Source organism: Melanotaenia boesemani, chromosome 4 (genome assembly GCF_017639745.1).
Source record: "Melanotaenia boesemani isolate fMelBoe1 chromosome 4, fMelBoe1.pri, whole genome shotgun sequence".
Taxonomy (NCBI): Eukaryota; Metazoa; Chordata; class Actinopteri; order Atheriniformes; family Melanotaeniidae; genus Melanotaenia; species Melanotaenia boesemani.
Window position 1 is genome coordinate 13,870,989 of NC_055685.1, and position 72,089 is coordinate 13,943,077.

Below are 72,089 nucleotides of genomic sequence, written 5' to 3' on the forward strand. Positions count from 1 at the left end.
AGAAAGGTTTTCCTGCATTCTAGTATATTTCAAATAATTAAAAATATATTTGATATGATATATGATATATACCTCCTCGACACATTTGTGTGCTTTTAGAAGAAAAAAAAAAGATAATCATTGTGGGCCTTCAATAAAAAAGCAAACAATTTAGAATGATATGACAAAATGATGAATTCATATTTTTTTTAAAAATCACTTTAAAAGGTCCAGCTCTCCTCTTTTCATACAAATGAAAAAATACAAATTTTTCAGAATTTTTGACCAATTTTTCAAACTTTCTAACCCAATGTTCATGTACCTTATGTCCAAAAAGCCCAAGCAATGAACAATTTTGAATATTTAAAATGAACATTTTTTGATTGTGGTGGTACAGGCAGGGTCTGTGAGTAAAATGTCCAGAAGCATTAGTGTCTAAGTCAAGAGGGCATAAATGTCAACATGACAAAGATATAAAAGAACAACTGTGAATTTTTTCCAATGCTTTTTATTTTTGTCATAAAAAAAACAACAAAACAGTTAAAATAATGCAAGTAATGAAACAATTTCACAAATATTTACACAAGGCTACAGTGGCATGCCCTTGTGTGAATGGCTTTTCTGCTCTTTCAGCAGTCCGTCTGTGCTAAGTCCAAACATGCTTGGCACTTCCATGGTATCTCCATCCTGCATTTGCCACATGTGTATTTGTAGCAGTCAACACATCTTACAGTTGCGCAATTGTTCTTGCATCGATGGTTGACCTGACATTTTGCCCTTTTCCCAGGGCTAGGTGTGGGAGGTTGCTGCTGAAGCAGTTGCTCCTTATGTGCCTTCTTCTGACTCACATGAGAGTTGGCCAACTCTTTCGCGAGCTCAACCAGGAAGTCCACTCTTCTCTCCTGCACTCCGGTGCATTCCTTATGAAGAACATGAGCGTTCAGTGCCGCCATGTCGATCATGTTGTAGAACACGGCGACTGGCCATCTCCGTGTTCCTGCACGCACGCTGTACTCCCGCACCATCTGGTCCATCACATCCACACCACACTTTGTGGTGTTGTATTGTGTGACAGTGTTTGGCTTCCTTTTGGTGGTATTCTCAGTCTCAACCACATTGTGCATGCTGCTGAGAAGATAGACAGTCTTTTTCCGTTTCGGCGCATATACTGTGAGTGTTGCACCAGTGGTGGAAAACACTCGAGTGGTGAATTTAGTGTGGTCCTTCTGTCTAGTTGACTGAGGAATTTCCCGGCGAATCTTGTTGACTGTGCCAAGGATGGTGGTTTTCCGGCTAAGCAGTCGTTGCGCAAGGGACAGCGATGTAAAAAAATTGTCTGTTGTTACAGTTCTGCCCTTATCCATGAACGGCTCCATCAGCCTCATCACTACACTCTCAGAGAGTCTCTCTCCACTGGGACTACTGGGGTCCTTGCCAAGATATGGCAGGATATTGCAAATGTACTTTGATTTCAAGTCACAAGCCAGCCAAAACTTAATGCCAAATTTGTCCGGTTTTATGCCAAATTTGTCCGGTTTTGTTGCAATGTACTGCAGAAAACTGCAGCGAGTCTTTGTCGGGAAAAGCTGTTCATCAATAGTGATGTGTCGACCAGGGTTATAAGATCTGATGCAGTTATTGACAAAAGATTCCCACAGATTAGAAATTGCAGCAAACTTATTTGTCTCCACTCGCTCACTGCGTGTGAACATGTTATCAAAGCGTAGGTGTTGCATGATGTTTTGGAAGCGGTTTCGGGCCATAGTAGCAATGATTCGTGGGTTTCCCAGCTCTGCTGACCAATTGTCACGTAGTGATGGAACTTTCTTCACCCCCCGCAAGATAATAATTGCAATAAATGCCATTAGTTCTGGGAGGTTCATGAACCAATCTGCCTGCTCCTTTTGCCGTGCATGCTGAATGGTCCATTCTTGAATGCTACGAAGCATTTCAAGTGTTATAAAACAGAAGAAGCTTTGAAGACGAGTCCGGATACTTCTTCTGGCCTTAGCAGTTGGCTCTCCATCTGTGCCGTATGGTTCTATTGGGGTGAAATTGAGACATGTCCCCAGCTGTTCTTCATGCCACACTGTGCCATCTTTAGCCATCTCTGTCCTCTCACTTCCCAACCGAGCCCTCTTTTCTGGCAGTGGAGCAGTCTCATCATCTGCAAGGTAAACAATTTCACAATTTCAGAGGACGAAAATAGGATGTTTTGGAAATAAGATTAAAAAAATCCTTTATTTGTACAAAAATGGAGAAATTCCAGTGTTGCAACTCACAGTACAGGACAAAGCAGAAAGAAAGAAATTTGTCATACCAAAAAGTTCAATAATAGTTTCAAATCTTACCTGAAGACTGCTCAGAGTCAGAGTCCGAATCCAGCTGAATTTGTATCTCTTCTCCATCTGAGTCACAAGGGTTTGTATCGTTGAGGATCAGGTCCAATGCCTGCTGAGTTGTAAGCCGCCTCTGCATTTTGCTTCCTTCTATTTGTTGGAGGTGAAGCTAGCTACTATTTATCCCCCTCAGCCCACCATCCCCCACTGCCACAGAATTTACCAGACGTTTCAAGGTAACAAGGAGGGGCTGGATGCAATGGGTGCATTCCTCAGGTAATGGCTGCATTTACAAATGAAGAGATGCTAATTTTTGCCAGCAGAGTCGTCAGTTTGGACTAAAGGTCTTTCGACCCTTCTCTGGGACTTTAGGGAGATATCAAAATTCCTGGGACTTCTAGTGTTAAACTAACTGTAACTTCCTGGCATGTGAAACACATTGCCACAACTATTTTCTTCCAGTTATTCACAATCAACAGTTCCATCTTTATTCCAGCAAACGGCGCCAAACTCCATGCGTGCGTAACCGCGTGCGAACAGCGTTACATAGTGCTGCATTCACAGCACTATGTAATTTTCCACGTTCAACTTGGAATCTACGTGGAAATCAATTAAACAGATCTAATAATAAATTTAGCCAATGAGAAGCTTCTCACCCTGTTACAAGGTTTACTTATAATGGTATACCATTCGTTATTTTATATCCAAAAAAATAATAATTGTCTTATGAGATCATGCTAACCAACAACTATTTCTGAATAGTTTTGGTACTGTTCCGCCTTTATTCCTCGGGAACTGAACGTTTCCACAGAGGACACCGAGTAAAAGGGGCAACAAATTTGGAAGATAGCTCAATAAATAGTTTATCTCGGATATTGCTCTTAAAAAATAATAATGAAAGAATATATCTTGCGCTTGTATAAAAAAAAAAGCACTGCCCTTGTGCATTTTTAAACGTGAGAAATGAAACATTTAATATTTCCTTTGCAGTGTTCTACCAGAAGTACACACATTTCTGATAGTCCCTGAATGTATCTTGCATTTTTTGTAGTGGGGTGGGAAGGTAATTTGAGTTCTTCCGCGTTTACCTGAAGCTGCAAAGACTTTTTAATGTAGTTGATTTCCATTGAAATAACGAGGACATAAACAAATCTGTCCTTGTTTTGCTTGCATAAACAAAATATAGATTAAGAGAAGGGAAAAATCAGCGGAAGCAACAAGACTTAAAAAGTAAAGAATCTTAAGTTTGTTTTCGCTTTAGTTATATTCTAGGTCATCATGGGTTGTTGTAACAGCGCAGAGGTAAGTTAGCTAAAAGTCTGATGGTGATAATGGTTTCTTTCATTGTGTTAAGATTACAATTTGTATACAACGTAACGTCACGTCTTCCCCAGTAGCGGCTTCTTGTTTGTACGGCAACTCGCTTATTTGTGTGTCTGCGCTGTTGGGAGTCGCATTGGGGCAGCTATTTCAGACCGCTTTCCGTCAAAACCAAGTCGAGGATAACAGCTCCTGTGTGTTATTTATGCCTTGGCAGAGCAAACGTGACTGGAAACCGCTGGAGGAGCGCAGCTGCACAGATATCCTATGGCTCATCATATTTACGCTGTTTTGTATTGGGATGGTAAGTTTAGTGTTTTTGTTCTGTTTAGGTGTCCATGTTTTGAACCTGTTTTTCAAGTTGTGTTTCTTGTTGTATGTCGTTGAAAAGCTAAATTAAACACAAACTTAGCAATGTTGGGTTTTATTGTTCTGCTGCTGTTTGGCTCTATTTGACTAAACTAATCATCTGTTCTTTGCTTTCATGTTGCTTTAGTCAGCTGATGAGCTACAGATGAGTGAAACACCCCTTTAATGGCAACAGTTTCCTTCAGTTAACCTAAGTTTAGCTGAAACTGTCTTAAACAGATATCATTTCAACTTTTATTCAGTTTTATGCTGTTTTTAGAGTTTTGTATTGTGCTAAACAATGTTTTTAACACAATAATTACAATAAATAGGGTGTTATAACAGTGCCAAAAAATGGCAACAGAAAATTCAAAACAGTTTGGATGCATAGTAAAATGCAAAAAAGAACAAGCAATGCAAATCGATATTTTCTTCACAGTAAGCATTGAATTTTGAAGCACAGTTGTTGTGACGGGGTCGTGTTTGTCACTGTACATAAAAACCCTGCAACTGAGGAGACCAGATGCTGGACCAAAACAGACGTTTAGTCCTGTTTCACTTTGCCATTCAAATTGGTTCAAAACTATTAGAATACGGACTGGACAACTTCGCCAACGTATATTGTGTTGATGGAATTTCCTAACTTAAGAGGAACTGCTGTGTTAGATGTGCTTTTAGGATTCATTTGGTGTTATTTTTAGTCAAAATAGCGCCAGCTGTCTCTGTATTGCACAAGTTAGGAAATGCTACAAGGATGCAATGGTTCCTTGCAGCATGGCTTGTAATGGACTTTTTTCCAATTATGAGCAAACTAGCCTATATTTTTAGAAGAACTATGGAAACTTGAAATGAAATGTTACTACAGCAGCCCAGAAGGGACTTCTTTAGGTATTTTCCATTTTAAACAGCCGCTGCAGCTCTAGTGTAGCTGGGTCACTTGAACGTGCGTTTTTAAAAGTGACAAAAGTCACATTATTGTTTAATGTTTTCTCACTATCACTTGATTGAAGCTCAGTGCGTGGACATGCTCATCATTAGTCACTCAGACATTTTTTTTTTAGAAATATAGCTGGCTGTATTGCTTTTGGATTTTAATCTACAAAACTTTAGGTCACCATAAACAAACCTAATACTATCATTTAAGAAAAAAAAAACTGAAAGGGTGAAGACACACTTTGAAAAGCTGTTGCTTTCAAGAGAAACTGGAGACTTGGTGGTAACTTTATTATTTTCTTAGTTAAGGTAGCTGCTTTATCCTGCTAGCTGACAGCATAAATGGTATTGCAATCTATCATGACACGATCACCCGAAGAAGAATTTAAGTCTTTGTACAATTCATAATAAGTTTAATCTGTGTGATTTGCAGGCATGTATTTGTGGCTTTGCCATTGCCATAGGAGGTGCCACCAGGCTAATCTCAGGATATGACAGTTATGGCAACACCTGTGGTCGCAACAACACCAAAATAGAGGGTGTACCCCTCAGTGGCCGGGACATGAGGGACAAAAAGTAAGTTTTTACAGATGAGGTAGCGCTGAAGTCTGCTCACATTTTAGTCATACTTTCTCAGATACTCAGCCTAATGGCAGCACTGTGCTCTACAGCTAAAGCGTATCACATTCTCAGATGCATAACAGATCTCACTGACATATATCCTTTTATATGACTGAAGAAAATCTTAGTTGATGTGATGTTTTTACCATTTGACTTTGATTTGTATTCCTTCTTTTGGTCTGGAGCTCTCCATCAGCAGAGGCTGAAGGCTCAGTTTTTCTGAAACAATGGGTCATGCTTCATTGATGGGCTGATTGCCCATGGGGGCTTTGAATAAAAGGCGTTTCAGCAACAAAGAAGGATTTGTTAGACGGGGGTAGCAAATGTCACCATTTTAAGTTTTCTGCCTAGACTAAAATGTCCTCATTGGCAAACAGAGATTTTCATGGGGTTTCTTATTTTGGATTGTATGGGTGTGGCAGTACAGCACGTTCCTTAAATCTGCCATTTAAATGTTGTCCTACTATTTTCTTCTTTGTTCAGGTATGTTTTCTTTCTAGACCCTTGCAACCTTGACTTCATCAACAGGAAGATAAAATCCATTGCCCTCTGCGTCTCCACATGTCCAGCTACTGAACTGACGACATACAATGATTTGAAGCAGTTTTCTCTTAATAATGGTGAGAAAACCTTACAGGTGGAAACATTTCCAGGAAAAATTGATCTTGGTTACTTTAACTGCTACTTATCACTAAGCTCACACATGAAATATCATAGTGCTAAAACTAACCTGGTCCACATTGTTATGCCAAAGACAACTTTGATCTGTCAGGACATGGGAACATGTAGAAGTTTCCGCTGGTGTCATTTAGATCCTTTAGGCTGTAGGATGGTATTTCTTGGAGACATCTCAGGAATGTTCCATTGGACTGAGAATCTGGGAGTTGGTCCGCTTGTGGGCTCTTTGTCATCTTCCATGAGCTGATACTGGTCAGTTTTTACAGTGTAACAGGTGATGTAGTTGTTGTTGCTGAACTCAGGGACTTCTGTTACCACCTGATATGTTTGTCCAAGATTTCCCAGCAGAATATTGCTGCCAATGAGATGATCAATGTTATCCACTACATATATGGCGTGTTGTGGGTATGATGTGTATTAACTTGTATTTGTTAATACAATAAGAATATATACAACTGCAGAGAAGTTTATAAACTATTTGCTGCTGCTTTATGTGTCCTGTAGTTGTCATAGACACACCATCATCCTCCACTCTGTAACTCTTTAATATTGTTAGCATTCAGATAGCAATATTTGTCAAGTTTAGCTATGATGCTCTCATGAGCCTAAACAATAAGTGTGTTTTTTTATAAGATAAAATGAATGTGATTCATTATAAGACGAAACACATTCACATTGCATGAGCAATGTAGTAGTATATGAGTATGAAAAAGGAGCGATTGAATAATGGGTTCAATGTAAAGAGCTTTGGAAGCCTTGAAAAGCACCATAGAAATCTAATTTATTGTTATATAAGGAGGAATTTGAGCCAAATGTTGGTCTTTATGGACCATTGGCAGGTCTCTTTCACCCATCAGGGTGATGGATGCTGATGTGATTGAGATTATGCCAGCCAGTGATTGCTGGCACATGAGTTGATATTGTTCAATGAATCCATAATGAAGGATTCTGTTTCTCAGCCCAGCAATACTAAACGAATTCAAAGGAAACCTCTTGGTCAGTTACTCTCTGAATGCAGCTGTGGTTGTGACCAGAAGCTTTGTATTTTGGGGCAGTACCATAGGATGTGAGCTAGTGTGTTCACATCAATGAACTTCTAGCCACTTGGGTTGCTTCTTAGCTTAAGCAATAATAATATACACACAGCCAGCGTGTAACCTAACATAAAGGAAAAATAATCCTATGTACTAATCTGGGTTTTTTGTTTGTTTATTTCACTAATTAATGGAACATATTTGGTTCTAAAGTTTAATCAAATTGTTGCTTTTTCTTTCTGCTTTTAGGCTCTGACCTCTGCTCCTACGATATTTCTCCTACAAGATATGTAAGCCATCCAGACAGATTCACCAAATGTCCAAAACTTCCTTCTCTTCCAAGGTAATTAATAAATTCCATACATTTATTGGTTAGGGTCTAGTGCAGGACTTTAGCCCAGGACAGTAGATTGCAAGTAATGTCTGGTACCATTCAAATACAAATATGTCCCTCACTGGATCAGTAAAGCATAGCTAGCTATCTATTAGGACTTCAGAAGGTTATAGTGAAATCTGTGGGTGCAGAATCTTAAAACCAACACAGTAAGTAGCATGTTCATATCTTGTATTTATAGGAAGAACTTTGGATTAATTTTAATGTATATTTTACATTTTTTTTCTCAGTCATTGTTTTAGAGATTGCTCTGTAGGACCTTAAGGGTAATCCACATAAATCCATATGTAGTCTTTTACACATCCATCGTGTCCTGCTGTTTAGACGTTTCTCTCAAAATAAGTGAACTAGCATCGTTTATCTTTTCACTGTTTTCAGTAAGCCTGTGCCGGTGTTCCACCGCTGTATTCCCACGGACATCAGCTGCTATGCCGACTTTGCGCAGGCCTTCATCATGTTTGTCAGTGACAACACTGTGCTGCGTCGAGTCATCGCAGGAGTGATGGCCAGCAAGGAGATCATCATGGGTCTTTGTGTTCTAGCTTTAGGTATCGCACTTTCTTCCACCTACTGTATGCAACACAAACAGCATCTATCATAAGATATTTACATATTTTTCGGATTACTTGTTTTCATATAAAGAAAACACCACTGCTATCTAATTTGATTTCTGCTGCCCCACTGCAGATTGAGTAGGAAGGAAACTAAAGGGGAGCTATTTTTGTCATTTGAATGAAAAAAAAAAAAAAAAAAAAAAAAAACAGGAAATGTCTGAGTGGTTACAGACATCATATCCTCTGAAGTTTCAGCCTGCAGGCAATCATTTAAGGTCTGCTCCAAGACCCCACCCCCCACCCCCCACCATTGGTACAGCAGAAGAGATACAACAGATCCCATGTCAGCTTTAAACGTCTTTAATCTTAGTTATTTAATCCAACTGGTCTGGGTTTTGGGATTGATTTATTCTTGGAAAGACATTTTTTTTCTTTTTCTTTTCTTTTTTTCAGGGATATGAGAGATGTTTGTCATTCACTCTTTTATGTTTCTCTTTTCCAAAGATATGAATATCAAACTAATACAACAGTACAACACACTGCATGTGGTAATATTTTTATCTAGCCACGTTTTACCCGGCCATAGAATAACACAAGCAAGTACAGCAGCTTGACTCGACTTTTTCCACACCTATATAATGTTTGCTATAGTAACATGATGCACTGTGGGTTTTATTTCTGTGTTGCAGTTCTCTCTATGATCATGATGGTGGTTATTCGTTACATCTCCAAAGTCCTGGTGTGGATTCTCACAGTTCTGGTAATCATCGGCTCTTTAGGTAACGTGCTGTTTTCTGTCACATTCCACAGAGAGAAGGCTACAGTACGCTGTTGTTCTTAGAAATATATCCTTTTTATAGGTGGGACGGGAGTCCTCTGGTGGCTCTACGCAGATCACAGGAAAGCCCTGGAAAGTAATGCCACATCAGTATTTGGAAAGGAAGTGGCCACAGACAATGTTAAAGCCTTGCTTGTGTACTCAATTGGTGCTACTGTTTTCACGGTATGTCTGCATGCTCAGGGGCTGTACGTAGGGATGAGAAGATAACATTATCTGCATGTGTTATTTTAATGTTATTTTATTTTATTCTTGTATTTTGTATTATAATGTATATTGGTTTATTTTATTTTAATGATGGCCTAGACATTTTATCTGCTTTGCTTTGTGCAGCACTTTGGCAATAATAATAATAATAATAATAAAATATCTTTTCTTTTCCTGGCATGTCAAGAAATGCTAAATGATTGCATGAAGCTACCACAGAGCTTGTTTAATCTTTCAGGTCATACTCCTCTTGGTGATGTTCTTCATGAGAAAGCGTGTGGCTCTCACCATCTCTCTGTTCCATGTGGCTGGTAAAGTGTTCATCCACCTCCCCCTGCTCGTCCTGCAGCCTTTCTGGACCTTCCTCTGCCTCATGCTCTTCTGGGTTTACTGGATAGCTGTGCTTCTCTTCCTCGGGACCTCAGGTTAGGAGGAAACCTTGTGGGGAACAGTGGTATTGCCATGTTGTCTGTGTGAATGTTTGGCATTATTCACTACTCTGAATGCTCATCAGTGTGTATCTGCTCAACAGATCTGATTGGTCAGTGGTACAATCCCCAAACAAACAGAATAATTAAGTCTGTGACATTTGGTCTGAGTTTCATGGCATGACTGAACTCCCACATACATTCAGAATCTTGTGCCAGTCTTGTGATGTGGAGGATGTGGTATAAGAAGCACTTTTCTTTTCATCTCCCGCTTCTCTTGATTATGAAGTAGTATTAAAATAAAAAGGACACTTTTCTTCCCTGTTTGGGTGTGCTGAGCCTTAATGAAAATGTCTCATAATGATTTATGATCTTTTTGTTGAAATAATTCTCCAGCAATGAAAACTAATTGCTGCTAATTTTTCCATTAAATTATTCAGTCTAAGTAAATTTGCTTTATTGCAAATGTAATTATCCCTTATATTCAATGAGTTGGAAAAACCTCTATTAAAAAGGAAATGCTACTCAATTTGATTTAGAAAATGAGCTCAGCATGAGAAGGGAACTCATAAATTATGCTGCCACATTTCAAGCTCATGAAGACAAAGTAATAAATAATTGTCAAAAGAACGTCATTTTGCATGCATGGTGCAAAAACAAAACCAAAAAAGCAAAGATGTATAGAGTAGACTTCTGCATATGCAAAAGGTTTTATTTATTTATTTTTTTTCTTGTAAAGCACTGAACAGAAACATCTAATCCAAACTCTTGTTTGTTTGTCGTTGCAGGGACACCAGTAAAGAACAACTCCACAGGTGTTGTTGAATATGAAATGCAAGGGCCTCTTCAGTATATGGTGTGGTATCACGCTGTTGGCCTCATCTGGGTGAGCGAGTTCATTCTTGCTTTCCAGCAGATGACCATCGCTGGAGCTGTGGTCACTTACTATTTCACTAGGTAACAATAAAGTAGCTCAGCCTTTCTTTCCGTGTTATATTTGCTGTTATGTTTTTTTTTTTATGCCATTTTGTTTTCATTACTTCTTCTCTCCCTGCATGATTTATTTAAGGAACAAGTCCCAGATGCCAGTTACCCCCATCCTTTCTTCCACGGTACGGACCATCCGCTACCACCTGGGTACTCTGGCCAAGGGCTCCTTCATCATCACACTTGTCAAGATCCCTCGTCTCATCCTAATGTACATTCACAGCCAACTCAAAGGAAAAGTGAGCTGTGAATTATAGATTTAAGCCTAAAAAATGTTTGTTGTTGAGATTGTTTCGTTTGTGTAAATTTCTGTATTTCTGACAGGAAAATGCCTGCGCCCGATGCATGCTTAAAGCCTGTGTCTGCTGTTTGTGGTGTCTGGAGAAGTGTTTAGCATACTTAAATCAAGTAAGTAATCACACGTAAGTGTTGTGAACACAGTGTGTACAAGTTCCCAAACATTTTCCATGTGTGTAACTCAAAGATTTACATTTTGTTTTCTTATCTTACTGATATGTTTTTCTTTTCTTCTATTCACATGATAATAGTAGGATGTTGTAACATACCTGACATGTTTCAACTGTCATCTTCTATCATTTTCCATGTCTGCTAATTATTTTAGAATGCTTATACAGCAACAGCCATCAACAGCACTAGTTTCTGTACCTCAGCCCGCGATGCTTTTGTCATCCTGGTGGAGAATGCACTCCGAGTGGCAGCCATTAACACCGTGGGCGACTTTGTCCTCTTCCTGGGAAAGGTATATACTCATACAGTTCTTACTGTGTGTTCTGTTGGGATGTTCTAAGGAAAAACTGGGAAAATATACTGGAACTAGCAAAACTATGCATTTCTATTCAAGATTGCACAGCATGAAATGTGAAAAGGTTAACACATTACTTTAAAGGGTAGTGATACAGTTAGTCAGGATTGTGTTTACAGCTTGCACCTGCTTCCTCCAAATCACAATTATATATATATTTTTTTTTCCTGTTTATGTTGCCACCTTAAGCAGTTTAATGTTTTCTAAGAAGTTTTGTGTCTATGTCCTCAGGTCCTCATAGTGTCGTGTACAGCTTTTGCTGGCATTTTGGCTTTAAACTACCAGAGGGACTATACTGTGTGGGTGCTTCCTCTCCTCATCGTGTGTCTCTTCGCTTTCCTCGTGGCCCATTGTTTCCTTTCTGTGTTTGAAAACGTGGTCGATGTCCTCTTCCTCTGCTTTGCTGTGGATACAAAGTATAATGATGGCAGTCCTGGACGCGAGTACTACATGGACAAGACCTTAATGGTGAGATGGGAGTTGATATGTGTATAGACATTGTTGTCATGGTAATTCCAGGCTTCAGTGGAAAGACATACTTGAGCGGAAGCTTCCAGCTAATCATGAATACTGTCTATAAGATTTTTCGGGGAGAATTTATTTATGAATAACTGAGTATATGTAGGGGAAAAGGTAAGTTAAAATTTGACATTTAAGATACAAATGTGGAGATATTTTTCACTCCAAGTCCCAGTCTTACTCTTTACAATTAGTCTTATTACCTGTTTACAAGAACCATATTAAAATAATTAAACAAATAACTTAAATAAGTAAATATATTCTAAAATAACTGTTTACTCTCTCAGGAATTTGTTGAGAACAGTAAGAAAATGGGTCGGTACCAGCCAACTGACGGAGACGGCCGGGAAATGAAGTCCATGGTGAGTTGAAAAGTCTTTCACTTTACTGTCTATTGTGGTTTAAAATGTTTAAAGGTCGCATATTATGCTAAATTTACTTTTTGAAGGTTTTCTAATGGTCATATGTGTCCTCATAGCCTGTGTATGAGGCCCAAAAATGAGAAAAATCTGTCTCCTCTCTTACTTGCTTGCTCAACTTTTTAGCGAATGTGTGCTCAAACGGGTGAATCTGAGATCTTTTCCTTTGTGACCTCACGAAGGGAAATAGCCACTGCCCCCGGTAGTGGATACTGTCATTGACCCGCTAGCTGAGCCTGCCCTCTAAAATCACAGAGCGGACACCAGCCAAAGCCGGAGCCTCTCCCAGAGAGGCGGGTGGAGTGGGCATGGACAGGCACCACTCATGAACATTTAAATGTTCAGACACAGAAACAGCCCGTTCTTATTAGAGCTCACTAGAGCCACATTTGGAATGGCTGAAATTAAGGACCAAGGCTGAATTTGGGGTAATACACTTTGAAAATAATGTTGTTCAACCTCTGACACCCACATGAAATTGTTGAAAAAAATGTATAATATGGGACCTTTAAGTTAGCAAAAAAAAAAAAAAAAAGAAGTAAAATAATACTTGTGTGTGATTGTATCAAGGTGGATTTTGATATATTTATTTTTTATCTTGCAGAGGGGTGGAGGAACTGTAGCTTGACCAAGCATCAGAGAAAAAACACTTAAAACTGCTTGAAAACACTCAATGTAACTCACTTTACCAGCATTAAACTCAAGAATATCAGTAATATAATTTACTATGTACAGACGTTTTGAACAGTTGCAGCATGAGTCTCACTAAGCGTTCAGTTTCTAAGAGAAAATGTTATTAAATTTAGACATTAATAGATTATGGTGAAACATGTGTAGCAGTTGTTTTGTGATGAAAATGATGGCGTTGTTGTTTATTGTTGTTTTTCTGTTTATCTGAGACTTCCATTTAAGTGTATTGTTAATAATTCTTGCAGTTTAAACATTTTTAAAGGTGTGCAGTTTGTTTGGTTCTGTGTATATTTTAAAAGAAGTGGCTAACCATTGATTTCATATTTGTCTGTTTTTCAAGAAAACAAGTTGTAAATGACTTATTAAAGTTTTTTGTATCTAAATAGTATTTAATGTGATTTTTTTTTGTACATGTATGAAAAGCATCTGTCAAACTTACTTTTGTCACATTTGGTGCCTACATTGTAAAGGTTAAAACTGTAACCTTGGATTTGAGACATTTTGGTGTGTCTTGGTGCTGGCATTTTGGGGAACTCGATGCAACAGATTATGTCCAGCTACATGTATAGTTTTGGTCAAAGTTGAGTTAAATGCTGTGCAACTGATAACAGTCATTCTGTGAACAAGTTTTGAAGATGTCACTGGTACTTCCTCGATCCCGATCTGTGTTGCATTGTTTGTATGTATACATAGATTTTTATCTTGCTTGCTGGGTAGCTAGGTAAGATAAACATAAATACAGAATTTAATTATTTACACACCAATGAAAAGTATTTTATTTGAAAAGACACAAAGGAAATATTCAAGACGCGTATTTGTAAAGCAGAAGTGTGAGACAATAACAAAACATGAGAAGAACTAACATGTTTTTAGATTTTAAGTACAAAAGAATATATCAGATTGTGGGTTCTTGTTCTCTTTTATTATCCCCAAATGAAATGTATGCATGCAATTACACAGCCGTTGAAATCTATTGATATTTATTATAAACATAAAAAAGGGAATTCAATGTTGCTGTGCTTCAAATTAATCTTCAGCTGTATTGACTATGTTTAACCACCAGAGGGCAGCATTTCCTCTAAAATGCTTTAGCATGATTTGCAACTCATCGGATTATGTTCTGTTAAATGGCCAAAAAAAAATAAAAAAAAATAAATAAATTATGCTGACATCCTAACCTCTCATCACTTTTGAGTCAGTTCACACTTAAGGACTGAATTGATTTTTATTTATTATTATTATTGTAAAAAAAAGGCCTTAATGAAGCTGTTTGCATCTTTTAAAGATATAGCACAGAGATTAGTCACGACTAGATTAAACTATAGAATTCACATTTCCCTTATTCAAAATACTAAAGTTATAACACTTTGTAGATGAGAATTTTCTGTGGAAGTAAAACACTGGCCCATAAATCTGCTTCCCATCAGTGTCTCCTCGCTCTATTGATCAATACAATAGTGTTTCATCCCTTCCATTCCAGTGTTGGATGGCCAAGAATTAAACCACTAAGCAGTTAGTAGTTATTGATGGGAAAGCTCTCTGCGCACTGCTGTCCACCTCCATAAAACACAGGAATCCAGAGGAACATGGCTCGATGGGCAGCCAATGAGTCACCCCAAGATGATTTCTGTAAATGCAGCACATCAGCCATTACTGGAAGCTCATAGCCAGTGGATGAGAATAAAAGAGGGAAATAGAGATATGGCTGTATGGATAAGAATTAGAGTGTACAAGACAATCATTTGCTTCTTGACCCAAACTTTACCTTACTTAGTGGGTTATTGTCAACTGCCATTAGACATGTCCTGTCAACTTTCTATACTTAAATCTATTGGTTGTGCTGACACAGGCACAGCCAGCTGCTACGTGTGTGTGTTTAGCAGAGTATGTAATGACCAACATCAATGTAACCATTAAAGTGAGACTTTCTGCCTCTTCAGCAGCTGAAAGCTCAGCTCAAGCATTTTTAGTTTATGCCAACATTTCCTACACAAACTAGAATTAAATGATGTGAAGAGGCCCCAGTAATGCTGCCGACACTGAAACAAAATAAGGCCTTTAAATGATAAAAAAAAAAGACTGCTTCAGATCTTATTTAATACAGCAGCAAACTAATTGCTATGTGATGATACAGTGGTGTATAGATGCTCTTAGCAGACCATGTAATTTCTTCCTCTGCCTGCTTCTTATGTCCTGCCTAATGCCTGGTTCCCACACATCAGTGTGTTTGATATTTAATTCCATGCGATTTGACCAGTTCGGGAAATTAATTTAATTCTGGATCACTGGAAACCTCATTGCAGTAATGGGAGGTTATGTCAGCTTTTTATTTAAAATGTGAATGGTATTAGCCACAGCAACACAATGGATAATAATACAAAACAAGCTAGTTGGTTTATCTGCCTGGTGTGTTTTGGGGCAGATAAAAAAAATATACAACAATAATAAATTATTATTATATATAATATAATAACTTGGTTATTTTTTTGTTTTTATATAAGATGGCTCAATATGACTGAAAATATTAAATTAAATGGAAAATATCCCCTTGTTATCATTAATATTTTTTATGAATAATTATTAATTCATTCACAATCAAGTCTTGTTCTGCTGGGTGATGGCAGTTGGCAGGTAGGACCTCCTGTACTTCACGCCTTGTAGTGAACTTGGAGATGTTCATCAGTCTTTCTTTCTCCGTTAAGTGGAGGGTGTTAAGAATTCAGCAGTTCCAGAGTTATCCCCAGCACAGAACCAGCCTTCTTTATCAGTTTTTTCAGCTCTTTAAGTCTCTGACTCTGATGCTGCCTCCCCAGCAGATGCTGCAAAGCTGATTGTACTTCCCACAGCAGACCTATAGAAGATAACACCTCAGTGCAGTCACAGAAGGATCTCTGCTTCCTTAGGAAGTAGTCTGCTTTCTCCCTTCTTGTAGATGCTTCTGTGTTACATTTCCAGTCTAGTCTTCTGTCCACCTGATTTCATTTGTATTCCTCCATCTCTTCTTCGAGATGTAAACGGCACTTTGTTTACTCCTGTCCCTCCTGAAGTCAGCAATCCTTTCTTTTTTTATGTTCAAAGTGAGGTGTTTATTTCCACCTGTTCCACAAACTGACTGACCAGCTTCTGTACTCAGCTTCTTGTCTTTGTTCACTGATTCACCCCACAACTGCAGAGTCCTCAGAAGGTTTATCTGTGGATGACAGGACTCAGCTGTATTGGAAGTACAGTGTGAAAAGAAATGGTGAGAGTACAGTTCCTGGTGGTGCTTCTGTGCTGCTGATCACCAGCTCTAGTTTAGTCATAAATCCAGGTGGTTGTGGAGGTATCCTGGATTTAAAGCACTTAAAAAATCAGAGCATATGATCCTCACACTGCTAGGTGATTTGGACGGAAAATAGTAGAGTATGAATACTACACTTTTTGCTGGTTTAATATGTTATTCTGACAACACCTATGTCACATTTTTTTCAATCTAACAAATGCAATTTTTAGAGCAATTTGCTCATTGGAGCTCCAGAAATTCCCATGAATGGACTGCTGACTTACTGCTGTTTTGACAGTTTGCCGCAGCTGCGCAGGCTGTAACTACTTGTGATGGAAAATGTCTTTTGTGGTGACCAAAACTCATTGTGTTTCCTTAGTTCAGTAAAATACTTTTGTTAAAATACTTCCACAAAGAGATGTATATTATTCCATACATGTGTCTTATTATAATTGTAAGTGCTGCTTATTTATTTATTTATTTGTCCCTTTGTGCTTTTTTGTATTTTTTTATTCTTAAATGTATTATTTACTATTTGTTTTCTTGACACTGCTGTGATGCTTTTCTAAGGTTACACATTAGACCCTTAAAAAATTAAAACCTAAAAAAAACATAACGAATCATTAATAGAAGAACATGCACCCATGTAGATAAGATAAGCTATTAAACAGACCCTTAACCCTTCAACATTATTATTTCATTAATATTAATTTAATTAATTTTGAACCTGATATACTAAAAGGTGGTTTTCCTCTACTATGTTCACTCTTCTTAAAAGCCTTTCTCATCTGAGTTCAGCACCATGAAAAATTGTGGTAACAAATCAGTGCTTATTTAATCTGAATCACCAACCCTTCTGAAAAAACACAATGAATCAGCTGTAAGGCTGCAGATGATCGTTGTGATGCCCATTATGTTTTAGATGCAACAAACATGACTCATTCTTTTGCCAAAACCATACTATCATTTATCATTGCTGTCAGTGTGGAGATGGTATGATACTGTTGTTACAGAAAAAATAATCCTGCATCTAAGAGTTAAAATGCTGAGAAGCGACACAGGAAGTGGCTAAACCTCCTACAAATAAACCTCATCATTCAACAGAGGGCGGAGATACTGAAAGCACATGTGACAGAGCTTTGCTTATCCAGCAAACCCGATTTCCAAACAGCAAAAGTGCTTCCTGCGTTTTGTGGCATTTCCTAGCAGCTTTCAGTCATTCTGTCTCCACATACACAGGCAGAGCACTTTTATTGTTGTTGAACTGTCTCCAAGGCTGCAGGGTTTGGAAATGAGCCACAGAGATGGTATCTCTATAACTGTAAGGTCAGCACATAAGGTCAGAGAGAAAGTGTGTGAAAATGAGCATTTGATATTTACCCAGTGACTTCCCTATCTGGGGCTATACTGACAGGTCTTGTTGCCAGCACATATACACACACACACACACACACACACACATAATTATTTCTTGTGGGAGTTCCTGCAGCTTGCTTTCACCAGGCTTTGTTCAATAAAACCTACACACACACACACACACTATTCTCACAGCACAAACATGGAAGCAAACTTTTCCAGTCAATTAACAAGCCTTTTTTTTGTAGTTTATTTTAATTTCAGTATTTTTCTCTGAACGTGTGCACGTGTGCTTGAATGATGTGTGTGTAGCATGTTGTACACTTTTAAACAGCTTTTTTTTCTCCCTTACATAATGCAGTAATGTTTGGTGCACACAGTTCAAACAAGTAATTTGTCTCTTATATTTATGTCATGCATGAACACTTCCACCAATAGAAAGGCTGTTAATGTTCATTATTTCCCTCGATGCAGCTTTACATCTAAAAACTGTTTTAGGGGCTTGTTTTCTCACTTCCTTCCTACTCAGAAAATAACCTACCTCTATGGGTTGCAAAAGGCCAGCAACATGTTTGTCTCTCCATAAATGTGAGCCCACGTTTAATGAACTGAAACATTCAATGTGGAACAGAAACACATCCTTGGAAAGAAGAAGTGCGCTCATGTTGCTCCCCCTAAACACAACACCTGCGATCAGAAACGTTGGTCAATATAGCTTTTATTTCAGCAAATCATACATACACTGTAAAAAATGCATCTGTATCATAACCTAACTCTATCAGAGCCGTGATGACAGTGTGTGATTGAGTGGCTACAGTGTCCGAGGTCATCAAAATGATTTGCATGTCATCACACTCGTGTAACACTTTTAAGACTGAAATGCTTTACATCTTATAAAGTGAAGTTAAATTCAAAAGTAAAAGGAATGAGCAGAAAAAAAAAAAAAAAAAAACGAGATGGGAGAAAACTAATCCAATAACTGGACACTTAGATGGCACTTCACAGGTCATAAACTTAAACTCTAACAAGATATTTGATTCAAAATGAAGCCAAATGGCAGATTATTTACTGCAAATTAACACAGGAGCTCAGCTGATCCCAGGTCTGCATAAACATGACTTAACAAAGCACACATCTGAGATCAGATGGATTTTTTTTTTCTTTTTCAACCCTGACGGATTCACACTAAAAATAACTAGAGCAGATCAGGTAAAAACTGAGGTTTTGAAACAAAATTAAAAGCAAGCACAGTAAGATAATCATCCTCTTTTCATATAAAGCTGTCTAAACCAAAGCTTCCTCTAGCCAGTGTATAATATATATAAAACATTTTTATATCCAGCAATGTCTAAGTGTTTGTATACCTTAACTGCTGAGCATCTCTGTGCTTCTCTACATTCTAGCTATCCTATGTAACAAATGAAAAGATCTGAAGTATGGCCTACGTAACACTACCATAAGAGAGACCTCAAACACACAACATACTTAAGTCCAAGCAGTACGCAGGCTTTACAGTAAAGCCACTCTTATGCAGTGTAAAGAAGAGTTTAGTTCAATCCAGTAAGCATGCTTCTCCCTCCCTCATCACTCTGTCCTTACCAGCAAAAGGCACACCTTCCTTGTAAACCCTGCCCAATTTTTTTCAACAGGTCTGCGTGACTCTGAGGTTTTGTTACTGTGCAAGAGATTTGTTCGGTTCTGTTGCTGAAATAAAAAAAACAAAACAATCCCTTCAAATTTAGAAATGTAAAATCACCAACAATACACTTACTTCTGAACTCTGATGAGGTTTTCTTGAACTTAATGACCTGTTCATTTGTAGTTTAATCTGTACATGTTAGGGGAGTTTCTTTTTTTTTTTTTTTTGCAACCACAACCTCTTCTTATATCTTGAGTTCCTCAGAGGTTTGGCTTCTGGTTCTACAGACTGAAACAACATCACGCAGAATTGGACATGCTAAGACAAATCTGTTTCATCTTTCTATATTCATCCCGACATGGATTAGAAAAATAGATAACGATAACACCCCCACCCCACCCAAACACAACTGGCCAAACAGTAATTTTTCATTCTATACTTAAGCCTTTGTGATGACTTGACTTGATTTGTGTTTCATTGAAAACAGCTAGCACGTCGGCTTTGATTGTTATCCAACTCACATTAGATCCTTTTTTGTTTTTTGTTTTTTTTTTCTATCTCAGTTCTTGTGATGAAGCAAGTTTGACTCTTATCCTGTTTTTCTGCACAGTTACAGTCACAGTTACAAATCAAGATCAAAAGAAACTTAAAGAGTGCAATATTCTCTTATCTACATCATCAACATCCCACCTATACACAGGAACATTTGATAAGGATAAGAAAGGTGTGGAGAGGAAGAAGACTAAGGAATAAAGAAGAGGGAAATCTCTTTAACATTGAGCCTAAGGCATCAACACACTCAGGTATCAGAGTGCTGCACAAGGATAGGAGACACTGAAAGACATGAAGGGTCCAATGAAAGGAAAGGTCTTTGCACATGTGACCAAATCCAATGTGATGAATTGGTTGTCAATTAATTCTTGTCATATTCTCTGGTTGGCTGACACGCAAGTGAACAAACACTATTAACCATTCATATAGATATTTTTGTACTTAAACAGGAATAAAAATGATAAACATTTTCCTGGGATATAGATATTTTTTTCTTAACTGATGAAGAAATAATACACAGAGAATAGTCCTTAGGCTGTTAGTACGATGAAGTATTCACCTGGGGAGTCACCTAGAAACGTGCAATTTGACAGTTTTTTTTTCTTTTATCATGTTTTCTTGTCAATTAAGACAGATATTCATCGTTTTCGTCATCATCATCCTCATCGTCATCGTCGTCCACACCTGCCTGATCACTGAGGACAAATGAATCTTCATCGTCGGTGAAGAGAGAGTCACCACTGCCAAGGTCCCCAGAAGACTCTAAAATCACGCCTAAAAAAACAAACACAAAACTAATTATATACACTTAAAGGGATAGTTTCAATATCAATATTTCCATCTCTGTATAATAAGAAACTCCTGGCAGCAGCTGGTTATTTAAGCACAAAGACGTGATAGAGAAGAAAACAGCTCTCTGAGCTCTTTCTCAGGCGTGACCCCGCCCAGACTCACTTCTAGTCAATTTTTTGTATTTTAAAAGGAGCAGTAAATACCGACAATTAAGGTGAATTCGATGATTGCAACCAACTAAATACTAATACTTTGCCCTCAGTCTGGTATTAATAAAGTACGCCTCACATTTAACCTCAGAATACTTTGGGGAGACGGTTGATATGAACTGTTTGTGTTATTATAATGTGTCTGGTTTTGACATAACGTGTTGTTGTGTGTTATGACCAATCACCTCCATTTTAGTTTAATCTGTCCAAAGGACACTATCCCAGTTGTGCTTCCATCACATGCAAATTTGCTAACCTAAACTGCTCTGCCATGGAAACCCTTTAAAAAAAGTCACACATATCCAGTCTTTTTCTAATTGTACTGTCTTTGAAATGAACATTTAACATGCTAAGTGAGGATGGTAGAGATCTAGCTCTTCTTATAGTTTCTCTGAACATTATATGGTTTGGGCTTGGGCTGAACTTGTACAATGGACTACAAATTGTTTGGAAATGGCTTTTTTCTTTCCAGTTCGATGGGCAACTGTTTAAATAAACTTTTTTTTTTCCTTGGCACTGTGTTAACACACCTTCTTGCTCCAGACTAACAAATCTTTGTAAAGGTGCTTATGTGCATCTGATTAGCAGCACCTGGCTGCTACTTACCCACCTGATTCCTATAGAAGAATGACATGACATTATATGTCTTATGTTGTTACTTATCAGAGGCTGCATGATTTTTATTCTATTTTAAAAACAGATATAGCCCAGATAATGTTTTTTAATTATTTATGTCATGATACAGAAGACCTTATGACTAAGAGAGGGTGAGATGGTTATCTTGCTTTTTTACAAGACTGTAAACTTTCTATGTATTTTGCATATTGGCCAGTACCTTTTCTAAGCAAAAAACATGGTCACTTGTAAGTCATTCTAATATAACATGCTAATTTAGAAGGTTTGGGAGTAAAAGCATTAATATTTAGTCAACCATAGAAAGAGCAAACTAGCTTTTTAAGATAACCATTTCTTTATTTTAACCATTTTTGTATTTTATGTGGGTCATTCTACACCAATCCAGCTAAACCTCACACTTTATGCTGTGGATTATATTGGATGATTTGATGTGAATTCAGTTATTAGGTATACAGAGCTTTTTTAAGTATCATTTTCTGAAAATCCCCAACAGTTTTTGGCATTCTCTAGAGAGACTCATTAATCACTCACATTCACTGAGCAGGATTAAAATTTGTGCTGAACCTCCATAAAACCTTAAGGATAATTTGCATTTAAACAGCACTGGCTAAACGCTTAAGCTCTCACTCTTCTGTGTTTGGCCTACCACAGTCTGCAGGACCATGGGTGCGTGAGCCTGCCACCTCGTTGCCATAGCGATCCACACACCAGCACTGACCACTGCTGCTGTGACACTGGTGAGATCTGTAGTAACCCTCCTCATCACAAGATGGGAGATACTGACCTACAAATTCAAGCCCAAACAGACAGGAGTACATAATGAGTTGGAGCGGGGTAATGGTGGCGTGTGTGTGATTAGGGATTTTCTGTGTGTCTCACCAAGTAGCTTCTTCCCAGTTTGCTTTTTGTTGATACTGGACAGCTCTGCTTTACAAGGGGAATCTGAAAAAGGAGAGAAAAGAGCATTTGGTAACTAATTGCTGAGGTCTGTTCTGGAAAAGCATCAATAGGTGCAAACTTTGCTTTATTTGGTATGGTACTTTTTAATGTTTTTTCTCTTACTAGTTCAGCAGATAACTTCATCATCTCTGGTCTTATAAAATCAAATGAAATTAAATCGATCTGCCGGATATGTGACTTATATGTTTGTGAGGCTGTGGGCACATTTCAGCCTTGCTTTGGTTTGTATTTGCAGACAACATACCTGTGTACCTTTGGAAGCCTGTGCACCACTCAGAGCTGGTTATAACTTTGTCAGGATGAGTATCACATGACTTGAAGAAAGCATCGGAGCATGGTTCATTCCTGTCCAGATAGAGGCTCTTGATCTCTGACTGGTCCAGCTGTTGGTCGAAGTTTGTATCCAGCCGGGAGAACATCCAGCCCAGAGGGTCCTTACAAATAGGTGATGTCCCGACTTCGAACTCTGTGGGAAAGTTTTAAGAGGAAATCAGATGTGTTAAAATATGACAGGGCAGGAATGAATACCATTATACATGTTGAGCACTGAGACTTACTGTTCTTCTCTGGCTTCTGGATCTTTATTCTCTTGTGGTTGCCATTTTCATGCAGCACTCTGAACCAGTCTCTCAAGCGACTCACCACCTCCTTCAGATCCGACTCACTGCACACTGAGGAATCGTAATAATTATTGATGGTAAAGTGGTGCTTTAGTTCATTCCTGCTCCCTGATTTGAGGAGTCAGAGTCAAATATGGAAGCTCTGCCTTGGATTTAATTTGCTTTTTTAAGCAGAAGCTTTACATTACATGTGGCCTTGAGGAAAACTTTTAAATTAATAATGGGACCAGCTGTGAGTTAATGAGTGCAGAACTGCTTACCTTTCTTCTCTGCAGGCTGAGGAGGACAAGGACACATGCCAGGACATTTCATAGTAATCTTCTTTCCTGTGATACATGCCTGGTAGTCTAGTTTACACTAAACAAGCACAACAGAGACAGAAAGAACAAAAGAGAAGAGAAAGCAAGATCAGGTTGTGTGAGGGGGAAATGAAAAAAGTGTGACTTATGGCTTGTGTAAGATGACCTGAGCCTTGCATGGAAAGAGAACAAGAGCAGGTGGCAGCAATAGGGGGGTGGGGAAAAGAGCGGGAGTCAAGTCTGGCAGTTTTACACACAATCCTGTTTATACATATGCATACACAAATGCTCACATGATGCCAAATGTGAACCTGCTGAACCTTCCTTTGTGTTAGTTTTCTGTTACCATCTCTTATGCTAATAGGTCAGTTTTGACCCATGTCTTAAGTCAGCTGTAAAATACACATAAAACAAATCTACCATCCTATTTCTTTCTCATTTCTTGGTTGCCTCGTTAGGCTTCCTTATTCATTTATAAAAATATTTATTTTGGTGTAGGCCTCCAGGACATTTTTTGAAAATGAACCTCAAGAGAATCATGTAAATAAATAAAAGGTTTTTTTGTGCTCTTGACTATTACCAAGAGGTCTTAGAATATTTTTCTTAATTATATTTGTTTAATAATTGTTCTCTTTTTAATACTGTTATCTAGAGTAAAATCTATGGTGTTATAGGTCAGTTTTGACTCATATAAATTTGCTTCAAGAAAAAGGTCAAAAAGTGTTCCTGTTTTTTTTTCTAAACTTTTTTCCTTCAGTTTCTCAAAGCAAGGGCGCCTCTTTTTACTGATATTTGCATAAATAGTTCAAAACATGTCTATGTCTCTTGTAAAGGTAAACCTTGTGATTCAAGGGGTCATTTTGATAACATTTGCAGCTGCTGACTTGCCATATGCATCATAAGGCACTTATCTCAGATTTCACCATGTTTTGCTTTGAATCTTTCAGTGGTAACAACTTCACTTACAGTAACCTCCTCATCAGACTCATCAGATGTGTGTTCTGGATAATATTCCACAATGCCTCTTCCACAGAAAGCCACTCATTCGTATATCCAGAAATTTTATCCAAAACTTGACTCGCTAAAAATGTTCTTCTCATTTTTGCATACTGCAAATTGAAGATGTGCACTCTGCAAGTCACCAATTCCATACTGAACTCTGGACATTTGTTTGTTTAGTTGTTGTGCAGGTTTACAGGGAAACAAGGTAAAAAGAAAATCCTCTAAAGCTCAAATGAATGGGAGAGGAGCAGACTGTCAATGTGTTGGATGACAGTTTCGACTTATGATTTCAGTTTAATTATTGCTTTATAATCTTATTTTTACAACTGAGTCAAAACTGACCCGAAGAACACAAAGGTTATAATTTCATAAAATGCGTTTTATAAATCTTTTGCTTAAATTTGATGAAATAGAGGTTCATGACAAAGTCAAAAAGACTCAATGCAATAAACATATTTATGTGGATCTTTTACTAATTTAAAACCTAAAAATGGGTCGGTGCTGACACAAGTGGAAGGTTAATAAACCTGTGCCTTTTTTATTTATCAGCTTGTACATAATCTCGATCAGCTTTTGATGTGTGATCTCTTCTCATGGTTCAGCTTCTTTCAGGACATAGATTCTCAAGTAAATCAGCTCTGTATCATTCTGCCAGGTGCTGCATTAATCAATTAAGAAATGACTAATTGTTGCCGTTATTTATATGAAATCAGGCAGAGTTAGGCTCAAGTTAGACAGGAACCTCCCATTTCAAGCTTTGCGTCTACCGTGTACCCGTCCTGACTCATCTAAAACAAACCCACTGTGTGTTCATGTGTGAGAGTACCTTGGTGGAGTAGGTGTGGCCATCACTTCCGCAAACAGGTGAGGGGTGAACCACCGGGCATGGTTTGCACTTTGAGCCTGGACTCTGGTACAAATTGGCATCTTTAAAACTGGAGAAGAGATACAGAACACTTACACACATGGACTAACCATATGACTTTGATTGTGCATCTAAAAATATTTCAAACTAGAAGCACTTAGAGAGCACGGACCTTCACCAAGCCATAAGGTTACTCACCTGAGAAAAACCCAATGCCCAACAGACTACCCAGTAATCCCTATAATTTGAAACTTCTCAATCCCCAGATCCAGAATATGGACATGATCCAGGTCAAACAATGCTGGATTATAACATCTACCATAATGTCATTTTGTAATTTTTTTATTTATTTTATTTTTTTCTTTTTGTCAGTGATTATGGGCATTATCTGATGAGTAGGAAGCTGTAATGGCAAAATTATCCCTATCTCCCAATAGCAAAGAATCTTAAAGAAAAATTCATAGAACCAGACAGTGATCCAGACCCCCCCCCCAAAATGTAATCACTTGTTCCTTCATTTTGGAGATTTCCTGAAAATTTAATCAAAATCCATCTTTAATTTTTGAGTTATGGTGCAAACAGATAGACAGACAAATGTACGCGGCTGAAAACAAAACCTCCACCTTGGCGGAGGTAATATTGAATCCTTTGACTTCTACAGCACAATACCGTTTCGTACACAGCAAGCAGTTTGTATCTGCAATGTAATGTTGTGTTCCTACATTAATTTCAGAAATGAGACAAGGATTTGGGATTTGGTTGTGATTATTTTCTGATTTGCTTACACTGTGTACTGGGAATTGTGCTGTTTCTAAGAATGAGAAATGAGGTCAGCATGGTGTTTCTGTCCTCTGTCCAGTCTGAGGCGTCCCAGACTGAGACACACACACACACACACACACACACACACACACACACACACACACACACACACACACACACACACATACACACATACAAAGGCCATTCATATCACTTGGCAGGACTTTGTGTCCGTTGTAAGTTAGTGCCAGTGCCTGGGCAACTGGACCAAACAGAAATGTACATGACAGTTGCAAGAGAACTGGGCAACCTGAAAACCAGCTGGAAAAAAAGAGAAAATTAACCGCTGCTGCACTGGTGTTATTTAACACTTTGTATATATTTTAGTAATAAAAAAGAAAAAAAACGGGCTATATGCAAATCCAAGCGAAAGCAATTAAACATGGGCCTGCCTCAAAGGATAATTGTGTGCGTCCTTACCTAACTCTTCTCTGGCTGACACAAGTGGGAGTCTTATAATCCTCTGCGACACACACTTTGTGGCGACCACATTTGATATTCAGACAGGGGTCTTTGGCTTGATCAAGGCCTAAAAACAGAACAAAGATGCATCAGCACTCAATAAAAATGTGTGTTTATGTTCTCTCTGTGCCTGCATTAAAACACAACTTCAGAGTTTCCTTGACAGACTAATCCTGTAAGCAATGACAGAGAGAAACCCTTCCAGGGATGCAGTTTCCTTCTGCTCTTTTAAATTCTGGATCAATGCTTTTTATACAGACTAAGTTTTTTCTAAATACCATGAATAGATGTCAGAGACCTGGTTGCACTTGTGTGATCTCACTATTTATGCACTTGCAATGTCTCTCTTGTACTCAACTCAAAGCAGTAATACTATTAAGTATCTTTAGAGCTAAAAACAGATGGAACTGGTTTTAGAGGGTACTTCTGATCTTACATCAGTCTGCTCACAGTGTCATGCTCTTGCACAGATCCTCAAACTGGCCTGTGGTCAGGTTCCACAGCTGACAGCTAGATACAGCTTTTTATATCTGAATCTTAGGCCAGATGGTGTGATCTCTGTTATTAGAAAAAATCAAGGTGCTTCTGATCCCATGTCAGCCTTTGGTGAGACACCTATGAGCAGAATCAAAAGCTCTTGGCTGTTCTCAAAACAGTCTGTGAATGACCTCTGCTCTAAAGAACCTTACTGTAATCCCTGAGCTGCTTTGGTGGATTATCCTGCCTCCATCCTCCAACGCACTATCTATGCTATTGTTTCCCTGGCATGTTGGTGTGTACAAGTGTGTGGATGGGTTTGAGGATACAGTGATAAGTGAGAGGATATGTTCATGTCCTGGTGTGTCTGGATGAGTGTAAGAGATTATAACTGTCTGTAATACAATGAGAAAAGATGATCAAAGAAAAAAAAAAAGCTTCTGTTTTTTTTAGTTGCTTGATGTAGTAAAAAGGAATTGTGGGTAGCTTAGAAACTACACATGAAGATTTTTACAAATTTGGAAAGCAACCTGCTGCCTAGTAACAACTCATTTAGCTTGTGAGCTTGTAATCTTTGCCTTAGTTTTACCAATTTTGCTGACACAATGATGAATAATAGGAATGATGTTTTGTGGTGATCACGTGATCACTCTGTGGCCTTGCTCTAACCATGTACTTGTGAAGTTTAATCTCTGGAATTTTTTTCCTAAAACTGTTTTGTTATGGATATAAAACTTTTTGTGGGGTAACTATTTTATGGGACCACTTTTACTCGACCCTTGCTGATGTAACAGAACAGGTTTTGTTGCGGTTTTGTCTGCTACTGGAGTACTATATAGCTTCAAGAATAAATTGCACTTGCAACTGGTCTGAAATAAGTGTTTACTGAATGTACACGTGTGATTGTAGCCTGGAATGGTATATATAATTTAAATCTCAGGAAATCTTCATTTTCTAATAGTGTATAACATGTAGGTACTTGGAAGGGAGACATGTTTATTTGTCATGTTCACCCCACGGGATTTCTGACACCAACGGGCTAAAAAGGAAGTGAAAGTATATAATTAAGGACACTAAAGAAATGATAATGCAGTTGTTGCATCATGGTCTTTAACAGGAATCCAAAACTTAAAAGTGTAACACAAATTTTCATCCAACTAATTTTCCCTTCCTTGTGTGTCTTCTTAAAATAAACTTTTCATAATGACATTTGTGCCATTATTATGAATTGGGGACAAAATAAGGCTGGTAAGGAGACTTTCTGACTCCTGTCTACTGGAAAAATATGAACCAATACCACCTATAGCATAGTATGGCAAGATGATGAAGTGGGAGCTTTGTGATTCCACTATTCCAGTTTCTTTTACCAAAACATACCCGTATCTCTGCTTTCTATTTATCTCATCTTTATCAACCAATGAGTTGGTTATAAAACCTGGATAGTGTTTTCCTGTGATTGGAAACTTGCCTGCCAAAATCTTGTAAGCATGGTCTATTAAACTTAAACTTTTTTTTTTATTTATTTTTTTTTATCATTTTGGTTCAAAGGTCAAAATCTAAACTAAGTTGCTATACCTTAGATTTAATCTTTACCTCTATAACAGGGGTGTCCAAAGACGGTCCTTGAGGACCGCTGTCCTGCAGATTTTCCAACGTTTCCTGCTTCAACACACTTGACTCAAATGAAGTAGATCCAACAGCCTATTAAGTTTTGCACAATGACTCATCAATTTGAGTCAGGTGGTTTTGGAGCAGGGACACATCAAAAACCTGCAGGATTGTGGCCCTTGAAGACCGGAGCTGGACACCCCTGCTCTAGAAGTATCGAGCAGGATTTACACATTAGCCATAAATTCTGGCCAATATCAGAAAGACAACTAGCTGTTAAGGATCCGTGCTTAGACTCAAAATGTTTTTCCATTTTTATTTTTACAACGATAAATTCACACAGTTGAACAGGAACAGCTTTGGGCACTTTGGTTGCATTCAGGTTTCTTTCTTTTTTGTCTTTTTCTTTTTTTCTTTGGTTAAATTTACACCCACCTTGATCGAAAGGCTTGGATGGAGTCCATGTTCCAGGCTCCTGAAGCACAGTAAAGCAATGAAGAAAAAACATGTAAATATTATTTAAATAATACCTTAAAGTAAGTAATACATGACTATTGGTCCTTTCTGTGCTAAACACCATAAAGTCATACAAACCTCAACTTCCTTTGTTAGAAAGCATTATAAAGACAGAGAATCACAAATTAATTTGGATACTTTTTAAATATACACTTTGCACAATAAAATAATCACATTGCAATCTAGGAAACACAAACACAAAGATACCAATCTTAATAAGTGCATGGAGTAAGCGTTCATTTAATCACGATTGTCATGATGTTATGACAGCAGCTGTCTGTTGTGCATAAAAGGTGCTGGTGTGTGTGAGACTGTGTATCGTTCTTCCATATAACACTCAACAGCAGAGGGAGGAAATCATGTCAAACAAACAAGCTAAACAGTTTAGGCTTTAGTTTAACAATTTAAGACAATGCAACAACTACAAATGATTAAAATAATGTACTTGGCTGTACAATGTAATGTAATTCAGGTGCAACATTGCTGCAACATACTAGATGTTGAATATACTCATTGTCCAATAAAACATGTATTTACAGGTTTGCTACATGATTCAGAACGTTTAGATGAAGATTCGGTATGTATAAATTTCAGTCCACAGGGGTTCTTTTCTTAGAATCTGCTGGCTTTTGCCATGTTTAGTACATCCATTAAAACAAGCTGATTTGGTGAACTGGTTAGTCTGACGGCATCTGCAGCAATTATTGCACTTATTGTTCCCAGAAACAGCCAGACTTAAACTGGGCATAAACACTTTTTTTGAAGTATTTCTAAAAATGAATATTTATTGCTTTTGTTAGGACAGATGGAATCAGCCTCACACGGTGCTACTGAAAGCATCCCGCCAGCTGCCCTGCTGACTGGTACACTGGATTCATTCTCTTTTTATCCACAAATTTTTATTCTTGTCGGCTTCAGGGCTTCCATGTGAGGTGCTTTCAATGATAAATGCATCTTTTAAGCTTATTTGTGAGGTGTGCTCATTTTCACAGCTCAGAAAATTAGCACTTCCACTGTTGTGCTTTGTTTACGTTGCTGCTGACCGGAGATATTTGCAACTCCTGATGAGTCTTATGAATTGTGGCCGAAAGCTGATTGTACTCTTAACCACAGAAAACAAAAGACAGATGTTACTGGGGTGTTCGTGGGTATTTTTGTCCAGCGTGAAAAGGGAATTGGAAAAGTGACTTCCACATTGTGTTATAAAAGCAAGATGGCAGAATACAAACTGCAGTGACTGGACCTTAAACAGAAACTAAATTATATTTAAGTGACATTATTATATAAACTTAAAACAACAGCTTTCGCTGTCAGTTACAAATGTGAGCCTTTAAATCTGCGGCACAGGATTATCAATACACACAAAGTGTTTCTGGATTGAAAAATCCTGTATTTTTCCCTTAATATGTGCACTGTTGTTCTTTCTCTACTGCTCTTTAATGTTATAAAAAACAAAAACAAAACTCATACTACTTATTTCTAAGTTACATAACACTTTAAAATGTCATAGGTCTCCTGTGACAAAATGCTTTCCACATTTAAAATCCTCCCTAAGGTAGTGACTCAGTTCATTGCTTGTGAATGTGATCCCACAGTCTAAATACGGAATGCACAGAGGTGAGCGATTTGCCGGCTTTTAATAGAGAGACAAGCTGGAGAAACTCCCAGCAGGTGCGGGCTTATGATGCAAATGTAAAAGGAGCTTAACAAATAGTGAGCTGTGTGTTGTTTGACTCAAGACTGGTGTGTTTCCTTTAAATCTGATAACCTTTTCTTGTTGTCACACCTGTCTCTTTCTTGTTGTTTTCATCATTAACGTTCAGTCACACTTACGCATATTGTTGTTTTTGCCTCCAGAAGAAGTGATTTGCATTAATTTCCAGGATCTATAACTGTAACCACAACAAGCTTAGCCCACAATGCATACCTCAGGTTTGTAGTGACCTGGCATTATGTAACGCCCTCTTTAATTCCAGGACTTTATTCATGCCCTCCGCTCTGACATTCCCCAAAGAATTTAATAACTGCTTTAAAGAATGTGTGTGTGCACCTGTACTACTCGTGGTTTTAGGGACATGAATATGTTTACAAAGCCACACTACCTGGAAATGCTGGAAATTGGTTTAAAGAACTGTCGGGATTAGAGTCACGTTAAGATCAGGGTTCAAATTATCTCAAAAAGTAGTGTAAGTCATTTCTGTTTCTGTATGTGTTTATTATGACGTTCCATTCACTGGACAGACCAGATGTATTGTATTATTTTTACATATTGTGAGTGCAGTATGTAATGGTATACTTCAGATTACTGAGTGAAATATTGTGTTCTGTTGTTGCATTGTTCTTATCTGTCAAGCACAGTATGTGTATAATGGTTAGGCAACCTGTACTCATCAAGGTTTGCTTCATTACTGAACAAATCCTGGCAGCACGCTTGAGCATTTTCAGCTGTTCTTGAACCTGAAAAGCTGCAGCAAGTTTATAACTTTTTTATCATAACCAACACCCCTCCATCACTAATCCAGCATGGGTCTCACATCATCTGTGTGCATAAAAATTGAATTCTTTCATCTGTCTTGAAACAGAAGTTGAATATTAATGCTTTACTTTGTGGATTTTATTCAGTGGTTGGTGTGTTTCTTAAAAATCTTCAGTTCTGGAATATGAAGGCACTGCTAGATGATGTGTTTCTTGATTTTGATGGTCTTCTGGACTTTAGTTGGGATTTTCATTCTCCATTAATTTCTTGTGACCCTGTTTACTTTCAGCCAGTCTAACAAGAAAATGTGTAACAGGTGCATTTGTCTACTTTTCTAAAACATATTATGTTTATAAAATATGAGATGGTAGCATATTAGTAGTATTTAAAAATAAATTTGGTAGATGAGCTTTCATACCAGAAATTTTGACACATAAATATAAAAATGTGCATGTGGTAGCCATGTAGGTTTAGCTACCTAGTTATATATTTTCTGTTATGGACACGAAACCAAGTGCACTCATTTCAATCTGTACAACATACCTTTAAAAACTAACCACTGAGGCCGAAAATAACATGTAACTGGGGTGTAAGTAGAAAAATATGATGACTTTTAATAAAGAGAATGAGCAGTTATATCGGTCTTGTTGACCTATCGGTCAATACGATGACAGGAAGTGATGGCAGTGGTAAATATTTATCTAGTGTGTCCAAGAAACTAAAAAACAACTTGTTTGCGTTTCATTTAAAATGTTGTTGTGACATGTAAGCAGTAAAAATCATTGTTATGGTTTGAGGCTAAAAGGTCTTTTGATGCTGTTTTCTTTCTTTCTTTCTTTTTTTTTTTCTTGGTTCAAAAGTCATCATTCACACCATTACACACTACCACCATCCTAAACTTCTAAGACAAGGCAGAATGCTTTCATGTTGTTTGTTTACGCCAAATTCTGATCATCCGTATATTGCAGTTGAAATTGAGATTCACCTGCAAAAATCGAAAATAATCCTGAAGACCATTTTCTCCAATCTATTGTCCAGTTTATGTCCAGACAACTGCTGTTCACAGGATACCATGCTGCAAACACCAGAGATGCTTGTGTGTGCAAAATCCCTGTGGATCAGCAGTTCCTGAAATACTCAGACCAGCCCATTTGGCAACATCAACCTTATAAGTCACTTAAATCCATTTTCTTTCCCAGTCTGAAGCTCAGTTTGAACTTCGGAAAGTCGTCTTCACCATGTCTACATGCCTAAACGCACTGAGAGGCTGCCTTATGATTACCTGATTATAAACAGGTTTACCTGAAGTGGCAGAGAAGCTCACATTTGCATGACATTTTTCCCCAGTTTTTCAAAGGTAGTGTAATAAAGAACTGGAATACTTTAAAACTATTTTGGTATTTGTTTTAAAGTATATATTTTTATCTCCCACTTGGCATTAAAAGGACAGTAAATGACAACAACAATCAGTGTCAGTTGTAAGCCAAATTCTTATCAGCACTGGTGGCAGCATCTTTGTAGGAAGTAGAGTGAATATTGGCTATGTTAGTGCTGATTTCTGAGATCTTTCAGTTTCGGCCACAATGAAAACAGAGTAAAACAACTGATATCACTGAAATTGATTTAGAATAATAATCTCCTACTATAATGAAGAAGTGGATGAGTTTGCAAAGGATGCCCCAAAAACCTCTGATATTTTCGAAAGAGCGTGACTACAACTGTCAGGGCGCCTTCCTCTGTGTCACTCCCTCGCTTGAAGTGAGGTGAACAGGGTCAACTCTCACTCTTTCTCAACTCCAATTAATATCCTCTTTCTGTCCTATGCTGCTGATCTTTCAAACCCTCTGCATCTTCACAGACACCCCAGCACCCATCAAATTCTCTCTCCATCTACCTTCCAGCCATTAAAAATGGCTACCGTAAAATGAGCGTAAGTCTGTTGGTGCCTTCAAGCAGTGCCTACTGTGGAGACTGAATAATGAGAATGTTGCATTATGGGGGCCAGGCACTCCAGACCAGAAAAGACAACAAAAGTGCTTGCGGTCTGATTGCTTAATGGAATCAACAGACGCATCCAAACACACACAAATGCATTTCTATGCACACACACACACACACATAGACAGCTTCATGAAAAAGTCTTCTCAGTTCTGACTGTAGTGCATGAATCTGTCAGCACAACATCAAATAACTGGATGAATGCAAATAACTGCAAGTGCAACCAGCCCTCTTCTTTTATGTGGAAAAAAAACAAAAAACAAACAAAAAAAAAAAAAAAAGAGAGAAAAACACAAAATTCAACAATAAGTCCAACAGTCTCCCAAGTACACTCTGAAATAACAGCTTTTCAACTATCTTTTCATTTCACTCCACTTCTATTCCTCTCTCTGCTCACATTTAAGGCAGTCTTTTGTCCTGATATGTGCAAACATACAAACACAACAGTGGGTTTGGTGCCGCTGGCTTACATCCAAATTTGCTGCTGTGCATATAGAGTGTTTTTCACTGTTTCTACAGAAACAGATCCAGATGATTTGCTCTTTCAGACAACCACATTCTCACCTTTACTTCAGGTTTTCACAGATCTGATTTCAGCTCTCGTAACTGCTCCTTAATGGCTTCCGTCCCCCTCCTTGCCGCCTTCCTGTCGACGTCCGACCGAGGAGATATATACATGTTTTCACTGTACAGGCTCTGTTTGTCTTGCTCAAGCTTGTCGCATGCATGCTCTCACAAATGCACAAATCCACACTAAGGTGCTTTGAAGTGGAAAGGGCCTCCAGCTCTGTACCTTCCCTTCATCATTCACACTCCACAACACAAACAGCACAGCAAAGACACACTATTAAAAAATACACAAAGAGTAAGGAGAGGATGAAAAGGTATAATCTCCTCTAATGAGACCGGTCTAAACAAGACATTATTTTGCTCTCACACTACATCATGCAATTACGCGTCTGTCATCAGGGATCATTCATCACCACTGTTAAAATAGTCTTCCTCAGCTTATCTCAATCTTTTGCTTATGCTGTAAGGTAGCCAAGGGCCAGCAATGCTTAAAAAAAAGAAAACTGAGATGGCACTGGCAAAGGAAAGACTGCCTTGGGCCTCTTTAGCCATCCTAACAGGACTTTCAGTAAATCAGCAGCCAAGATTTTATCTAGTGCACTTAGCATGAGACCCACTTATGGCTCTTAGTGGGAGATGAAGGCTGCAGGACATGCCTAAAATATAAATGAAAAATTCCACCAAAGCAAGGTTTGGCGAGTGTTAATAAAAACTTTTGTTTTGGGAAGATGTAAAAAAATCATTATAAATACAATACATATAATTTGCATAAATACAATTAACAGATTTGATTGCAAATAAAGATTTAATCCTAAAATAAGGCCTAGATGCTTAAAAAGACAGTTTTACTGAGCTTCAGTTGTATGTTGTTAGATTTTGTTATTCTCTTATTGAACTCTAGGTTATGTATATAAATGCAGTGAGGTGTAACAATCATGCAAGAGGATGGCTGCTCTAGTATTGTAAGACTTTGCTAATGTGAATTTAACCTCTTCTTCTTCATGAGGCCTATTGTTCTGTCTCCTGTCCAAAATTATATCTTCAAACTAAATATTTTTAAAAATATGAGGGCTGTAGATATAGTCTCAAAAGAAAGCTGAGGCATGTGAGATTTATACATAAGTGTCAGAATCAAGATATGTGTTACTTTGTCAGAGTAAGTTCACCTGGAACATAGCAAAAAATTTTTAAACAATATCACATTACTGTCAGTGAAAACCAGAAGATAATACCCCGATTAATCTAAGATAAATAGAAGATCTAAGATGTCTGATAAGTAACTGTGCAAAAGTAGAAACTAAAAAAGTGAACCTAAACAGTTTCATTAGAAATGTCACGCATCTCAGAAACCCATCAGCTGACTTTGATTATTGATACTTATATCAATTGTCAGTCAGGAGAATCGATGAGTAGCCCCCAGATTCACCTCAGAAACACCACGAGGATCAAGAAAGAAGTGAACCCCAAGATATTATACCATAGGAAGAGTGAATAGTTCACTATATAGCCTCTTTCATCTTAATGTAAATTACCAGGACCTTCATGAATCATTTCAGAGTCAAATGAGAACACATTTGCAGAGATTATTCAATGTGGAATACAACTTTTGACCAGAAAACAGCAAAAGTAAAACATGCTGTGTGATTCTGTCTTGTTTTTATTACTACATTTTGGCTTCTTTTTGGCACAGATTTCTTTTCTGTTTTTAATGTCCCACAGTGATGAAATAAACATCTTTGCAATTGGCAGAACTTCCGCTTTCATATGACACCTTGTCCGTGATGTTTGCTTGAAGTCGAGAAATTAGCAAAAGCTCTAAAACGGACAGTGCTCTTCTTAAGTTGTTGTTACATTCCCACATAATAACTATGGGGTTTAAAATGCTTTTTTGTTTGAATTCTATTGCTTTGTGGGCTTGATGCTTCCTTTGGTGTGCAAAGATCTTCTGTGCTGCTCGTATCTAATGCTGCCCCCTGTATAAGAAAAGAGCTTAAGAAGGGAACGAGCATTTTGAAATTGCTCAGATTTTCTGGCACAACATGATAAATGGTTCATGCAACACTTTAGGGCTCAATATGGTAGCACGTAGGCATCCGTCAGTGTTGAGCTCACCCCACGCAGAGTGAAGGATTTTAGGTATTCAATCAACGCAAGCAGATTTGCATGCAGTCTTCCAAAGGGGGGGGGGGGGGGCTACCAGCACTTAGGTCTTAGTAGATTTATGTTAAACTCAATCATCTGCCGGTTCAGGTGTGAAAATGATGTGAAAACAGTGGCGAAAACTAGGAAAAAGGCTTCGACATCCCTATGAAACTGCTGTAGTACATACTACAAGGCTGTGGGGGGCACTATGATGATTAAAGAGTAACACTCCAGAGGTAGAACAAGACATAGTGCATGCATAATGACATATCTGCTGCTTCGGTTGATGGTACAGTAGTGCAATACTGTGTCGTAAAAGCAGTGCATTTTGGTGCTAATGCTGTACACAAGCCAGGACTGTCTGGAGCAGCACCACAACACAGTTGATCATGGACGTCATTATTGTCTTTGGTTCATCTGGACTAAAGAGTTTAATAGGCCATGCTTACAAGAATTGTTTTATCACACTGACGTCATATCCTCTAGTGGTGCGGTTACACTGTCCTCACAGTACCACAGGCGGTAGAGGTTTCGAACCTCTCCACCTTGGCACCTGGTTTCAGACATGATCGGTTTCATGGAGGCTAATCCCTGGTTTCGTGGGGATGAAAGGGTGGATTGCTAAAATACTATTGCGGTTTTACTGCAATCCGGCGTTGTAGGGACGGCCCCTATGATGCAATCTTTTGCAACCTAATGATAGCTAAGTCCAAATTAGCTGTAAACTATGACATGAACATAAAAGCTCTTATTCCATATGAATTTGTTTAAAAGTGTTCTAAAAAGCATTTACTCATGCTGGGGGTTTAACATCTGTACCACAAGATAGATGTCAACTTTATTGTCTATAAAACATGTAAAGTAGAAGATGAGTAAGCCCTCAGTTGCTGTTATTTAGCCACTCTTATGCAATGCACTGATGCCTTGTTGCATGTAAGATCGTAAAAAAAAGGAAAAAAAATGCCCATGCACAGATCTGAGCAATCTGAGACACAGCCCTAAAACAGGAAATGAAAGACACTTATAACAGGGCCCCACCTCAATCTCTGCCTGAGCCTCAAGGTTAAAACACACAAGTGAATAAGCACAAAGCTGTCAACTCACCTCACAATTATTCTTCTCTCTTTCTCTCTCTCTTTCCCTCTCTCTATCAATCTAACAGTCCACACTCTTTTAACACAGTCTTTGACTCCCTGTAGCTCCGGAAGTGAGCTCATCTTGAACAGCGCGGGCACGTGTTCAATCACACTTCCTCTCTAACCTTTTGTTCCTGACACTTCATTTGCATAATCCAATTCTGGACCTGAGGCGTATCACAGGGGTCAACCTGGACCGAAGGACTCACATGCTTCAGTGTCACTGGCAGACACATCAAAGCCCAAAACAAAAAGAAACAAAAAAAGAGAAAAACAAGCACTTGGTTGCCCTAATATCCAAAAAACACAAACTGAGCCACTGCTGTTTTTCTTCCTCTGATAGACTCTAAACTGAGGTGAAACTAGTCATTTAGACCGTAGCGATTTTTCCTCAGATACAATATGATAACTCGGTTGTTTTTTCACAAAATCTTGTGCAACTCATGCACAAATCTTAAAAAAAAAAAAAAAAAATCAGTATTGCTTACAATTTTTGAGTGTGCTTATGTATGCAGGTGCACTTTTTTGTGATTTTGTGTATGTGTGTGTGTGAGTGTGTGTGTGAGAGAGAGAGAGAGAAAGAGAGAGAGAGAGTACAAGTTCCTGCCTGCAAAATCTGTCCTGATTGTATGGAGCCATTTAATCTGTGGCTAGAGGCAATATGTCTTTTTTAAGACAACCATGTAGTACATTATGATGTGTATTTCAACAGCCTCTTGTCTATAAAATACAGCACATGCCTACTTCATCTCTTGCTAAAAACATCTTAAAGCGTTATTTGAAGCCAAAATATATGTCATACGGGTCACACCACTGTCAAACGGAAGCATCTTCTTACCGAAAGTCTTAATGAATATCAGTAGCAATTTTATACAGTAAAGCATAACAAGAGCAGTTACTGTATTGGCAGCTATGAGCAGGAGGACCGCATGGTCAGAGCATTATCCATGACAGTCAACACCAGCATTAAGGCCCTAAGTGGCCTTAACATGCCAGGTTAATGGTGGCTGACACAGTCGGCTAATGAGGACTCAGCAGCGTAATTAGACTAAATCACAGTTTCAATGGTGCAAGAAAGAGGAAATCACTCGGGAGGTATATGTGGGCTACAGGTAGGCCCAATAAGTGAGGCTGCTTTTAATATTAATTTATTAATTCCATGGAGATCCATGAGTCAGTGCACGAGGTCTTGTTCTATTTTATGTAATGTTTGCATCATTTGGAACTTGGTCACATGCTTTTTGTTGAGATTTCTGCTCTATGTCCTTTGTCAAGTTTACATTTAAGAATCGAGGGATACTCTGTCTCGAATATGCACTGATTTGACTGCACCTCGTGACAGCAGTCCATCCTAATCAGGACGTGTAGACCAAACTGCGCCCATCTTATACCTGTTCAACTGGGCCCCTTTCTATTGAAGGGGAGGGGGGGCAACGACTCACAAGCAGCTTTGTGCCTGGGCCATCTCTGTTAAGCAGGGAGCTGCTATCGCGAAAAAATAAAGATGCCAAGGAGCATTATTACAAACATCACAGCGGACCTCGTGATGCGTCGCTTCGACTAAGGACAAAACGAGGAGCGCATGATCACAAACCAATCAGTGTGGCTGCGGGGAGAAAAGGGAGGTGGGAGGGGGGCTGTAAATGAGATAATATGGAGGGGGGTAAAAGCCTAAATAAAATCCAGAAACATTACTTACATCTCTGAATTTATCCCATCTCCCGGTGAGCCACTTATCATCCAAAAAATTGCCGTTGTCGGAGAGAGCCGAGACGTGTTTAAATGCGACGGCGCACACACACAGCAAGGCGACGCTCAGCATCTGCGGACACAAAACAACAGCATGGAGAGAGGACGTTGGATCAGGCTGTAGGACAACGGAATCGCGCTTGAAACCCCCCCCCAAAAAAAGCCCAACAACAACAAAAGCAAAAAAATAAATAAATAAATAAAATAAAATAAAAAAGCTTTCTAGTCTGCGTCGCATCAGTGGCTTCATGTCAACAACAACTAAAATAAAAATAAATCGGAGGTTGTCTTTCCTTTCCTACCTTGTCGCATCAGCTGCTCCCCAAACTGTATGTGCTTGCTGCCGTTTTCTGTCACTAGTAATAGCAGCAGCCCTCTCCTCCCTCTCTGTCTCACCGCACCGGCTGTCTGTGCGCAGCAGAGAACAGGAACGCGCAAGGCACCGTGCGCGAGCCCGACGCTCTGTTATTCTTTTCCTTTTTTTCTTGTTTTTTCCTGCTTCTTCACAGTGCAGAAGAAACACCCTTGTTGGGTGCTGATATTAAACCACGATTGACATGATTTCCAACAATTATTTAAGAAAAATAGATGCTACAGACAATTATATTTACTGTAAGTGTCCAAACACCAAAATTAACAACAAAATTAGCAAAGAAACAAGCAAATAAATGGCTTCTAAAAAAAGAAATAAATAGAAAAGGACATTTTTTTCCAAAAAGGCATGCATTCTTTGTTAATTGCTTGGAGAATAAAAAACAAACACATAACACACACACACACACACACACACACACACACACACACACACACACACACACACACACACACACATATATATATATATATATATATATATATATATATATATTTACGTGACATGAGAACTGACCAGGTTTGTTTGTTCAGATGTGAGTCATGAGAGATTGACTCACATTCCAGGCAGAGGTTAGCTGAAGACTGTGAAGTGATGGTTTCCGTGCCCCAAAATGGCCCACTGTGGACAATTTGTGATGGTGGGTGGAACTAAAGCCAAAAAAACACATTGTTCAGCGTGGCTGCGTATGCCTGACTGAAGGTATTTTAAAAGGGGACATTTTGTATTTAGTGCACTTTTAGATTGTGGCTTTGTTTCTGTACATTAAAGATAAAGATAAGCAGGTGGTGATATTCAGAAAGATAATCCAAATTTGGTCATGGTGAGCTTTTTATGCTTTCTAGAAACTCTTGCAGAATCTAAAATAAAAGTTGTAGATGTTTTCTTTATTCTTATTTGAAGATGATGTTGGAGGATGAATCACTTTATTATTAAATTAATGTCTCCAAGCATTTCTTTTTTTTACACACTATTTTATGGATTAAAAGAAAAAAAAAGAAAACCTTGCAAATCTGAAGAGGAGCATTAATTTCAAGAGTATTATTACAAGGCTGTAAAGGAGAGAGGTCAGCAGGTCAGGTGGGTCACGGCATCATTATGCAAAGTTGCTGTGGAAACCAACCTTGACTTTAGCTTCACATCTTCATTTTTACAAGAGGCTGTGGAAAAGGCAAAAGTGTGTGGGCATGTGGAAAAGATGACAGAGTGCAGACATTTGAAAGTCAAATTAGAGCTATGAAGCATGCATGACTGCAGATGAGAGACACACAAGAGTGTATCAAGTGGCAAGAGCAACTCAGAGACTGCACGGTCATCTGCATTAGTGCACACATACACTAGTATACACACGACCAGCAAATGTTTGAAAACTCTCTGCTTGTTCCAACGGAAGTTTGCAGCATGTCAACAGGAAGCTTGTAGTAGAAAAGCCATTGTGGCTTAAAGTGCAGGAGGTTTTGGTCTGCTTTGATCTGTGCACTACACTCTTAAAACCACACAAGTTAGAACAAAAAATATTTTTTTTTTCTTCTAAAGATCTGCTTGTATTTTATGACATTTATGATCCTTCAAGTGGTGTGTGTCTGTGCACGTCTCCAAGCCCAGGGGGGGTTTATACATTATTCAGCATAAGACATTAAAGATGTAGATGTGGTCAGAGACATATGCAGAGGAGGCACACGCAGTCCTCACACACATACACACATGCAAACACATGCAAACACAGACTTCTGTTGTCATTTAATGAATCTCTGCAAACATATTTTCAAGTCGTGGCACTTTTTTTTTTTCTTTTCTTTTTTATGAAGCATTTAAATAAGCATAAAATACACACATCGTCTGAATCTTTGTTCAGGTAGAGAGATGGTAATAAGCTGGAAAAATAGGGCAAAAACGGCTGGGTTGCATGGTAGAAGCCGTGTGTTTGTGTGTGCGTGAAATGTGTCTCAAGGAGCAGAGATTTCACAGCTCAGTGACTCTGTCCCTGTGCACCTGCTCACCGAGATGGAGGGAGGAAGAAAATGAGAGGAAAATTGGAGGTCAGGTGAGGAGTTTGAAAGTGATGAGGATTTGAAAGTATACTGAGGGATTTTGGTAAATGTATACCTCAACTTTTCTTTACTGCAGAGTCAATTTGTGTTTAACAAAATATTACATTGAAAATTGTCTCCAACAATGATGGTGGATACCTCACTGTTAATTATTCAATGCAATAAAAAAAATACATGGAAAAGGTTTTTTGATGGTTCGTATCAATCTACTGAGTAGTAGCTAAAAAACCTGGCTGGTGGCAATTCACAGAAGTCAAGAGATAAAGTCTGATTCTAGGTGTTGTTCCAGCTCATCTAAAGAGTGCTGGTTGGATAAAATGTCAGACCATTTGGGTTTCCTGACCAGACCCATTAAGTGCTCAGAGATAAGACACTGTGGAACATGCAAAAGTGCTCCTCCTCTATATTATTATAAAGTTAGCTTTCTAGAATTTAAATAGTGGCAAATTTGTGCATGCCTAATAAAAGTTTATGTCATCACATGTAGGTAAAAATAAGCAGAATATAAACTGAACTCTATAAACAGATGCTAATTACAAAAATAAACCTTTAATAACTCAATCACTTCATTTATATAGCACATTTCATAACAAAACATTTCCAAAGTGATGCACACTGAAACCAATAAACCACAATAACTGAAATAATCATCTTGAAATAAATATGTATATTAAAATGAAAAAAAAAAGACACAGAGAACCAAACATCTCATGCAGTGTTAAAAAACAAGGAATAAAAGTGTGTCTTAAGAGAAGACAGCACTTCACAGCGGGGGCTGTGCTGAGGTGGGGGGTGGGGGTGGGGATCTGTATCATTATAGAGTGAAGAATGGAAAGAAAATGGAAAGTTTAGATACTCCAAGAGAACTGACTGACAGAATGCCTTTTTGTTCTATTTTAAAAGATAATTTAGATTTGTTAGTGCAAAAGCTCTTCACATGTCTCTCATGTACTGTTGCCAACACCAGGTGCTCATTTACAAACTGCTAGCAGTCAGTATTGATCATTCAAGTCAACAAAGCTGGAACCCAATTAACACACAGTTATCCAGGAAACAAGAGTCAAAACTGGTTGCACACCAATCAGAACCTTCTGGAGCATTTCGGGAGAGAAACTTAAATATATTTAACTTTTTCATTTAGTTTTTTTTTTTTTTTTTTTTTACTAAAGTAGTTTAAAAGTTGCACATTAAAGAACATTTTGTGCTTCTTTTTCTTTTGTATTTTGTACATGAAGAAGTTTTTTAAATGAAGCAGAGCCACAAGCAGCATTATAGATTACCAGCTTTTATTCTGTTTGCAACTGATCTCCTTTTGTAAGTTTATATTGTAGAAGTTGTCTTTAAGGCTGCTCTGTGTTATGTCTGAAGTAAAGTTTGGTTTTGGAGGAAATCTAGAAAAAAACTGCAACAACAACTCTGACCCTTATTTAGCCTAATGCCTGGTACACACATAGGGATTTTTTCTTTTAATTTAATGAGATTTTTTATCTGGTTGAGACCTCACATGTGAAGATAAAATGTAAGGCATTTGACAGTTTTGATCGTACTGTGTGTGATGTGCTCCAATAATCTAATCACAGAACAACACACACAACGATGCTGTCCTGCAAGAGTTTGACAACTCTGCTAAATCACATCAAAAACATCTATCATCTGTCACACACAAATATGAGCATTGTAGAGGAGATTTAGCATTAAATGTTTCCTCTTTACTATAATATTCAGCACCAAATTTGCAAATGACCATAAACAAGTCTGGTGTACTTCAGAAAGGAGTCCTGTGGATGAGTGAAGATAAATGTCTGTAACCGTTGGGCACAGCAGTGCATTATTCATGCTGTGGGTTTTTGTTGAGGTAAATGGCACCAGGAACAGTTTAGTAAAGAAAGTAAAAGTCAAACCAACAGAAAGCAAGCAAACTTTCAAAGCAGACATCACGTCATCTGTAGAAAAGTTGAAGATGAATAGCTTTTATAACAGGATAGTGATGATAAACACACCTCATCAGCCACTGTCAACAAGCTACAGAGGAGCATGTTGAAGGTTGTGCAATGGCCCTCATATCCTCTTATTAAGCAGCCTCATTGTTACACTGTAATTTTACAAACCGAAACATGCTTGTTTTACCATTTCATATTAATTCAAACATAAAACAGCAACATTGAGTGTATGGCTGGATATAATTTAGGCATGTGCAGCAATAAATATATTTTGTGCAGAGCTTTGTGTGTTTATAGTTTACTCCAGTGATGTGAATGAATTTATTTTGAGACAGGAGGTGAGGCGCTATCTTGCAAAGCAGACGTTTAGAGCATAGCTATGACTATAAGGTGAATGTTTTAGCCCCAGGATGAAAAGCTAATGGAAGAGTAATGACAGAGAGGGAAACCAAAAGGAGATAAGGTGCACCAAAACAAAATGGCTGGGAAGGCTGATTACAGAGTGAGCGTGCTAGCATGAGGGACAAAAGGAAGAAAAAGAAAGAGAAAAATTGGGAGGGGTGTGAGAAACAGCAAGATAGAGAATGTAAAAAAAAAAAAAAATAAATAAAAAAAGCATTGATGTTTTGACCTCAGACTCATGTTTGCTATACACCAAGGATTGTTTATTACTCACTTACAAGGCTCTACATTAATTTAGATGACCCTGCACAAGATTATACAATTATACATTTTTTCTTCTGTTTGAAATATATTTGCCAAATTTTTATATTACCGCACACATTTCTACATGATGGGTAATGTACCTATATTTCCAAGTTCCAATTGATCTGTTAATTATCTCAGTCAGACATGGATCCTGTTGTAGTGGGCAAATAAAAAAATGCTTTGCACAACCCTTGAAATAAATATAAATTCAAATAAGAAAAAAATACTGAAAAGGCCATTGGATTGATCTTCATCAGTAACTTCTTTATTGTGCCAACTAATGAGAGCTGAGGACAAACTCTTTGGTAACAGGGTTTTATCTCCCCCTTGTGGTCACAACACTACTCTACACTACATTACATATTACACCAAACAAATACAGCAACGTGGCACACCTCAGCCTGACTCTAAAGTGCAGAATTACATTAGAAGTGCTTCCTACGAATGCACCTCTAATGTAATCACTGTAGCTATCTTTAAATGAGTACAAATATTTGCGCTGGTTCAGTGTTTAGCCTCACTAAGTTGAAGAAGTGTTTGATCCACTTCATACTGTATATTCTTAAGCATGTTGGTTGCACAGTGCTGAGGTGTTTTTAGGTTTGCAGGATGCTAGTTTGTTGTAGCTCCAGATACAGTATAGTGCAAGAAAAGTGACAGCCTTGAGAAATGACTACTTAGACAAGTAAAAGTATGGCTTACAAGATATCACACAAGATTGGTTCAAGACTGGATTCAGCGTTGGCCTGTTGTAAAGGATTCACTTTCACTAACTTTGAAAAACATCTTACATCATGGAGGGTATCTAATTTACAGTAAACTTGACTAAACAGGCCCAGAATACATCTGTGATATGTTCAGAGAATATAAACCTAGCAGAGCTTAGCTACAAAGACTCAAGTGAGCTAATCTAGGCCAGAGTCCAGACTAAACATGGAGAAGCAACATTTAGCTGTTGTGCTGATAAACAAGTGGAACAAACTGCCAGTGGAGATTAAACTTTCACCAGCTATTGCTGTCTGATGTTTTTATTGTGTGTCCTGTACAGCACTTCGGTCAGCTGTGGTTGTTTTAATTGTGCTATAGAAATAAAATTGACTTAACTTGACAACTGTAGACACTTTTGAATCCAGGTTAGAAACATTTCCTTTCTCATGCACCTGTGCATGAAATCTGCACGTAACTTTTAACTTATCTTACTTTTAATCATTGTCATTTAATCTATAATTTTATTATGATTTTATTGTGATTTTTGCTATTTGTTGCTGCCTTTTATACTTCTTAATGCTTTCTTTCTGTAATGATTTTATGTATTTTTAAAGCACTTTGAATGGTCTTGTAAATAAAATGTGCTATACAAATAAACTTCCCTGGCCTTGTGTAGTCACAAGCATGAATTTCATAAACCCTTAATTTTTCACTTTGGTACTTCCATACCACTTGATACAAAGACGTATTCGGGCAGCTTCCTCTTCATTTAGTTAATCTCATACTGTAATTGCAGGGGCCTTGACCTAGAAAGCTATATTGCATGTTTTTGACCTTCTATGTCTATTAAATATAACGCACTTATTGCAGCTTTAATCTGCTTGACTCAAGTTACAATATGGCTCAATACACTTAACTCTGGTTCAATGTATTTTCCTTATTGCATGAATTTAATGATGATCTAGTGACGAAATTTGTTTTTATTATTATTTTTTTTCCATATATTTTGTTATTGCAACAACACATCAGATTAAGATTTAAGCTCCTGCCCTTAAATGTTTCTTTTTTGTTGGTTTTGATCAGTCTTTACACTCCTTCTGCCTGTGTAGTGGATCAACACCCTACTCAAGGCTGTGAAAAGAATCTGGCACTACATACCTCCAGGAAACAACAAAATGGATCATTTATTCCTCTCACTTAGTAATAGAAATCAGTTTTTGCAGCCTCAACAGATTAGGACTGGCTTAATACTACTTCCAGTTTGATAATACTTCAAATGTTTCCATATATGGGCGGTTTTACCTGCAGGCAGACCAGTTTGACACCTTGACCAAACATACGGTTGTAATAAATGTAGAATGTGGCATTGTTATACAGAAACACACACACACACACACACACACACACACACACACATATATATATATATATATATATATATAAATTTTCTTTAAACCTGTATAGATACTTCTGCAATAAATCTTTTTGCTGTGTATTATGCACACTAACACTCTCTCATACAATAACAGATGGTGTTGAACTGTGTAACAAGACAGATGGGAATACTACTACTACTACTACTACTACTACTACTACTACTAATAATAATAATAATAAGGTCAGGTCAGAGTAATCCAGTTCCAGAGAGTAGTCCATATCAGCAGGTAACAAAGCTCAGTCCCCCAAGTTCTGTACTTGTTCATGAAGGGCATAGAAAGATGGTTGGTATCAGAGGAGTGACAAAAGCATGGATGAAGGTTTCAACTGCAGAAAACGGAGGAGGTGGACAGATACAGATGATGCGTTTCTGGTGGAAGAATGCTGTTTTGGTGATTTGGTTAATGTGTCGCTCAACGGAGACGTTATTGTTGAAGATAATACCAAAGCTGTGAATGTGAGGGGACAAAGGCATGGAGGTCAGAGGTGGTTCCATAATTTCCAAATTGAATACAAATTTTCATTTGTCTTTCACTTCATTAAAGATTTGTTGGAAAGCCAATAGATTACAGCTATTTTACTTAAATGCTTGTCCATGGAAGCAGATTACTGTAGATTTTCTGAACCTTTAAATAATATTAAACACTGTACACAAAGAAATCACTGAACTGGAGTTTTCAGAGAGGCCAAGCCCTTCTGATCTGTACTTTGGCACCTAGAAAATGTCCTTCACTTGGTGGCAACTCTGTAAACAATTTTTAAGAGTGACATAAGAGTTCAGGGAGATCTGGAAGTGAGCTGGTAATAAAATCATAATTATTTCCTGCTGCAAGCTAAATAAATAAAATTACCATGTAAATTCTTAGGATTTCACATCAGAAATGTTGTGTAGGTTGATAAAACACTGTTAATTAAATGTGATATTAAATGTGAATTAATACTTGAACCTTTCAAAGCTAATACAGCATCTATGCTAAGCATTCACTTATTGTACAAAACATTAAAGGCCAAAAAAAGAAAAGGAAAAAAAAACAAAAAAAAACAAAGAAATAAAACTTAAAAGTTTTATAAAACCAAAAGCAACAATAAAAAAATACTTTCATTGTTGAAGGAATCCATTGTTGATGTTATGTTCATGCAGGAAAGCAAAAAAACTAAAGAACAACTACCACTCCTTTTGTGGGTTTTGGCCAACAACCTGGTTGAACCAGTTGTGACAAAGCAGAACACATGAGCACAAAGAACGAGATACACAAAGATAGAAGGACTGCACTTCAAGTAAAGAACATTTTTTTTTATCTTTCCATGTCCTTTATCCTTATCGTGAAAGACAGTTTGCTGCTGTACGAATGTTTGAAATGTTGCATATCTTTTTTGACTTTTGGGAACTTTATCACAGAAAGTTTTAAATGTTCTCTGAACCACAAGAGTCCCAGCTTTACTACAGCCACAAGCAAGCTGATTCTATGTTGCATGAGAAATCTATTAGCAATTGTATAATTTTCCTAAATACTGTAAGCAACTGATATGTGCATCTATAAAAGTTTGGGATGGACAGACCAACGTGTAGGCCAACAATATCTGACATACTTTGTTAGCTATATGTGTAACTTTGATGTTTGAATGTTAAATTAAATTAAAATTCTTTCTTTTTTTTTAACACAATCCCCTCTTTTATATCATACAGCCTGCCTTGCTCTCCAAAAACACCTTAGTCAACACAGCCTAGTGTCATAATAGAGACTTTACTGAGCTGAAATGAAAGAACTGGTTAATTTGGACCAAAGCTTGACGCCACTAAAGTTAAGCTATCAACTTAAAATGAAAAAATTGAAGTTATTGAACATTTTACCTATTTAACAAACAATTAAACTATTTAGCAAGATGATTTCAATTCATTGTTTTTATTTATTTTATATTCTTGTTAAATTGATATATTCATGTAAAACTAATGCAAACTCCTGAGAATTTGTTCAGCAATGCTTTTGTTCACAATTTTAAACACATCTTAAGACAGTCCTGCATCATTGCAATGCTCTTATTTGTTCTTTAGATGTCAGTACAGGACATGAAGCACAGTAAAAACTTTTTCCAACTTTGCATTATAAAAAGGTTTTTATACAGTGTTCACTCTAGTTTGGTTTTATTCATACATAAAGTTACAAACCTGTATATTTCAGAAAAGCAATGCTTTATGTAGTCTTTTCTTTCTTTCTTTCTTTCTTTTTTTCTGATACAGAAACTTCACATACATCAAATTATCTGCCAGTTTTATTAGCCAGCTCTAAACCCCTTTGCTTCAGCATCACATTTTCCGACCCTTTATTCTGTCTTGCTCTTTTTCTTTTCACACATACCAACGCAGACACAAAATGTCCACTGCAACTCTCCACAGGAGGGTTTTGCCATGCTCCGTAGATTGGATGTCCCAGTGTGATAAACTATTGATATGGGGCTCAAGTAACACACCTGATATCTGCAGGGAAAGGGAATGAAGGAGGGGGAGGGGCAGGCAGAAAGACAATAGTGTCAGAATGGAGAAGGTGGGGATGATGAAACGGAGAGAAGAAAGAGAAAATAGTGCCCAGAAGAGGATGATGAGCAAGAGTGAAGGCTGGAGCCAGATCACAGACTCATATACAGGCCTGTAATGGATTGGAGGACTGGGCGGATGCTCAGGCGTTGTAGCCAATAGCTGAGTTGCACATTGTGATGATTCAGGGCATTGCTTAGGAAATAGGATGAAGAAGGCAGTGAATGCATCAAAAGAGATGAGCAGTGTGTGTGTGTGTTTGTGTGGAGATAAATGGATCACTGTTAGAGAAGAAACATTCAGTTGTCTTTAACTATGCACAGCATGGCCTCACTCTTTAATGCCCTCCACCCTCCAAGCTACTTTGCATTCCCCCATGTTGTAGTGTACTTACATATTTGTGTTTACCTTGTAAACAGAAGCACTTATTGTGCGACAGTTAAACTCCACTGTCAAAAAAAAGGCAACAAACTCATCCCTTAAATTCTTCATCTCCCCGTCTTTTCTGCCTGATAGGCATCTGTCCTTTTTATGACTGTTCACAGGTGGGAAGTTAAACTTGCCCCCTCTCCCCCCAAATGCTCCAACACAACTGCTTTCTCTGCTTCTTATAGTGCAGTCTGTAGTGTTTTATTTGGATAATTTGATTATTGAAACGACACTAAGCTACATTATTATCAGTAAAACTGGATTTTTTTTTTTTTTAAAGGAAAATACAGCAAGTATAAGATCAAAGACCTGGTGCAGATGGTGTGACAAAATGATTTGGCAAAACAATACACAAAGGTGTATTGATTGCAGCTCCCATTCAGGAACACATTTTAGTAGAACAAGGTGGTACACGTAAGAAACGTTATCCTCCAACTTCCCATCATCGATTTACACACACACCAAAGTTCAGGGTCTGAAACCAATAAATAAGCCCATCAAAACTATTATTAATTCTAACAAGAGCCACTGTATAATATCCAGTCAGCTTGTTACATCACACAACTCAACAATATCTCATGATCTTTGAATATCAGCAGTGATGCAATGTACCTAAGTACTTCTACTGAAGTACTGTCATGAATTATCATATTTGTACTTAACTTTCTTCTTTACACACCTATCTATACTAACAAGTTATCACTTTACAAATAATGACTTTTCTAGAGAATGTTACAATTGAAATTACCCAAATACTTAAAAAGGTAGAGCTGAAATTATTAGTCGCTTAACAGAAAAATTATTTTCCACTTTTGTAATCTTTAGAGCACCCGAAGGCACTTTTTAAAGAAGCTTTACAAACAAATCGGTTTGGCTAAATGACAAAAATATTCAGTACTGACTTATAGATAATCGTTGCAATTAAATCCAGAATAGTTAATAATGAAGTCCACTTTAGCCAGCGATGTCAGTAGCAACACAATGACAATAATGTAAAGACACGTGTACACTTAATAATCTGCAATCATATTATAAACACAACGACTAACCACAATTTAAGTCCACCTAACTGATCTTGAGTAGTTCTTCTGTATGCTGCTGAAAGAACTCTAACTTTCAGGACATAGACAAAGGACATCTGAAGGTTTCCTGGAATGTACAAGGGTGTTAGCAACAAAACCTTTTGGTTCTGTGTTTTATGGGGTGTTTGTGAATTGGACTTGCTTTCTAAAGATGCCAACACATCCCACCAGACTGGTACCTGGGAAGTTTGGGGGATGGGCTACCACCTGAGACTCTGTCATGTTTTTTGAGACCTCTTTAGTAGTTTGTGCCAGGTCTACTGCTGCCCTGCTGGGTGGGAGCTGATACTGAAGAGAAGAGCTGTTGTCACATGGGATGAAAGGTAGGAGGCATGTTGAACAGCAATGTGAATGTTTGCATTTTCCCAGAAGAACATCTATATTATGATGATATGAATACTCTGTCCAACACTGAATCTGAATATCAGAAAATAAAACTGTCTGGATGATAATATTAAAACTATTTCTGCTACATCATCAGTTTAATACCAGAACCATAGTAATGTGTAAAAACATTACATCATCGCTTATTTATTTAGATTTTGTTTCCACAGATCCAAGTGGTTTTCAGTAATAGTCCTTCAGACGTCCTAAAATTTTTTAACATCAGTTGTCTTTTGTTTGTTTGTTTTTAGTCCAGTCATTATACCGGATCATTTCAGAAGAGTGTGATTTTTTTGTTTGTTAAGCCTGGTGATGAACCAGTGTATCTGGAAATAACTCATATCTTAACAAGGAATTTATTGTAGATAGTATCTGTGGACAGTTTGTTACTAGCAGCCTGTCAGAGAGGCACACACGCCATTTATTCCAGTTGCTGTAGTTGCATCTAAAAACAATGTCAAAGATAACACATTTTGACCTGATAAATCTCGACATGACGTGCTGTGTGTTCTCAAAAGAAACTGGATAAGTGGAGGACGCAAGAAGTGTTAGATCTAAAAACTATCTACAGAAGACAAAGTATCTGAAAGGAAGGTCCTTCAGATATGAGTAAATATTACAGCAAACAAAGACATGATGTAGGACCTCACAGAAGCCCTATCAGATGATTTGTGTAATCAAAGCACAGAAAAAATGTTTAATGTCAAAGTATGATCCACCAAGAAATGCTAAATGGCTCATTTAAATCCTAGTTAATCTTACAGTCATCCTAACTCAAAAACAAAACATACAAACAAAAAACATTACTGGACCCATATTTGAAACCATTTCAGAGTCCAGACCTCAACATTACGGAAACAGAGTGCGGTCAATTAAAAAATAAATAAATAAATAAACAAACAAAAAACAAACAAACAAATAAAACAGACTGAATGGCATCACATATTCAAAAAACACCTTTGGAAAGCTCCTCAAGACGTCTGAAGAGTTATTTCTGAAGACTACTTAAAGAAATAACTAGAAAGCTTGTCTAAGAGGGTTCACGTTGTGCTAAAAATAAAGACAGTCTTAAGAAACACAGACTTTCAGGCTCACTAATGTACAAACTCTGTTTTTGCCTTATATACTGTATTTCCTTTTATGTCTGCACGTTTCAATGAATTGTTGCACTTCTTTTCTATTTTTCTGCCAGTATAACGCAATGAGAGGAGGCTGGATGGATAAAGGAAACCAACACAGCTCAACCTCTTTGTGTGTTTATGTCGGAAAACGACTTTTCAGCCACCTGTACTCTAATCTGAAAAGTGACTGTTTGAACATCCATGTTGTCTCAGGTAAGGCAAGCAAGCTGTAGGCATACTTCCCACCCTTATTCTGCTTTAGTCATCCAACCTTTCTATCGGTTTTTTTCCCCCTTGTACCACTCCCTTTCTTTCCATCTTGCAACACCTCTGGTCTGGCCCCGCCTTTCACCACTCCTGCCAAAGGGACTACGGGTTTCATGCTCCCTCGGTCGTATTTAATTCCCGGGGAAACATTTTAACTTTACACTCCTTTTTTTTTGTCTTCGACGTTAATTGCTTTTTTTTTTGTTTCTTTCTAACTTTAAACTTTTCAGGAAAGACAGGACTTCTGCAATTTCACCTCCGATTTCCTTGGAAGTCTAAAGGTAAGGCCATTTAACAGGCAGACCCGTTTCTCAACAGGTGTATTGGTACACTCATCCTGATTAACCCAGCGAAATTCTTGCCTGATAGTTTTCTTTTCTTAACCTGCATACTTTCAAATAATACCATCGTTAAAAGATTGCCATGGTGAACTAATTCCCGTTTACTTGTTTAATTTAACCAAAAAAGTGTCTCGAAAGCCGGGTTCTTGTGGTGCGTTCATGTACTTTGCGAAATAGCCCTACCGTATAACGTCATCATGGACGATCATGGAATCGTTATGATGTATTTGTCAATAACTCAAGTATGATTTTAATACTTTAGCTGCGTTAAATTTGCCTGTTATGACGAATTTTTATTTAGATATTGTGGCACTACGCGATTTAGTAGTATAATAAAATGATGGCAAGTTTCTCATGTGAACGAGATGTTCTGCTCTGCTGTAAAGCCTAGACATTTCCCTACCTGAAACACACCCGTTGAGGCAGTCATATTACACCAACCAAGGTGATCACCTGATGTTTATTTTTTTAATAAACAAACCAAACAAAAGAAGCAGAATAAAAATCTGTACAATATGTTTCAATAAATAATTAAAATAAAACAGACTTGATTCAGTATGTCTACTATACATTTAGTCATTAGTCTGACATGAATGTTTATTGAGATTAATTTAATTGTTTGGAAATTGTTTGTGGTATTGCTTCAGATTTCAACTGCATGTGACATGAGGTGTGCCTTTACCTAAAGCCAACACTCATTATTAGTGGTGAGAGGATAAACCCACCTCGACTGAGCTCTCTGTGAAACTGCAGACTCACATTTATAAGACTGTCAATACGACCGTTTTCAAAATATAAGCAATCAGATATTATCACTGCACCCCTTCACCAATCTAAAGCTCAATTACGCTTTTGTTTGCTTTTTCTTTGTTTCCTGTCACTTGTAACATTTACCCATGCTCCTTTATTTCCAGTGCATTTTGTTTATGAGTCATTTCACCTGGAAAGCTGCTGAAAACATTGTCCTGGTTTTCCTTTTTATACTTATAATTGGAATTGTAACTTCTGGAAAGATGAAGCCTGTTTAACCTGTTCTTGTGTTTTGGTTGCTCTGGTGCTTTGGAGGCAAAGAGTAACGGTTGCAAGTCAACACATGTATTTAAAAAAAAATATATATATATATATATATATATATATATATATATATATATATAATATATATATATTTCTGAATAATTTCAAAAACAGCTCATGAGTTAGTTGATGTGTAGAGCTTAATGCCTTGTTGTTCATTTTGTAATGATATTTACTTTGCTTTTATGTAGAAAACTACAATTTTTAAATGATATTTTGACTGTCTATGCCCTATGTAGCTTTTCAGTTAAATGCTGATGAAGCTTTAAGTGGTAAAGGCATGCAGAGAGACCATGTTGCCATTATAAACAATATCATGTCTTGTGGCAAGGGAAAGTCAGTTTTTTTTTTTTTAATCTTCTGTTTGGGTTTTTTTTTTTTTTTTTTTTTGTCTTTTTTTTCCACCTCCATTTTGTATTCAGCAAAATTCAGACTCTGAAAGACGGAAGACCTAAGCTGCTGTGGGGCTTTCTCTCATCTCAAGAGATAATAATATAATTTTCAGCTCTTATTGCCCTTAAACTTTGATAAACTTTTCGCTCATACATATCGCTGGCTTATTTTTGTTACTGATATTCAGTGTCTTGGCCTGACTATGTGCTGGTATGTTAGATTTCATTATCAATGTTTAACATGTGATATCATTGGGGGAAAAAGTTAACTGCTACAGTCAATAATGTAATCCCACTTTACAGCTTTGGCAGGTTATAAACCTGCCTTATATCTGCAGTCAGCAGTGGGATGTCCAATATGTCTTTGAAGCTAACATGGCCATGGTATCCAAGCCCATTTATCTGTAAGCAGTCTTTGTCTTTAATCGTTTAAAATTCAAGTGTTATTAACATAGACAGGCCAGACTTGCCCTTCAAGGACTCTTGTTGGATTCCTTGCTACACTCAAAAAATATGAGACAAATTAAACAGACTGAGTCGACTTGTGCTTGACTTAATATCATATCTTAGACATCACGTCTCACAGCTTTAACAGTGTGCAGTGAGGGAATGAATTCCCCACTGTGGGAACAGTGAGGCTGCTCTTCCTGCTGTGTGGAAACAAGCATGTACAGATCAGAGTTTTAATGATTGTATAATGAGCATTATGCAATGCTGAACTAATGGAAATTCTATGGATTTCATTAGATTTTCAGTGATACACAACAGAGAGTTTTAATAGAAGCCAATTAATTTAAGATGATTACCAGGGGGGCCGAGGGGCTTGGCAGAGTTAGGTTTTTCTTGCCATTTGTTCTTCTACCTGTCAGCAAGATTACACAAACCTTATCCAGCTGGATTTTATGAAGCATGATGGAGGTGGAGCATGGGGAAAGCAAATCCTGTTAAATTTTGGTGTGAGTCTGAATTATTACCTTTTAAGGAACAAAATAGTAACCTGTAGTTAACATCTAGTTTGTTATCCTATGGTTTGGTTTTGCCAAAAAAAAATAATTATCTGATTTTCTATATAGGTACCCTATAGAACAAAGTCAATATTATTCAGTTGCACTGCTTTCCATCAGTTCTAGCTAGTGATGAGCTTTTTGTCAGCATCTGAGCCAAGTAAACCAATGTTTAAATAAAATGAATCATGAACAAATGGCTAAAACGAATAATCAAATAAGTCTGTTATAATCCATATATAATCCACATATCATAACTGTTTTGTTCAGTTATGCACAACATTTATAGCAAGTTTAATTATGAGGTGCGAGAAATCTGAAGAAAACAATAGGGAGCAAAAAAATACTAAACTTAACTAAAGTTTTGGACCATTATACATAATAGAAAATCAAATATTTTACAGCATAACTTGTATAAAACTATATATATATATATATATATATATATATATATATATATATATATATATATATATATATATATATATATATATATATTTATTTATTTATCGGAAGACCACAACGTCAAAGTTAGTTTACACCTCCAACTCCCAGAACTGAACAAGCACAAGGCAAGTTAGCATTTTAGCATGCTATGCCATTATCCCGCTTATACCATGGTCACTTACGAAAGAAATGAATATTAAATAAATTATTAATGCATTAATGTTGTTTTTTACCGTTAAAATCGTGAGTTTTTCCACAAGAATATTTGTGGACTATTTCGTTGTGATGCGTTGCCAAGGTAACCGATTCTGACACAGAACCTGCAGCTCGGTTGGCCGCAGTTATGTTACGTGACACAAACATTTCAGAGGGCGGGTGCATCTCTTGCAGCTTGTGTGTGTGTCCAGAGGACGATGTAACATTTTGTTTCAAACAGGCAAAGTCCACAGATAGTTTCCTAAATTGTTTTTATTGCAAGAAATATTATCCACCATTCACTCTGATCATTAAATGTGTATCAAGCAAGTAAGTCTATCCTAAATCGTTTTTATAATGTTATCCACCAGTCACTCTGTATCAAGTATGTAAGGTAATCAAGAAAGACAGGCGACAACCTATTTAAAATTAAATGCAACATTGCCGTTGATAGTGACATTTCATAAAGATACTGGCATGTCCATAGTGGCATTTGAAGGATGGAGATGTAATATTTGTGGACCCTGACCACCGCTGGTTGGGAAGTTGCGGGACGACAAAATGTTGCTCCATTCTCGTCTCTCCTGGACTGACAGAGCGTCTGAGTTTCTGTTGCCACGGCTACCAACTACCATTTAGCCAGCGCAATAATTTACAACAATAAGGCTATTTAACCGGAACTTCTTTCATAGGTGTCCATTATCAGTTTTTAATGGACACCCTACAGCCAGTCAGAAACGAGTATTCACCCAGACCATGGTATCAATTCATTTAAAATGCTAGAACTTCCCCTATAGCGCAAACACTCACATTTTACTCATCTCTTTTTCTGCCCATCAGAGCAGTTTCAGCCTGTAAAGAAAAACTCTCAGCTATTTTAAATTATAATAAATCTATTTTTTTCTCAATTAGACGACGTTGCACTTATAAAATTGGCGACTGTTGGTTAAAATGTAGCATAGTCTAAACCGTTGATTTAGCTTTTATTTCCAATGTAACAGCAGATAACAGGGAAAAACGAACAACAAATGAATGAATAAAAAAACGGTTCAGATGTATTAAAATGCAGTGCATAAAAAGCAGAGACGATGGGAGAAAGGCAAACATGCTCACTACTGATAGCTGTTTAATATTAGATAGAAAGCAAATATATAGTGTTTAATCCTAATTATGGCTACATGCAAAAGACTAATAAAAATCCTACCTATTAAATGAAGACTTTCACAAAGACAAACGTTTCACAATATTTAAGGCTGTGTTAATTAGTTAGTTTTAAGAATTTATAAAATGTAAAAATGTATATTATTAACCCTTCATTTATACAGGTAGCTACCCATTGGGACACAGTTTAATTGACAAGATAAACCTGTTCACTTAACATTCATGTCTATTTCTTATTGAATTACTTGACTGGTGGAATTATTGTTAGACAACTTGATCACCTGAACAGTATTTTGTCTAGCTTAAATGTTTAAGCAGCAGCTAAAGCTTTTACTCTGTGTGTGACTGTTCAGCAATATTTTTAAGCTCCCATTCACTGCCATTTTTTTTAACCCATTGCTGTGTTTGCTTGCCCGATATAACTGTGGGTGAAGTAGTGTTATGAGTGTATGTGGCTGAAGTTGCTCACAAATAGCTGTGGCTGAGACGACAATATCCTCAGGAGAAGTAAATTACAGTTTGACAAAATGCTGTAAATGCTCACAGTTTAAGCATGTAGAACAGTGATACCTTGAGCTGCTTCCATGCTTACTGATGCATTATACAAACACCAAGTACTTTGCATAGTACTATGAATTGATATGGTGATACTACATGCTGTTGTAAGAAAACTGTGATGGTATCGCTACAAAAGCTATGGCTTTTGATAGTTATCAAAATAATTATCTTTGATGATAATTATAATTATTTTGATAACTTTGTCAAAAATATTCTCATATGCACCATTTAGTGTTACATGATTGTGTAGATAATAAAAAATGTGCCCTTCCTTCTTAAACTTTTCAAAATATGAACCTTTAGTTTGCTGCCCTTTCCATTTCCACATTGTTCTTGCACAGATCATGAAGTAGTTTCTTATACATTAATTGTCTCAATCCACATACAGCTGTCACTGTAACCAGACTCCATTGTTAGTAATGTAAGTCATGACGCATCAGAGTCCTCAGCAGACAGTGGCTGGTTTCTATGGCTACCATCAACAGTCTGGACTTTGAAGTGTTTGTAACAATATACTCTGGACAGTGCTAAACAAAATGGCCACCACCTTGAGTCCTCTTTGTCACAGGCCCCAGCTGTTTGCAGAGAGAAACCCCAGACTGCGAACTAACAGGTGGCTGATTCATTTTATAATCCTTATGAGATGCTATCAGTAAATGGTCCACAGAAACAAGAAGGGCCTTGCCATTTGATATAGAGTCCAGCAAAATGGTTATGCTATCAAGAGATTTTTACACGTACACTTAAGACAAGTGTTAAAAGTGATATGTGACTCACAGGAGATAACTACTTCTACCCATTTAGAACAGCTTATTCTGCATGAGAAGCCGTGTCTGCTCTGGGCAGGTTACTAGTCTCACCCATAAAGATAGAGAATTACACTTGCAATGTCAGACAGTTTAAATAGCTGGTGGAAAAATATGTAACTTCTCAAATGCTATAAAAGAAGAACTTTATGAGATATTGCTATATTTATATGCTGGAATATTGCAGTAGTGCTGCATGAAAATTTAAGGAATCATCCTTTTTATTTTGGCCATGATTTTGTTGTGGGCTACCCCCCCCCCCCCCCCCCCCCCCCCCATCTAGTCGCAGCGTACTGCATACATTTACCCACAAAATGTCAGCACATTCCCTATGGTGTAACAACCTCTGAAAGGACTGCATAGGGTAGTCAGTGCATATTGAAAAAAAAACTGGGTAATTGATGATTCTTTACAAAAATGGGGTTTTCACTGTTCATAATTAATCTCAGTGAGAGTGAAAGGGGATGAGAGTAGGCATATAGGGCACAGGCTATGACATGGTGACACGATAATGGCCCTTTGTGTTTGTGAATAGAGCAGCAAGAGGTTTACAGTGACGTTGGTACAGCCCACGCCATGTCAGTGATGGTCGTCCACATAGTGAGGATGTATTAAAGGGTGGGATTGAAAGACTTTAAAAGAAAGTAGAGGTTAAAATGTAATTCTGAACAAATACTTAGTCTTTGTGTTCTCTACTTAACATGTATCAAAGTCTTGAGACTAACTTGAAGTGAGGATACATTTGAATTTATTTTTGACACAGAATACAATTCCCAACTATGTGAACTTGGTTTCTCTTTGGACTCTTTGTTCGACTGATAGAAGTGAGCCAGAGTTCTTGAAGCAAATAAAAGTTAAGATAACGGGGCAAATAAGCCTTTTTTGGTTTACCAAGTCAAGGATATTTGCAGCTAGGCCTATCGCGATAAGCAATAAGTCAATTAATTGAACGATAAGAAAATAAGAGCACGATAAGTTTGCCGGCCGCGATAATTTTTTTTCGTCCCCCCTTTACCATAGACTGTGTATGACAATAGGTTTCACTATGGAGTATTTCGACTAAACGCTCTGGTTTCTTGCGGAGTGATCTCTCTAGTGTCACACTTGACTGCAGCATGTTGCAGCACGAGCCGGTAAGCCGCATTTGTTTTGCACGGCTGCCAACACGCAATGGCCGTGAGACTTGCGTATTTAAGTGGCTTCTCACGCTCTCGCGCTAAACCTCCGATTCTCATGCTGAAATATGTAAATAATAGATGCAAGCATCTCCTCTTTTATTGTTTCGCTGCTTCCCACATGTAAGCAGAACACACACATTCTAGCTTACGACGTCAGTACAAAGCCCCCACTTCCTGGTCTACCGTAATAACCCCTGTAATCCGCAGGCACATTACGCAAATAGAATCAGCCTATATACTACCGTATATGACAAAATACACATTAAGAGCAATGCCGGCTAATCGAGAGGTTTGGGAGGATTCCCAGTGGGCCGCATAACTTTTGGGCCGGTGTCCCGGCGTATGTGAATGTGGTATCCCAGCTAACTGCTGGGTTGTAGTTACTTATAAGGCCAACAGAGGGCAGAATGACTTTGTTTCACAAGCAGTAGATTTTGAAGAGCAGAAGAAGAACACGGGTTTTTGTTCGATGTAAAGTGCTGAAGTTTGGTTCGTCATTAAAACCGGCATGCTTGTCTACTTGTCTGGAGTTTATTTGAAGATGCAACAGTGAAAAAGGCGCTTTTATTTATTTAGTTTATTGACCTTTGAAAATGTGTACTTGCATTATTACGGCATATGTCACTATATTAGTTGAGAATGGTCTCAAAATGACACATTAGCACTCTGCGCAATATTATCGTTTATCGCGATAATTTCTGAGAAAATTTATCGTACAGCTAAATTTGTTATCGTGACAGGCCTATTTGCAGCGAGAAATTGTAATGTAATGTTGATGCCACAAAGTGGGTGTGCTATTAAATTTTCTACTATAATTTTTTTTTTCACTTTAACAAGTCTGTTGAGTAGCAGTGAAAACCCTTGGTTGAGGGCTGTTTTATGTCTGGTAATACATGAGGCGGCACAGCAACACAAGACTGTGTATGTTTGTGCCATTGTTCAGTCTCAGTTCAGAAGAGTTTTACTCCTAGTGCAAAATATATTGGCTTTTTCTTCATATCGTTCTATGTTTACAGAAATAAAAAGACACCCGTGTGTTTATTACAATACACTGTTTTGGTCAATTCTTTTATTTAAAGTAGCTTACAGCTGAGTAGTATAGAGTAAGTAGTTATTGCACTGAGTGAGTTTGTGACAGGTTTTTATACTAACATTATTATATTTTTCCTTTCACTGTTATTTCAGCCATGTTACTACCATCATCACTGCTGCTCTTCCTCGGCCTCCTCACCTGGGGTCCCAGTTCATCATGGGCTGCTAAAGTGGTTGTGGTCCCACCTATCATGTTTGAATCACACCTCTACATCTTCAAGACATTGGCAACGGCTCTTCGCCAAGAGGGCCACGAGACCCACCTTTTAGTTTCCGAGGGTCGTGAGGTCCCTTCCTCTCCTTACTACCATTTTCAGCGCTACCCAGGGATCTTTAACAGCAGCACAGCTGACAGTTTCCTTCAGTCCAAAGTCAGCAACATCTTCTCAGGCCGTTTGACATTTCTGGAACTGTTTGACATTCTTGACCACTACTCTCAGAACTGTGATGCTGTTGTCGGCAGTTCTGAAGTAATGAATCGCTTGAAAGAAGCCAAGTTTGACCTGCTGCTTGTGGACCCCAATGAAATGTGTGGTTTTGTGATAGCTCATATCCTGGGTGTGCGATACGCTGTGTTCAGCACAGGCCTGTGGTACCCTGCAGAAGTGGGAGCCCCGGCACCGTTATCATACGTACCTGAATTCAACTCATTGCTGACAGACCGCATGTCCTTAATGCAGAGGATCACAAACACAGCTGTTTACCTGGTGCAGCGCTTTGGAGTCCATTATATTGCATTACCCAAATATGACCGGATTATGAAGAAACACGGAGTAAAGCCTCAAGTGGCAATGGCTGATCTGGTGCAGGGGAGTAGGCTGTGGATGCTATGCACTGATATGGCTCTGGAGTTCCCCAGGCCCACCCTTCCACATGTGGTCTACATAGGAGGCATCCTCACCAAACCCCCCAGCCCCTTACCACAGGTAAGTACCAGGAGTTGACAAGAACTAGAGGTATACAAATAACTGTGTTTTTTTTTTTTTTTTTTTTTTTTTTTTTTTTTTTTTTGTGGAAGTTTTTATGTAGACAATGGATTTATCCATCTGGGGGGTAAATGATACAACAGAATCTCTGATAAAAATATGTTTTTTACATGTTATCTTGCCCAATACAAATTCTATCCCTCATCATTTATCCCTCAACTCTTCTCTGTATTTGTGCTTTAGATGGCTTGTTCAAGCCCCAGATGACTTGTTAAAATGAACGTTTAACAAATATGTCCATAAGGCCTACTTACAGGTGCCACTGAGTGTCCAAATCTACACAGATTTTTAGATTTGGACACTCACACTAAAACACAATGCTGAAGTCAAGGTAACAGAGTTTGACAATGCCATTATGCAAATATATGGTTTCCTGGGCAGGGCGGAGAGCCTAACAAATTCCATTACTTCAAATAAAGAAAACATTAAAGAACTTTTTTTATTCCTTGAAATTGTTCTTTTTAGTAGACCATTTGTTGCAGCTTTTATGTCTAGATGGATAGTCTTATCAGCATATTTGTCGTCTTATTCAAGGTTGCAAATGATGACAGAAACAACTGATTTCCTTTTTTGTTTTATCCTTGCAGCATAAAAGCAGTTTCATTTATCAAGGTTGTCATTGATGTAAAATATTGTAATATGCCAGAAAACCATGATATATCATTTAGTTAACAAGACATAGATTTAAAATAAAAAGCTGTTGTCAATATTAAATAGTTACGCTATAGTCAAAACCATTTCAGTCTTGATTAGTTTGTGTCGCTTTTTTATCTCTTTATATTTTATGACAATTACTTTTCCCACAGTTTTAGTTTCAGTGCCTTTTGTGCACTCTTACTAGTTCCCATTGTCTTTTATCATTCTGTACATCTTATTATGGCATGCTGCTACAAAGCGAGCCTTTTAGAGGCGAGGCTGTGGTGAGGATGGGTTTAGGCTAAATGGGTAGATTTTGAGCAGACGGGGAGGGGAGTCATGAAGAGCAGAGGCGGGTAGAGATGGGGGTTAGTCGAGCGTTTGGACACTGAGAGCGCGGGCCGTCGGTATCTGCTGCTGGAGGTTTTAGGAATGCCAGTCCAGCCAATAGGGAGCATTGTACCATGTTGTGTGGAGGGAGTTATAATGGAAGTGGATGGAGAAGGAGGTCATTGTTCTGGATAAAACTCTGGGGACACTGGGACTCTTTTATGGGGTCACTAAGGCTGCGTTGTAGGGACAGTACTGCTGTGCTGTTGAGACACAGAGCCCTGTGTGCCCATGGGAGTGCTCTGTGCCAGGGCCGACCTTAACTGCTGCAGCTGGACCATCAGCGTCTCTCTACTTGTCCCTTGCTCCTGTCACTTCAACATGGCTGCTCTCTGACAAGTCACATTGTGAACTAAGTATTTTTCTATGAAACCAAATCTTGACACCCTTTGCATATATATGAGATAAAATGCTCCCATTCTTCATAAAAGAAGTGCTAAAAACCAGTTTGTAATGACCTCGTTTACATCTGCCAAGTGAGAAGCATTTTGGATCATGTTACGTTTGTGCTTTCATCCAACAGCTACATTTCCAAGTCACAGGTTTGCTGGGAAATATTAATAAATCCTCAGTCTCTTGCTCCCAGGGACATGTCCCTGGTTGCTGTCTTTTTCTTATTTTGATTATGTTAGCGTTGCTTTTAATTAGGAGAAACAAATTAGTTTTTGCAGGCTTTCTAGTTTTGATTCCTTCTTGGTTAACTATTCCAACACGTTACATTTAAATGCCAGCCACAAAAAAAAGTTTGGACAGGGGCAACGAAGTACAGGAAAAGTTGTGTATTTATAAAGATAAAACTCACCTTGAACATTTCATAACTAGTTACTATCTACAGCAGCTTAGTAATATGATTGGATTTCATTAAGCAAATAAAACAACAGGTACTCAGTATCTAGAAAGTAAAGATGGGGAAGTGTTTATCTGTTAAAGTTTGAGTTCAAAAAGTTAATATATTTAAGAATGAGGTTCTTCTATAAATTAGCAAAGAATAAGTGGATTATATATTCGTTGGCAAATCACATTAATTATATCATAAAATCAGTTTGTTGCCGCATAAATGCAAGTTAAAACTAACATGCAAGAAAACAGATACACTTATATTGATAAAAGCACCAGGCTAAATCAGTTATTTACAATAAATACTGAAGATTTAATGCTTACATTTACAAAAAAAATGTAAATCCCTAGTTTATCAGAGGCTGAGATTAATTTAGTGGAGTGGAATTTAGTTATGTTTTAGCAGAAAACCCTTAGGTTCAATGAACTTTTTAAAATAAAACCTTTGGTCATAACTAATTAAGAATGCCTGACTGATATGAAGTAAAAATTTGTCCTGTGCTTTGATTAATCAAAAATGGAAAATCCTTTAGAAAATCATTTATGCTGCGTTTTCTGGAATAATTTTGCCTTGTTTTCGTATTAGCACACATGGCATGTGTAAACTGATATGATTGATGCTGAACAACATGTACAAGTTTTGAAGCAAAACATGCTGCCATCCGGATGGCATCTTCTATGAAGGTTTATTTGAGTAAGACAATATGCTAAAGCACATTCTAACAGCGTGACTGCAGTGAAAGAGTTGAGGTGTTAAACTAGCCTGATTGTAGACCAAGATCACTGCTAACAGTGATCCTGAGGTCTTTGTTTTCCGATGAGATGGTTACTATTTCCTTGCTAACCTTTCCTGCCTGTGTAATCCAACTTCAAGAAGGAAATGATAACCCACTGTTTGTGTATTTACTGTATTTTGTTGTTTCACACTTGTGAATGCTGCTGTTAATATGTCAATATTCAAGAAGTAATTTCAACTTCTAAAAAAGGGTTAGTAATACAGAGATTAAAGTTGGATATTATAGATAACTTATTTCCCCTCTAGTCTGTCATTGCAAGTGATTTTCTGCCAATATATATGCAGCTGTAGAACAGATTGCTTCCAGTAAAAAGAATTTAAAGCCAAAAGTGCTCTGTTGATCACTGAGTATCTGTGGTGTTGTCTCTAATTAGACAAGCTGTGGTTGAGTTTTCTCAGAGCAAAACAAACTCTACCTCTATTATTTTAAGGTAGCAGTGACCACCTTAGATATCCCAAAACCAGGAAAACAGAGCCAAGACTTCCTGTATGACTAGACGCTAAAGGTGAGATATTGCTTCTGATAATTTAGGTGACCATTTCCCTTTCTTTTTCCATAGTTGTTGATCAGTGTGTTTTAGGCAGAAACACATTCTGTTTTCAGAGTGAATCAGTAAACCCTGCAGATGAAAAATAACCTATTAGCTAACGCCAGCACATTTACAGTAGTGTTTTTTTTCTTTTGAAATTTGAATTTTTTATTTATTTTCACATCTTTGAACAAGAACAGACAGCTTTACATCCCATCGTTCTATCACATTTACATTTATCATTAATCATTTAAAGTCAGGTGTCACCCAACCACAACAAGATTAAATCAACAAGTCATAGAGCAATGTTGACTGAATTCCACAGATCTTTTCAAATAAACTAATAAATCACATACTATATGCACGCTAAACCTGAACTTACAGAAGTGGTGATCTTCTGGCAAAAGTACATTTCAGTTTCATTACATAGAAGTGATAAATATTACATTTATGCTCATAGAAATATTTGTATAGTTTTTACCTGCTTGGATACATTCACTGGAGACTGCAGTTGTCATTGCATTCTAACATTGTTCATTGCTGATCAGCTCTTTCTGGAGATACCGAGGTTTCGGTGGAAGGTCAGATGTGATAGAGGCTTTGCAGTCGCTGCTCCAAAGCTTGGAACTTTTTACTGCTGTACATTAGAGAAGCTCCATCACTGCCCTTTTTAAAAACCCATCTGAAAACCAATTTTTATGCCCTGGCCATCGACCCAAAATGACGCTGTTATTTTATTGCTCTTACTGTCCTTTTTACTCGTTTTTATTATCTTGTATTGTACCTTTTATTATATTCAGTGTTTTTGCTTGTTTTTAAACTTTACTTTAAAGCTGTTTTGCTTTGTGTTCAGCACTTTGTTTCAGCTTGTCATGTTAAAGTGCTTTACAAATAAAGTTGAGCTGAGATAATTATTACAGTATCAGCATCAAAGTATTACAATGTACAGTATGGTCTTTGGTAAAGTTATTTTGCAAAGTTTAGATCAGCTGTGATTTATCTGTAAACCTGTAAATCTCACAGAACATGAGTGAGAAATGAGCTCTGCTGAATCAGTGCCACAAGTTGCCCAATGAAGTAAAACAGATGACAAAAACATCTTTTGAAATTAATATAAAGGGCTTTTTTGTATTAATTTAAAGTATTTATTATGAATGCATTAGAGATAATTGTAAGTTAAAATGTTAAATTATTAATGTGTACAATGGAAATTTAGAAGTTGGAGAATATATCATGAATTTATTTGAGGTGATCACAGTATTGGAAAAAACATTGAGATAAAATAGCACAAAGGCAGGCGGAAGATTGATGCTGATTGATGTTTTCGTGCATGCTTTTCTACTAACTGTCATGCACATGTGAAAAGTGGAATGCAGCCCTTGTTAATGCACCTGGGATCAGTTGCATATATTGACATATTTATTTATACATTGAAAGTTGCATCATAATTACATATTGCATGTTTTTTTTTTTTATAATTTGAATGATTGTGATAAAGCTACAGCTCAGAAGCAAACCTTGTGTCCTAAATAAGTATTCCAGCTCAGAGATAAATTTTATAACCTTAACTCTCTTTCTGTTTTTTTTAGGATTTTGAGGCCTGGGTCAATGACACAGCAGAGCATGGCTTTGTTATTGTGTCATTTGGAGCTGGAGTCAAGTACCTTTCCCATGATATTGCACACAAATTGGCAGGAGCTCTGGCCAGACTGCCTCAGCGTGTCGTCTGGAGGTAACTCACACATTCATACAGTTGTTGCTCTGACTAATGTGAAAAGGTCTCAGACTAAGGAAATGTACAGCTCAGCTCTCGTAGGGATCTTATTGTCACGGCGCACGGACCCCGTAATTGGCTATTCTGCTGCTGTGGAACACTGTCAAATAAATACTACGCATTGTCTTGCTGAGGCAGACTGTTGAGGTCAGAGTCCAGCCCCACCCACATGTGCTTCAGAGAATTATCTGAGGTCATCTTGAACTAAGAGAGCTCCCTAATGCCAAGAGACCTGGCTCAGGAAAACTTGATGACTTCATTTTTACGAAGGAAATATTATTTCACTTGATATACAATTACATTTTCACATAAGATAAATATTTCATCCAGATCATTTCTCAGTTATTTTTTTTTTCTTTTTTGTGTTCTATTGATAAAAATGTAGACAGATTTCTGCAGGAAATCCCAGCATCACCTTTTCGGTTAATTTGTTACTATAATTTGACAGGCAACGTTGATGTGTTAGGGTAAATTAGAACAACTAGAGGCCTTTTGCAGACTTATCTAGAAGGATGTGAAGTAAAATCCCTATTGCCATTACCTGGGCTGCAAATACTAAAAATGAAAGGAAGTTAGAAAAATGCAAGGACAAGTTTCACAATGCTTTTAAAATCCATCATTCCACCTGTTAATCCTTAACTTTTATCTTTGTATGTGTAAGAGCTTGTGATTCATTTACCAAAGTGACCCACAATGTTTTGTGTAATTAGGATTCTATATATAAAATTGCAGTGTATCCAAGCACTGTGCATTTGATATGTAGTATCCTAAGAGCGTAGGTCACAGTGCTGTTTTAGTTTATGAACAGTAGGGAAAATGTGTGTGCCTAAATAGTTTTTGGCCCTACACCTTACTTCATTTGGTATACAATTCAGTTGGGTTAATATGTGGAAGTGCACTTGTGTGCCGAGGTGATGTTTGCCAACTCAAACACACCAAGCAGTTAAGATTGAGGTCATAGTTTTTAAAAAAAGGTTAGCTGATCTGGTGACGCGTGTGTATGTGTGTAAAAACAGCTGGAAAATGATGTTCTATGCCAACTTTTCAGATTGTAGTTCAAGTTGTCAAACTACACATTTAAATTGATCTTAAGCCTTTTTTTTATTTTCCCCAAGTGTATTCTGTGTTTTTAGCATCAAACACTATGTTTCAATATGTACAAGATCTTTGTTTTGCTGATTGGCTGTAGCCATCAACTCCTAGTAACAAGAATGGAAAAAAATACTCCCAGCCTTATCTTCTCCTATCTTAAATTAATCTTAATGGGTGCTGTTGTCATCGTTATGACTAACAAACAAAAAGTAGTGACAGGTACTTGCAAATCTAAATACTGCCCTTTTGAATTTATTAAGAGGGGTTATGGTTTTGAAAGTGTGTGTGGGTATGACATCAGGGAAACACGATTGATTGATAGTTGACAGACAGTGGAAAACAGAGTTACATGTTACAACAAACAGAATTGTATGATTAGTAAAACATGGTGCCCATATATTTTATGAACACTAACACAAAAATAACAGATGTTGAAGAGCAGAAACTATTAGAGAAATTTAATTTTGATGCTAATAACATTTCAATGGGGTTGAGAGACATTTTTTCACACAGTTGGAGCTTTCAACAAATCTTGGAAATGTCTCTTTATGCAGTCATGTTATTCATCTGCATTTTTTTTGTATTGAAACAATAAATATTTAAGTAATTATCTGGCATGTTTTTTTTTTTTTTTTAACTTTTTTCAAATTACAAATCCCATTTTGGATGTTGGACATTTTTAAATTGCAACAAACTTTTAACTTTTTAATTAGAACCTTTTGTCACTCTTAATTGATTAACTTTCATTTGCAACATTGTATAAAGAGCTGATCAGTTGGTGATAGATAAGGGACTGAGGATTGGATATTAAAGCAACTTTCACTAAATGCTCTGTCTTTTTATGCAAGGATGGGCTGTGGTCAACCACTTAATACAAAAAAAACTTATGGAAATTGCAAAATTGATTATTTAGTGATGGAGTTTGTTTCTTGGGATACAGGGTTGCGCCCACTTACACATAAGTACGAATGTGAACTTACATGGTGTAGATTTTCTAGTTTCAGACTTCTATTCTTTTAGAGTTTCTAATTAAATATTGCTACAATTGGACAGATTTGTGCAGACAGCAGCTCAAATTGTAGCAGCGCCAGCTGTCACAATTTGCCGCGAGTCCCCACAGCTTTCCAGAGCCCTTAACAGGCCAGCGCAACAGTGCTAATGGCTAAAACTGATACACTTCAGGACCACCTTGTTTTTGTGTAGCTGAGGAGATTTTGGAGGGGAAACTTCTTCACTTTAAAGACCATGCTGTGGCGTAGGTTTCCATTTGCTAATGGCTGCTGAGCTGCTGTCTGTCATTTAATCATTTCTGCCTGTGTATTTATGACCAGCCCACTCTCAGGCCCTGATCACCCAACACCTCGCACCCTTACCCTTGCAGTTTCTGGCATTTTTTCAAATTTTGCAGTGGGTGGAGCTACACAAAAAGTAGGGGGTATAGTTAAGCTTTAAGTCATCATATTGACCATCTTTACCGTCATCAGCGTGAGGACAAATAGAAGCTGGTGTATAGGAGGCAAAGAAATAGGTGCAACTTTTTTAGTATTGCCATACTGTGAGCTGAGTAATAACACGCAGGAACTAATGTATACACTTTGAGAAGTAAGACAATGGTCTGCTGTGTGTGGAGTGTCACATTCCTCCATTCACAAAGACTATTTTCTAATGGCGAGATTTCAGTTAAGCTTCACAAACAGGTGTCTGACCAGGTCCAAATGTTTGTAGACTTGAACTTGGGAGTCTTGATTCCCTTGCAGGCCTATGAATTTGTAAGGTCATCCGACTTTTCCGGATGGAAAAGGAAGGGAAGAGTGACAGGGACCAAGTTGAATGAATTGTGTCATTGATAAATTGCCTCATGAATGTAGGCTTTGATGGTAGGACAATGAAGTGATGCTTTGTTGACTTGAGATGAAAGAGTTTAAGTGAGGGAGGGAAGTAGACACAGATGGACAGATGGGGGTTGTAATGAAGAAAACAATCTCTACAGACGCCATTCACACATTTACCATAACGAGTTTTAGACTCTTCATCCATAAGTCTTACATGTCACAGTTAATGATTTATCCATCTACACACAGTATCTCATTGACATGGTATTTACATAGCACATAAAAAAACTGAGAATAACAGGTACACAGCTACCCAGCAAACAAAAACCATTCCTTCATAGCTGGAGTTGGCATTTTACATTTCTATCTGAAAACCAAAGTCAGAGGTACTTAACAGTATTAATGAGAGTGGAAAAAAGAAATAAAAAAAGTTTTATACTACTGTAGATGTTGAAAAATGTAGTAAATGGGTTTTACACTGTTACAAGAGATCTGATTTCATAAGAGCTCCCTATAGATTAGGGCTTAGGTGCCTTGTTTACATCATTCCCTGTGTCAGCAAGATGCTGGGCATTGACGGCACATGGTAAATGCCAAGTTGCACTAGAATGTAGAACAGTACTTGTCATTTAATAATTTGAAGCCCTCCAAGTAAAAATACATCTAACAGAAATTGAATTGTTGCATTAGTAAAATCTTTGAAAGAGGCTGCATGTGTAATTACTTGGTTGGAAATGAGAGAAGAATAGAAAACTCACTCATCGCTCCAGATTCTGATGAGTCGGTGTAACACCTGGTGGAGATGCAAAGGCACACTTAATGAAATAATAATGGTGTGTAATTCTTTATTGATCCTGGAAGGAAACACTCCCCTTGTTTGCTTTGCTGTGGGCAGATCCTCCCTGTTCCATATCAATTGTCCAACATGTCACAAAAATGCTAAAAGTTTCTGGTTGTAGTCTTGTAAATAGTGATTCACAGTCTTTGTCAATCTCAGTCTAGGCTAAGAGACCAGGCTCAGACCTAAAACTCTGAACGTTTGTCTTTAATTGTGAGCATGTGTGAGCTGGTAGTTTTGTAGAGTCTTATCTAATCTTTTCAATGTTTTTTTTATATAAGCCAAGCATTAAACCTCCAGTAGAGCAGCACGTACCTACTCAGCTTTTTACTTCTTACAGTCACTTTACCTTTTCATCAAACTTTTCTTATGTCAGTCCAGACATTCTTCCCAAGGTGGTTTTCCACCATCTGGATTTTTGTTCATATAACCCAAACATCTAATTTGATGGCTAAATGGGTCAGTGTGATCTCAATGACCCACGAGGTGCTGATGACCATAATCATTCCACTTGTCACTTGTCTGTTAGGAATCAGAAAGCCTCTTGTATGAGAGGTGAAGTGGCAGCAAGAAGAGAAAGTTAAGCTGCCTTCTGTTTATACTGTTAAGACTGATATGTGTATAAGGTGCTCATAATCAGCACCAATAAATCTTTGTGATAACCATAGAAATCAGGAATCCTTTAGACCAAACAAAGATTTTCACTTTATTTACACACTTAAATTATTGAAGTGTATCAGCATTGTTTTGTTTCCTGTTTGAGTGTTTTCTCTTCTTTCTTTAGATTTTCTGGTGTTCCACCTAGTAATCTTGGCAACAACACAAAGCTTGTTGATTGGATGCCCCAGAATGACTTATTGGGTGAGTATATCACAAGGACATCACATAACATGTATGTCACGGTGTACTTCTCTAATCATCAGTCAGATTGGCTTAGTTATACGACTGTGCAGTAAATTTACTGAAAAGCAAGTGTGTGTTACACTTGTTTATCCCTCCACACAAATCTAGATTCTTTTCTTGAAAACATACTCTAAATAACCTGATTTCTTTATACTTGTTCAAATACTAGTTCAAAGCTTGTTTTCAGACATGGCTGTTATTTTTTGTTATATTAGATAATCTTTATCTAAATGAAAAATTGTGGTCTTTAGAAAAACTACATGAAAGTAACTAAACTGAGCGTTTTTGTTCAGTAAGTCACAATTCAGCAAATGATGAAATCCTCTTCATTTAAATCAGCAAATCTGCATGAAATCTAACTTATGTACATGCTATTAATTTCAAATTTAAAGATTAATTTCAAAAGAAATGTCAGCATGTGGACAGCCATCCCAGAAACCTGCTTCACTCATATTGTAAGAACTCCAACATTTAAGCTAACAGCTGTTAGCTTAGTTACTACTTTATTCAAAACTCAACACACTGACTTTGACTTTTGCTACAAAAATTTTATGTGGAAGTTAAACTGCTAAACTTTGTTCTCTTGATTACCTTGATTACCTGTTTTTACTGACAAAATCCACAAAGCTTTGAAATATGAGAGTAGCTAGCCGCATAATTAGGAAGTTACTCATTAACTCCAAGAAATGGGAAACGTGCTTCTTAATACCCAGTCACTTATTCCCAAAATATGATTTCAGTTTTCCTGAGCAAAACTCAAAGAATCTACCTTTCATACGCTTGTTTGCCCAGTTCCAGATTTTTCAGCTAGAGAAATGTGCTGTGCATGTGCCATTTGGCAGCTTTCACCAACATGTAGACCACAGTCATGGTTGAATGTGATTGTTCTGATATTGACAGTCAGGTTTGTAATCCCCGTTAGTGTAAGAACACTC

At 37.6% G+C, this 72,089-nt stretch overlaps 3 protein-coding genes across 6 annotated transcripts in view; 2 read left to right on the plus strand and 1 right to left on the minus strand.

Moving 5' to 3' along the window:
• The first annotated feature begins 3,379 nt into the window (after positions 1–3,379).
• Positions 3,380–13,499, plus strand: LOC121638869 (choline transporter-like protein 1). The gene is made up of 16 exons (XM_041983908.1): positions 3,380–3,620; positions 3,856–3,942; positions 5,353–5,495; positions 6,024–6,160; positions 7,502–7,595; positions 8,025–8,194; positions 8,890–8,979; positions 9,061–9,203; positions 9,484–9,670; positions 10,462–10,630; positions 10,743–10,899; positions 10,985–11,068; positions 11,283–11,420; positions 11,715–11,951; positions 12,290–12,364; positions 13,026–13,499. Exons 1-16 carry the CDS (start codon positions 3,597–3,599, stop codon positions 13,047–13,049), a joined length of 1,959 nt encoding a protein of 652 aa, XP_041839842.1. The 5' UTR covers positions 3,380–3,596; the 3' UTR covers positions 13,050–13,499.
• A 4,931-nt stretch (positions 13,500–18,430) lies between these two features.
• On the minus strand, positions 18,431–39,710 carry spock3 (SPARC (osteonectin), cwcv and kazal like domains proteoglycan 3). Of its 4 annotated transcripts, XM_041983148.1 has the most exons (13): positions 39,562–39,710; positions 39,210–39,332; positions 29,267–29,275; positions 29,108–29,147; positions 26,546–26,654; positions 25,265–25,373; positions 23,603–23,608; positions 23,398–23,494; positions 23,075–23,188; positions 22,762–22,983; positions 22,437–22,499; positions 22,204–22,341; positions 18,431–20,694 (listed from the first exon to the last, which is right to left on the minus strand). In XM_041983148.1, exons 2-13 carry the CDS (start codon positions 39,330–39,332, stop codon positions 20,546–20,548), a joined length of 1,179 nt encoding a protein of 392 aa, XP_041839082.1. In that variant the 5' UTR covers positions 39,562–39,710; the 3' UTR covers positions 18,431–20,545. The 4 variants fall into 4 exon arrangements, with proteins under 4 accessions (XP_041839082.1, XP_041839085.1, XP_041839083.1 ...); XM_041983151.1 differs by lacking the exon at positions 29,267–29,275; XM_041983149.1 differs by lacking the exon at positions 23,603–23,608.
• A 12,619-nt stretch (positions 39,711–52,329) lies between these two features.
• The window catches only part of ugt8 (UDP glycosyltransferase 8), a 21,792-nt gene continuing 2,032 nt past the window's right edge, over positions 52,330–72,089 (plus strand). Inside the window, exons 1-5 of the mRNA XM_041982992.1 lie at positions 52,330–52,416; positions 52,523–52,573; positions 60,634–61,466; positions 66,305–66,447; positions 71,036–71,112. Coding sequence (XP_041838926.1) covers positions 60,636–61,466; positions 66,305–66,447; positions 71,036–71,112 — 1,051 coding nt within the window. The 5' untranslated portion in view covers positions 52,330–52,416; positions 52,523–52,573; positions 60,634–60,635. The remainder of the gene's footprint in view (positions 52,417–52,522; positions 52,574–60,633; positions 61,467–66,304; positions 66,448–71,035; positions 71,113–72,089) is intronic.

Excerpts from the sequence above, each read along its gene's own strand:
- LOC121638869 (XM_041983908.1), top strand. The coding sequence starts at position 3,597 with ATGGGTTGTTGTAACAGCGCAGAG. Across the intron at positions 10,631-10,742 it reads GTCACTTACTATTTCACTAG|GAACAAGTCCCAGATGCCAG; the intron begins GTAACAATAAAG and ends GATTTATTTAAG. Across the intron at positions 11,069-11,282 it reads GTTTAGCATACTTAAATCAA|AATGCTTATACAGCAACAGC; the intron begins GTAAGTAATCAC and ends TAATTATTTTAG.
- spock3 (XM_041983148.1), bottom strand. The coding sequence starts at position 39,332 with ATGCTGAGCGTCGCCTTGCTGTGTGTGTGCGCCGTCGCATTTAAACAC. Across the intron at positions 22,500-22,761 it reads AGGCTTCCAAAGGTACACAG|ATTCCCCTTGTAAAGCAGAG; the intron begins GTATGTTGTCTG and ends CTCCTTTTTCAG. Across the intron at positions 20,695-22,203 it reads CCATGGTCCTGCAGACTGTG|GCGTGATTTTAGAGTCTTCT; the intron begins GTAGGCCAAACA and ends TTGTTTTTTTAG.